The sequence below is a fragment of the Chiloscyllium plagiosum genome, unplaced genomic scaffold (assembly GCF_037043375.1).
Source record: "Chiloscyllium plagiosum isolate Xiang-an unplaced genomic scaffold, Cpla_swu_hap1 HiC_scaffold_34, whole genome shotgun sequence".
In the NCBI taxonomy this organism is placed as follows: Eukaryota; Metazoa; Chordata; class Chondrichthyes; order Orectolobiformes; family Hemiscylliidae; genus Chiloscyllium; species Chiloscyllium plagiosum.
The window spans coordinates 21,503,223-21,575,311 of NW_028270172.1; the positions used below are offsets into that span (position 1 = coordinate 21,503,223).

At 42.3% G+C, this 72,089-nt stretch overlaps 1 protein-coding gene and 1 long non-coding RNA gene across 6 annotated transcripts; both read right to left on the reverse strand.

The window, feature by feature from the left end:
• Window positions 1–17,438: 17,438 nt before the first annotated feature.
• On the reverse strand, window positions 17,439–29,470 carry LOC122564458 (uncharacterized). 2 transcript variants are annotated; one of them, XR_015752779.1, is made up of 4 exons: window positions 28,982–29,470; window positions 27,522–27,615; window positions 20,441–20,593; window positions 17,439–19,831 (listed from the first exon to the last, which is right to left on the reverse strand). It is a non-coding gene; the product is annotated as an uncharacterized LOC122564458 (long non-coding RNA). The 2 variants fall into 2 exon arrangements; XR_006315916.2 differs by having other exon boundaries at window positions 28,513–29,470.
• A 9,182-nt stretch (window positions 29,471–38,652) lies between these two features.
• On the reverse strand, window positions 38,653–48,371 carry vstm2a (V-set and transmembrane domain containing 2A). Of its 4 annotated transcripts, none has more exons than XM_043719358.2 (5): window positions 47,949–48,351; window positions 46,664–46,833; window positions 43,457–43,507; window positions 41,468–41,834; window positions 38,653–39,539 (listed from the first exon to the last, which is right to left on the reverse strand). In XM_043719358.2, exons 1-5 carry the CDS (start codon window positions 48,025–48,027, stop codon window positions 39,454–39,456), a joined length of 753 nt encoding a protein of 250 aa, XP_043575293.1. In that variant the 5' UTR covers window positions 48,028–48,351; the 3' UTR covers window positions 38,653–39,453. The 4 variants fall into 4 exon arrangements, with proteins under 4 accessions (XP_043575293.1, XP_043575294.1, XP_087834673.1 ...); XM_043719359.2 differs by having other exon boundaries at window positions 38,653–39,658; window positions 47,949–48,347; XM_087978545.1 differs by lacking the exon at window positions 38,653–39,539 and adding an exon at window positions 39,683–40,008 and having other exon boundaries at window positions 47,949–48,358.
• Between the last annotated feature and the right edge of the window lie 23,718 nt (window positions 48,372–72,089).

Genomic DNA, 72,089 nt, shown 5'->3' on the forward strand with positions numbered 1-72,089 from the left:
ATTATTGCACACCTCTAGAGCAGGTAGGAATTGAAGCTGGCTCAGAGGTAGGAGCACTACCACTGTGCCACAAGAGCCATATTTGCTTATCAGTTCTATTGCGCCTACCTTTATCAGGAGCAGCTGTTTAACATGGCCAGTTTTAGCCAAGACTTCTGCACAACTGCCAAACTGAAATTTAAAACCTTTCCCAGCTATGGGTGTTTTGCCAAGCTACAAAAAGACATAATATCCAGAACCTGCTACACTGTTTGTTTCGCTTCTCAATAGTTTTCCTAATATAAACAAAATCACATTAGCCTCCAAGCTCCATCTCCCTCAGACTGTGTTTCTTTTAAAAATAAATGACCATGACTACCAAAATACTTGTAAGTTAATCACTAAACCCCTTCAGGATATGGACCGAAACCTACGTACCACTACCTCAAATCCAAACTTTAAAATTAATGATATTAAGAAATAGATACATCACACATCTTACATTACACTATATTCATCCAAAGCAATGTTATCCGAAGGACACAATGATCTCAGTCTCCATTACTTTCTATAGCAAAGCATTCCATGTGCCAATTGTCCTCTATGAGAGGGGACAGTATTATCTGGATTCAATTTGGGATATGATTTTTGTCTTTCATAACAGAAACATGTATATGTTTTTCTTATGAGTCCTTTATAATTTTATCAATTTGGCAGCAAAGAAGTCTGAAATTTTGGTTGCATCATTGACCATTGTGAAACCATCAGTTTGGACTGGATCTGAAGCTCTATTGCAGGAGTGAAAGATCAATGGAATTAAATAAATATATCATCCACCCTCCTTCTACTTTAAACACTAATTGTTTCCATTTTTAAAAAAAATCCAACAGAGATTATGGAACTTGTACATTGGCTGTCTTTTGAAATGATGTTTGTATGTTCAGATATTAGACCTTCTGAATGTGAAGGACATGTGTATCTTTGCCCTAGCTTATTCAATTTACTGGAACCAACAACTTTAATTAAAAAGAGCAAATGGAACAAATAAATTAAACTGGTTCTGGTAATGTTATTTCATACTAACAGATTTCAATTAGTCACACTGTAATTAAATAGCATTGACTGTACTCTTGTGAATGTGCCATAAACAAAGATGTTTCATAGGTGTCAGAAAACACAGTGCTACTTTGAAATAAGGAGGTCAACCCACGATTCAATAAGCGTAGATTCCCCTGAGAAGTTAGTGGTGATCTCATTTCTTAAGTTGGTGCAGTTGCTGTAATGATGGCACTCCTTCATGTCTGTTGGACAAAGAGTTCCAGGATTTTGTCCCAGCAATTATGAAGGAATGTAGTTATACTTGTCCATTGAAGTTGCTGTGTGGCATGGTGGAGAAACTGGAGATGAGGATGTTTTTATCACATTGTTTCACTTGCCCTTCTATCAGGCAAAGGTCACAAGGCGTGGAGGGCTTGATAAAATAACTTTGAGTCACCAATCTGCATCCAGTGAATTATGCACGCTGCAACCACAGTACGCTGATGATGATCATTCTTCCTGTTGCTAGTTTCATTGAAAATCTTTGGTGTGACAAACGAGATATTCTATTTTTAAACAAGGTTAAAAATCTTGGTGTGACCAGGAGATATTTTATTTTTAAACAATGCCCAACTGTTTACTAGATCAGATCAAGTTCATCATTTTGTATTTGTACATCTTTTTCTTTAGACCCCCTTACATCAGCATACTGGAGAGTTCTGCCAATGCTGCTTTTGATCTAATTTCTAAGAATTGAATGACATCCAGTGAGCTGAAAAACTCACCTGCTGATCTTCTTAATGTTGTTCCATGTCAAGAGTTCATGATGTGGAGGTGTTGGCATTAAACTGGGGTTGGCAAAGTCAGAAGTCACTCACCAGCTTATAATCCAACAGGATTATTTAAAATCACAAGCTTTCGGAGCACTTTTGATTTTAAATAAACCTGTTCGACAATAACCTGGTGCATGTGACTTCTGACTAAGTCAGGAGATAGTTGGACATTGTCAGGTGCTTATTATTAATTTTATAATACAGATAGAGAACTCATTGTAATTGAATTTTGAAATTGTATGTTGTCACTGTGCAACCTGCCTTAAATTCCTGCAGTCAAGTGACATACTAAATTTAGGAATTAGTCTCCAGATATTCATAGGAGAAAGTGAGGACTGCAGATGCTGGAGATCAGAGCTTAAAAATGTGTTGCTGGAAAAGCGCAGCAGGTCAGGCAGCATCCAAGGAGAAAGAGAATCAACGTTTCGGGCATAAGCCCTTCTTCAGGAATGAGGAGGGTGTGCCAAGCAGGCTAAGATAAAAGGTAGGGAGGAGGGACTTGGGGGAGGGGCGTTGGGAATACGATAGGTGGAAGGAGGTTAAGGTGAGGATGATAGGCCAGAGAGGGGGTGGGGGCGGAGAGGTCGGGAAGAAGATTGCAGGTCAAGAAGGCGGTACTGAGTCTGAGGGTTGGGACTGAGAAAAGGTGGGGGGAGGGGAAATGAGAAAGCTGGAGAAATCTGCATTCATCCCTTGTGGTTGGAGGGTTCCTAGGCGGAAGATGAGGCGCTCTTCCTCCAGGCATCGTGTTGCTATGGTCTGGCAATGGAGGAGGCCAAGGACCTGCATGTCCTTGGCGGAGTGGGAGGGGGAGTTAAAGTGTTCAGCCAAGGCCAACCCAACCGCCCTGTGGCTGAACACTTTCATACCATTTTACATTTACGTGCGCAAACACTAATTCATTTTTTGAGTCCGTCTTTGAGTTAACAGTTTGGGTGGGTATGTCTCGGTGGTTTTGATGTTTTATCTTTAATGCAGCTTGTAGGACTTAGGTTCTGAAGAATTGTGGAAAATTGATTTATTGGAAACACGGGAAATGATTTCCTTAAAAGAGGTCATTGAAAGCTCACTGTGGACATTTGATTTTTTTAAAATGAGTATCTGGCTCAGTTGAAGAGAAACCTGCTAAGAACAGTTAAAGTGGAGGAAAGAAGAAGCTGAGTTGGAAGAAAGCTTGCTAAACTGGTGTCTCTCTAATATGAAAAGACTGCCTTCTTGTTGAGTTCAGGGTGAAGTCTATTCATTCCTTTTGAACAGTGATTGAAGAAACATCTCAACATTGCATTTCCAGAGCCAGTTGTGTCTGCAGAACTTCAGACACCACCATATGTGGTTAGTGGCTTGACCACACTGGTCAGAACATCAGACTTTGGAACTTCTTACACTTTTGTATTCAAGGATGACCTACTGACAAAAATTTCTTTTCAGAAAGACAATTTATGCAGATATATCTCTGTTTTTATTTTTTTTCTGAAGAATGTGTATGTTTCGAGAAGACAGAGGTATAAGCACTTATATATCTATATTATTGACAATGTATGTTAACCAATGGTTGCAATTTTATTGAATAAGTTTTGTTTTGGGCATTGAATAATAATTATGATTGTTAAGGAAACTGGAGATCCTGTTGTTTAAAGCATGATATAAGCAAGGTATTTAATGTGCCATTTCAGCAACTGGAAAAAGGATGTTATTTTGTGTTGTGACCTGTGGAGTAGTAGGAATAGAGTACACTCCTTTTCTCTAACAGGGAGAATATTAGTTATCACTTGGAAGAGCATGGGTTAATAAAAGGCAGCCAATGTTAATTTATTAAAAGCAAATCTTCTCTGATAAATTTGGTTGAGTTCTTTGATGAAGTAGCAGAGAGTGTGACAAAGGTAACACTTTTGATCTATATGTTACCTTCCAAATGGCAGTTGACAAAGGACTACTTGTTCAGGAATCCTAAGTGTTTAGGGAGTGGCAGTGAGGATGTGAAATTCACTAACAGACAGAAAGCAGAGTAGATTGAAGTCAGACATATTCAATAGTCTTTGCCAGAGAGTTGATATTAGACCATTATGCTTTTTGATGTGATTTAATAGCACGGACCTGGGCACCAGAGACAAAAAAAAATCGAAGTTTGCACATGACACATAAGTTGGAAATGGGGTAAACAGTGAGGACAATGGATTTCAAAAGGCCATAGGCTGGCAAAATGGGCAGACGTAAAGCACATTAAATTAAATGCAAAGAGGTGTGAAACTATTTGTTTTAAAGGGCATGCAAGATGTGGTATTATGATGTTAATTGTACAATTTTAATGTGAATACAATTTGTAGGAAAGTTTTATAATTATTGGTTTGGCCTCATCTTGAGTATTGTGTACAATTCTGGGTGCTACAAGTTAGGAAGAACATCATTGTCTGGGATAAGGTGCAGGGATTTGGCTTTTGATTTATCAAAGGGAGGTGGGCATTATGGGAAAAGCCTGTCTTTATTGCTCTTCCCTAATTGCTTTGGGAGCTATTAAAATTTAAACTATGTTTGCAAATTGTGGCCGGGAAAGTTGAGTTTATCAAATATTATTTATTTAATGCTGAAAATGGAACACAGAACACGAGGAACACAAAACGAGACAAGCGAATGAGGTTATCAATCAGATCTCGCTTAGTGTCGCGATGTTGAAGTGTGGTTCTTGGATTCACTGTTAATGGAAGAAAAATCTGACTTCCAAGCAAGATAATTAAATAAATAATTAATTCTAATATCCTTCCTCTTCAAACGAAGATAATCACTTCATGGAAGTAAACATCTCTACTTCCATCGATTCATTAAATTGAACCATAATTTTTAAGCATGATAAGATTGGAAAATAAAATCTTTTGTATGTAGGAACACGTAAAAGCTCATCCAATTTAGAATTGCACTGCAGCAATAGTTTTAATGTGAACAGCTGGTAGAAGGGTACTTGGCTAAATCTGACAGCATGAGAAAATCTTCTTTCAATGAAATTATATTTGATGTTTGCACAGATATGCAGCAGCTTTATAATAGGACAGGGGCAATGACAGGACAATGTGAGTTGTACATGACTAAATAATCCTTACCTCAGTTAATGCTCATTCAAAAAAGTAATTTCAAATTTAGATTTAATAAATGACTGGGTTTCAGAAAATAACATGAGATGTTCCTCATTAAAAAGCATGTTTCTGGACTCTCTGGGCTGTTACAAGTCGCTGCTTGAAACTGCAAATGCTGTAAGTTGAATGATAATGAATGGAGAGCAATTGTAGAAATTAAGGTTTGATGCAGTTAAAACTAGTGTAAAATCCATAACCTGCCAATCTTCCCCATCCTCTGTGATCCCAAACATCACGGATGTTAATTTTCAGTCAATTTGATTTGCTCCACGTGACATTATGAGCTGGTTGAGGGCCCCACATACAGAGATTACAAAGCACAGCAACATCCTATCTGAAGTGCCGAAGACCTGTGCTTCAGAATGAGCTGTACTCTACTTACTTCTTGTGTGGAAGAAAAGTTCTTTCTTATGGCCCAAAGATTTATTTTGTCAATCATCTTACAATTGTGCTGTCTGGCTATAAGCGACTGGAAACAAGTGGAAGTGGGTCAGCTGTATTTTTCTTAGAGGAAGCCTGCTTTCTGATTAGTAACTGTTCTGTTATTTAGACAGAGATTTCATTTCAGAGAAAAGACTGCCACTGTGTTCCAAACCGCTTACTTGGGCCTTACTTTGTAGAAAAAAGGGTAAGATACATAGCTTGGACCCTGTAGTGTTGCCATGGTCATTACTGATTGGGGTGCCTCTTCAGAGGTTGGCGTAGACTAGATGGGCAAGATGGCCTACTTCTATATTGTAGAGATTCCATAATTCTGTAATACCTGCTCATACTTCAAATGTGTTATCTTCAGTCAGGGAGTTACTTTCTTAAAAAAACTGTCAAGGGATAAACTCTTCAGTACATTGTCTGAATCATCCCCCTTTAATTAATAGAGAAATATCTAGGTTAACAGCTTTCATCATTGTCGCATACCCAGGGTTTCATGCTTTTCACTGCATAACTGATATGCTGATAGATATTAGAATTCTCATTCCTACATCTTTTCTCTCTTCCTTCAATATTTTCTCTGCTGCATCTTGTTGGCAGAGTCTTCTTTGAGTTGCCAAGGCAGAGGGGTAGATGCTGCAGCTCCACACATTCTTTATGGGATACACCCTTCAAAAGGGGTGAAAGTGAGGACTGCAGATGCTGGAGATTAGAGTCGAGAGTGTGGTGCTGGCAAAGCACAGCAGGTCAGGTAGCATCCAAGGAGCAGGAAAATCGACGGTTCGGGCAAAAGCCCTTCATCAGGAATCCTTTGGATTCAATTAGGACTGGAGGACATGCATTAGAATAGGAAACAGAAATATAAAACTTTGATTTTCCTGCTCTTCAGATGCTGCCTGACCTGCTGTGCTTTGCGAGCACCACACTCGATTTTTCAAAGGGGACCTGTCTTGGGGCAGAATGCTTCTGTCACAGCCATCCACTGCTCCCTCTGGTGGTGGAGCTGAGAACTAGTGCAGCCCACCGGCTGGGACTGAACCTCATCCTTTGAAAGTGGAATTGCAGTGTGCAGCTGGTGTTGCCATTGGAGATTCAAGGCTGAGGGGGGCTGGTGTCCCCTGACTCCAGAATTGAAATCCAAGTGGAACCCACCTGACCTTGGAACTAGCAAGAACATCTTGGGAAACTGAACTGCATCTTGTTATTTTTGATTTGATTTATTATTGTCACATGTACCTAAGTACAGTGAAAAGTTTTGTTTTGCATGCAGTACAGCAGATCATCCCACACAAGGACATACAGATCATAGGGTGATTGAACAGAGCGAGGAATACAAAGTTACAGCTGCAAAGAAGGTGACCGATTAGATTTGAAATTTGTGAGGTCTATTTACGCATCCAGTAAAGAGATTAAGCACAATAGGTCTCACAAATTTCCTTGATTTTGCCCTTTTTTTCTTAAAATAATGAATAGGAGTGAATTGTCAACCTGCGTCTGCCCCCAATGTTCCTGTATCCATGTGCCTGTCAAATCCTAGGGCAGAATTTTACAGGATGTCTTGGGGTGGGAGTGGGCAAGGTTGGGGTGGGTTTGTGGGTCCACTGTATATGTCAGAGGTGAACTCCCTGTATTCCACTGGTGTGGTTCACTCTATCACACACTCAAACATTTTCTGACTATCAATTGAATTAAGAGGAGACATCAACCCCCATCTGGGGAGGAGATGGGTGAGGACAGAGGGGTCTTAATTGACCAGGCATTTCCTGCCACCAAGAGTTGCTGATGCATCAAAAGGGGATTGGTCCTTTTTTTTTTAATGGCACAGCAGCCAGCCCTGAAGAAGCTGTGCTGCCTTGAGCCTACACGTTAAGGTAAGTACAAGCTCTTGTTGTTGCCAGACCAGTGGAAGCCTGGCAAAGAGGGTGCACATCTGGAATGGTCAGAATGAGAGGTTTGCAGGGAGGGGGAAATGCAGGAAGACCTTGTTTAGACTTCCGATGGGCACAGGGAGTCTTTCCAGGTGGCACCTTCCATCCCCACCCTCTAGAAAGTGAGAGTAGAGAATTGATATTGGAACAGAAAGAGATGGCAGATAAATTGAACAGATATTTTGCATAAGTCTTCACTACAAAGGGTACAATTGACCCAGAAATAGCTGTAAGTTAGGAAATGGAGAAGAGCCGGGAACTCAGGAAAATTACAATTACCAAGGAAGTGGTACAGAGGAAATTGTTGGAGCTACTGATTGATAATACGCCAAGTCCTGACTGACACCATTCTAGAGTCTAGAACAAATTGATGAATAAGGTTGATGCATTGATTTTAATTTCCCAAATTTCCCTAGATTTATGGAAGTTACTTTGGATTGAAAAATAGCATATTTAACTCCTCTATTAAAGACGGATAACAGAAAGCAGGAAGTTACTGGCAGTTCACTTGGCATTTGTAATAGAGAAGATGTTAGATGCTATGATTAAAGATACTATTCAAAGATAGTTAGAACGTGGTTTTGAGAAGGAAAATCATGTTTCACCAATTTGGTAGGGTTCTTTGAGGAAGTATCATATTCTGTTGATAAGGAGGAACTAATGGATACACTGTGCTTAGATTTCTAGACATCATTTGTTAAGATGTTACATCAAAGGTTCTTGAATAAAGTAGAAGCTTGGTATGTTGGGGACATGTATTCCCTTGTAAGACTATTAGTTGGTTACAGGAAACTGAAAATAGGCATAAATGAATGATTTTATGTTTGGCAATTTCTAACAAATGGTGGGCCGCAGGGATCAATGCTGGGGCTAAACATTTTTACAATTTATGCCATTGACTAAGTTGAAGGAATGGTTGGTAAATTTCTCACTATTTCAGCCTAGAATATCTCATATTTTAAATTTTCCCTTAGCCCATTGGACATTTAAAACTTTATTCACAGACCTTCCTGATGAAGGGCTTATGCCCGAAATGTCGATTTTTCTTACTCTTCAGATGCTGTCTGACCTGCTGTGCTTTTCCAGCACTGCACTCTTGACTTAGAGACCTTCTGTCAAATCACTTCTGAAATCCTACTCCAAAACATTCCCATTGACCATGATGCAGCAAGTATCTACTTTGGAGTTATTCATTGTCCTTTTCCAAGGATTTGCTAACCCTGTTGCAGTGCATTTCTTATCAGATCTGAAATGCTATCATTATGGGAGTAATCTTCATGTGAGATTACCACAAGGGTTACTTCTGCAGAGTTTTTAAATCTTCTGACAAGACATGGACAACATCCAAACTTGAAGGGCAAGCTACATTTATGCTGACAATGCTGCATGAGCAGATGACTTCAAGTGGAGTCTGAAAACCTCCGTGTTCAATGCCATTATTTTTAAAAATTCATTGATATGGGGTCACTGGCTAGGCACGCTATTTATTGCCCATCAGTAATTACCCTGAAGTAGGTGATGATGAGCTGCTTTCTTGAACTGTAGCAATCCTTAGCATGTAGGGGCACATACACTGCTATTAGGGATGGAGTGACCAGATTTTGACTAAACAACAGTTGGTTGTGATACAGTTCCAAATCAGGATGGTATGTGGCCTTGGATGGGAACTTGGAAGTGGTGGTGTTCCCAAGTCCTTCCAGGTGGAAGAAGTTGAGAGTTTGGAGGTTGCAGATGGAGAAAGCTTGGTAAGTCAGAGCAGTGCATCTTGTAAATGGTACACTCTGTTGCCAATGTGCATTGGTGATAAAAGAAATGAATGAGCAAGGTGGTGGAAATGAATGAACGAGATGGTGCATTGCCCTGGATGACAGTGAGCTTCTTAAATGTTTTGGATTTGCACCCAACAAGGCAAGTAGGGAATATTCATTACACTCCTGACTTGTATTTTGTGGACAGGTACTAGGAAGTCAGGAGGTGAGTTGTTCACCACAGATTTCCCGGTATCTTGTATCTGCAGTGTTTATGTGCCTGGTCAGTTCAGTCTTTGGTCAATAATAACCTTCCCAGAATGTTGATCATGGGGGATTTAGTGATGGTAATGCTGTTGAATATCAGTGGATGATGGTCAGATTCTCTTTTGTTGGATATGGTTATTGCCAGGCACTTGTGTGCCATAAATATTACTTGGCATTCAAGCCTGAATGTCATCCATATGTTTCTCCAAATAGAAACCAGCTGTTTCAATCTCACAGGAGTCACAAATTATGCTGAACATTGTGGAATTATCAGTGAACATCCCCACTTCTGATGGAGGGAAGAAAATTGAAGATTGAGCTGAAGATGATTGGGTGTGGGTCGCTACCTGGAGGAGCTCCTGTAAAGATGTTCTTAAGGTGAGATGACTGACCTCCAACAACTACAACCATCTTCCTTTGGACCAGATATGACACCAACCAGCAGACTCCTATTGACTCCAGTTTAGCAAAGGCTCCTTGATGTCAAAAGCAGTCACTCACACTTCACCTCTGGAATTTTAATCCACGTTTGAACCAAGGCTGTTATAAGGTCAGGAGCTGAGTGGCCCTGGCAGAGCACAAGTTGAGCATCAGGTTATTGCTGAGCAAGTGCCACCAGGTAGCACTGTTGATGATAATGATGATGATGATGTATGAGCAGTTAGATAAAATCCGCACCACCACCTACCATAGTGTGATGGGTTTGCCAGCTCATTACACTGTCTGAGCTGCTGACAATGATGTCTGTTGCCATCTTCCTCTGTAAAGTAAGGAAACTGTAGGATCCACTTGGTCTGGTATCGTAGTGGGAAAATCATTCCTCGTCTAACCAGGAACTGTTCTTGTAGTTATGTACTAAGGCATGTTAGTAACTAGTTACAGGTCATGTTGATACGATAAACATCATTAGAGAGACTTTGAGGAAGATCATATACTAGGTCTCACTCGTATGAGATCCTAAGCTAGTTTTGCTCACACGTTGATTTATAAAATCACGAAGGGCATGGATAGGGTGAATAGCCATGGTCACTTTCCCTGGGGTGGGGGAGTCCAAAAGTAGGAGGCATAGGTTTAAGATGAGAGGAGAAAGATGTATAAAGGACCTGAGGTGTAACTTTTTCACCCAGAACATGGTGTGTGTATAGAATGAGCTGCCAGATCAAGTGACGAAGACGGGTACAAATTGAAATGTTTGAAAAGCACCTGTATGGGTGTAAGAAGAGGAAGGGTTTAGAGGGATATGGGCCAAATGCTGGCAAATAGGACTAGGTCAGATTGGGATGACTGGTCGGCATGGAGGAGATAGACCAAAGGGCCTGTTTCTGTGCTGTACGACTTAATGACTCTAAGTCCATATAACATTATCATCATCGTAGTGAGTGATTCTTATGACGTTCCTCAGTATGAAAACTTTCAGGTTATTTCAAAAACAGGCATAATAATTGTTACAGGGCCATATGTTTTATTGGGGAAGATTATGTGTGTGCAAGAGTCTGAAAGTGTATTTTGATGGCAAGTAGGGGATATTTCTGGGGGCCAGCTGACAATAAAATAAGGTTATGCAGAAAAATACCATTGTTTTATACAATAAACTTCCAAAAGAGGAATCGATCCCCAGAGACTAATTAAGTGCTACAATTCAGTCTTTGGCTTGAAGTGACATTCACAAATCAATCAAGCACAGACCACAGCTCCTGAATTATGCAAATACCTCAAGACTGAATGGATATTGTGATAAATATGGCACTTCAGTTTACTGCTGGCACAAACTGAATGCTGTGTTAGAGAGCACATATTTGCAAAGAGCTGTTCAATATTGTTGCATCAGTAGGACTAACAAGGTGATGTTTGCACAGAGCCACTTAGAGGCATAGAGTTGTACAGTGTGGAAACAGATCTGTTGTCCAACTCATCCATGCCGACCAGATATTCGAAATCAATGTAGTCCCATTTACCAGCATTTAGCCCAAATCCCTCTAAACCCTTCCTATTCATATAGGATGTCTTTTAAATTTGTAATTGTACCAGCCTCCATCACTTCCTCTGGCAACTGATTCTCATCTTAAACCTATGCCCTTTAGTTTTGGAACTCCCTTACTCCAGAGAGAAGACCTTATCTATTTACGCTATCTATGCCCTTCATGATTTTATAAACCTCTTTCAGATCACTCCTTAGCCCCTGCGTTTCAGGGAAAATAGCTCCAGTCTATTCAGCTTCTCCCTGTAGCTCAACTCCTCCAGCCATGGCAACCTCCTTGCAAATCTTTTCTGAACCCTTTCAAGTTACACAACATCCTTCCAATAGCTGGGAGACCTGCATTCCCTTGCACAATTGAAGAAATCAGTTTCATTTTTATCACTGTTATTAAAAATTGGTGTCTCAAAATGCAAGGGATTGTATAACATTTACCATTCTTGCTGTTTTAGCAATGCAATATAATCTTGCTGGAGTGCTGTATTTCATAGGTAGACAGAGGATGTTTTTTGGTCATCTTGTTCACTGGAGGGAGCCTTGCTGCTGGGACTTAAAAGTTGGTCACAGTGTTGTGCATGATTTCATCATTATTGGTTGTTGCTCATGTGCAAAGTTAGAAACTTATCTCTCCTGTAGAAATAGCTAAAGAGGAAGCAGAAAGGTATCTGGGAGGGTGACAAAATCTGCACTTACCGTGAGCCAATTAATGCATAATTCATATTATCAGATCACTTGAGTTTTTTACAGAAGATGTAATATTTCTCGTTATAATTGTTGACTGAGTTTCTCAGCAGTTCCAGTATTTGCAGGTCTCTTTTGCTACATAATTTACAGATATGGATGTGTTAATTCAGACGAAATGGCTACAATAACCTCCTGGAGTTTATGTGAGGTGCTGCATTTTGGGAAAGCAAATCTTAGCAGGACTTATATACTTAATGGTAAGGTCCTAGGGAGTGTTGTTAAACGAAGAGACCTTGGAGTGCAGGTTCATAGCTCCTTGAAAGTGGAGTCACAGGTAGATAGGATAGTGAAGAAGGTGTTTGGTATGCTTTCCTTTATTGGTCAGAGTATTGAGTACAGGAATTGGGAGGTCATGTTGCGGCTGTATTGGACATTGGTTAGGCCACTGTTGGAATATTGCATGCAATTCTGGTCTCCTTTCTATCAGAAAGATGTTGTGAAACTTGAAAGGGTTCAAAAAAGATTTACGAGGATGTTGGCAGAATTGGAGGATTTGAGCTATAGGGAGAGGCTGAACAGGCTGGGGCTGTTTTCGCTGGAGCTTCGGAGGCTGAGGGGTGACCTTATAGAGGTTTACAAAATTATGAGAGGTATGGATAGGGCAAATAGGCAAAGTCTTTTCCCTGGGGTCAGGGAGTCCAGAACTAGAGGGCATAGGTTTAGGGTGAGAATGGGAAAGATATAAAAGAGACCTACGGGGCAACTTTTTCACACAGAGGGTGGTACGGGCATGGAATGAGCTGCCAAAGGAAGTGGTGAAGGCTGGTACAATTGCAACATTTAAGAGGCATTTGGATGGGTATATAAATAGGAAGGGTTTAGAGGGATATGGGCCGGGTGCTGGCAGGTGGGACTAGATTGGGTTGGGATATCTGGTCGACATGGACGGGTTGGACCGAAGGGTCTGTTTCCATGCTGTACATCTCTATGACTCTATGACTCTATCTTGTAATCGTTTAAAGTATAATGTAATTTGTTTCTTCAAAACTTTATCCTCTTTTAGTTGTTCTAGCGCTTAATCTGATATATTTCAGTTTCCTATTCTAATGCATGTCCTCCAGTCCTAGTCGAATCCAAAGTAAATCCAATTTACTTTGGAATGCATTAGTGTTGTCAATATTTTAAACCAGGTAAAACAGTCCATAATTCTTGTGTCTGAAGTCCCAAGATTTACCCAAAATATGAAGTTCTGGCCAGGAGTGTTTCAGGGAATATTTGTACAAGAATGTAAATTTCTGAAAAAAGCTGCGACATTGTCACAGAATTCGAACTGACCTGTTAATGTTCTGCAGCAGAAAGAATTACTATTGCTTATATATTGCCTTCAGTGTAATGAAACATCCCACAGTGTTTGTGCAGGGAAGCAAAATTAAATAATAAGCCACTTAAAATATATTAGGGAAAATGGGCAAAATGATGGTCACAATGGTAGACTTAATGTTAGACTTCCTTCTTAAAGGAAGAGGTGCAGAATTGTGAAAATTTGAGAGAATTCCAGACCTCAGGGCAGAGGCACCAGATGACCCAACCAAAGATGGAACAATTACAATCAGAAATTCTCAAGAGGACAGATTTAGACAATTGCAGATATTCTTGCTGTGAAACTAGAGGAGATTGCAGAGAAAGGGGCAAAGCCATAGAGGAGGATGTGAAATTGAAAATCAAGTACTGTTTGATCAGGAGCCGAAGGATTTAGGACAAGGAATTTGGGGCAGTTTGATTAATGCAGCTGAAGAAATGTTATCAAAAAAACTCTGAACTGCCCTCTGAAATGGCCCAACAAAGCCACTACACACCTTAGATTGGTAATAAATGTTGGTAATTGAATAAACACAAATTATTCACTCATGGGATATGGGCATTGCTGCTTATGCCATAATTTACTGCCCATCCCTAATTTCCCTTGGAAAAGAGGTAATTAGTTGCCTCCTGAACTGCTGCAGTCCCTGGTGATTTCTGTATACCCACAATTCTTTTGGGAAGGGAGTTCCAAGATTTTGATCCAGTGCAAATGTAGGAGCAGTGTTATAGTTCCAAGTCAGGATGACGCGTGGTTTGGCTGGAAATTTGCAAATGGTAACAATTCCATGCATCTACTCTCCTTGACCTTCTAGGGGTGGAGGTCACGGATTTGAAGGTACTGCCTAAGGAACCTTGGTGAGTTGATGAAGTACATCTTGTAGATGGCACACAATGCTGCTACTGAGCACCTGTGGTGAAGATAGGGAATGTTGTGTTACCCATTTCTGTGAGACAATAATACATATACAGATAAAGGTACACTTAGAGCTCAATAAAAGTCAATTAGTTTATTGAGTACTTAAATAATACACACTTTTTTTTAATCTATCAGAGATATCTCAAGCACCATCTTTCACTACCCTGGGTTCTGTACCAAAGCCCAGTTGTTCTTACCCGGAAGAGTCAGCAGCTGGCCAGGCTGGAATTCTTCTTGATGTCTTCACCACACCTCCTCAAGTAGGAAAAATCTTGCAGTATTGATTCTCCAGAGTTCTGCTGATAAATCAGGGGTTTGCCAGTCTGCTTTATATATAGGTCCCTGTGCCAAGTGTGTGTCTTATTTGAAATTATGTGACCAATCCCAAATGTTTTGTCTTTATTTGGTAGAGACAGCAGTTGCTGATTTCCTGCAGTCCTAGCTCTCAGCAGACCTGAATGACTCAGCATAACTCTACTCACATAACAACCCGTTGTAAAGCTTCTTAGCAATTCCTATATCTTCAGCCTTATCCAGCAGCTGAAAGTGTGGATAGGGCCAGTCAAGTAAGCTGTTTTGTCCTGGATGATGTTGAGCTTAGTGTCATAGAGTCATGCAGCCTGGCCGTTCAGTTCAACCAATCCAGGCCCATCGTATTCCCAAACTAAACTACACTCACTTGCCTGTGTTTGGCTCGTTTCCTTCCAAACCTTTTTTATTCATGTGCCTATCCATATGTTTTTTAAACATACCTGCATCCATCACTTTTTCTGGCCATTCATTCTGCACAAGATCCACTCTATGTGTAAAACAACGTTGCCCCATGTCCTTTTTAAATCTATCTCTTCTCATCTTAAAAATATGCCCCCTAGTTTTGTACTCCCCACCCTAATGAAAAAAGACCTTTGTCAGTCACCTTATCCAAGCCCCTCATGATTTTATGAACCTCAATAAGATCACCCTTCAGCCTACCATTCTCCAGCCTTTCCAGTCTATTTTTACATCTCAAACCCTCCATTCCCAGCAACATCCTGGTAAATCATTTCTGAACCCTCTGTAGTTTAACATCCGTTCTATAACAGGATGACCGGAGCTGCACACAGTGCTCCCAGAAGTGGTTCCACCAACGTCCTGTACAACCTCAATAATGACATCGCAACTTCTATACTGTAAGGTCTGAACGATGAAGGCAAGGGTGCTAAAAACTTTCTTAACCATCCAGTCTACTTATGAAGCAAATTTCAAAGGATTATGTCCCGGAACCCCTAGGTCTCTTGAGCGCCTTTCGGTGAGTTGTGTCTTTTACATGATAACTGAGCTTATTTTTCGTAAATGTTGGCTATTTTACTCACACCCTAATGAGATGTTACACAGCTGCAGAGAGAGTTATAAATCCAAATATACATTTCAACCAGTTTATCTGTAGGATTCTGCAATGATACCAATATGATTTTGGGAAAATGTATTTAATTATTCCCATGTCCCTCGGAGTGATAGATTCTAGGGCACACCTCAATAGTAGCTCACAGATGACAATAGAACTGACCTGTCTGACTTGGAAATGAAAGAAAGCTCAAATCCAACCCTGGTGCTGACATTACAGAATCTGTTCTTCAATGATTTAATTCCTTACAAGTTGCCGGTTATTATTTTGACATCTGCTCTCAGCAAAACATTGAAGCCAATAGCTTCAACAGAAGTAAAAACCAGGAACTATGGAAAACAGGTTGCCAACTTACAGTCACATACTTTACTTTATTGCTCGACTTAAATTGTCCTGAGCAAGTGGCAACTGGGAGGAGAAACCCTGAGTGATGTTTCCCTTGTCCTCATTTGGAATTGGCAGTGATTATAGAACCCTACCTTCTGCTATCCCAGTTGAAATTAATTCACACTGATCCCTTCAGTTGAACCAATTCCACATAGACTTACTAAGCACTGTATCTTAACTCACACCAAGCCCCATTCATCCATGCACTCAAAGACCTCCATTGGCTTTCAGTTCAGCATCCTAAGGAATGTGTGTTTCTCAGTCTTGTATTTAAACTCTGTTGCGACCATTACTCTGTCTAGCTCTGCAACCTCTACCCTATTCCTGTAACCATTAGAGTTCCCTGTGCTTTTCCAATTTTGATCTTTTCTATGTCCTCAGTTTCTTGGGCTCTACTGTTGTTGGTACCTTTACGCTGCTTTGGTCCTAAACTCTGCCCTTTCCTTCCTAAATCCCTACCCCTTTCTATCACTTTAACCTTTAAAATACACCTAAAACTCCTCCTCCTTTTTGCTGAACCTTTATAATATCACGACCTGTGGGTTGGTGCCAGACTTTGATTCTCCTGCTCCTTGGATGCTGCCTGACATGCTGTGCTTTTCCAGCACCACACTCTCTCGACTCTGATCTCCAGCATCTGCAATTCTCACTTTCTCCTAGTTCTCGAGCAACATGCCTAAGAGTGGTCTTGGGACCTTCCATGACTTTAATTTCACTACATGAATGCAAGTTATTGTTAGTTTAAGCCATTGTGGAGGCAACCACTGCAGCCTTGGGTTCTGACTAGCTGCCTTGAACTTTTAATGGTGGAGGTCAGTTTGGGTCCTATATGAGACCCGGCTGCATCAGCAGTGGTTGCATGGGAAAGTCGAGTCCAAAGCAGACTCATGGCAGCTGTGGGGTTGAGTTTGGGCTGGTGCAGTACCTGATGATATTGCTGGGGTCCAGCAAGGACTGACATTGGCGAGGGCATCGGTGGAGGCAACATGGCTCCAAAGAGCGATGACCCTTGTTCCAGCGGTGGTGACGGAGACTCGTGCCTTACCACCAGGCCCAAGGTCCATGACACAGCGCTTAATAAGGATTGTAAAGTTAGACACTTCCTTGTTTCTTCATTTTTCTGCCTTTTGTGGGTTTTTTTTTCCCTGTGTTTTAAGATGGCAACAGAGAGTGGCAATACTATATAACACTAATCACACTATTTTGTAATGAGATTCATGTGACAATAAATAAATCAAATATAAACTGCCCATCACATCTTGCACAACATCTTGAATGAATTACTAATTAGCAAACAAAGTACAACAAAAAGGAGAAATTTTGTCATAAAACATTTCATCCTTGAAAATCAAAGCCTCAGATGAGGAATGGGGTGACCAACCATGCGTTGTAATAGTATATTTATTTTTTAAATTGACTCTTAATTCTTCAGTATTTTACTCAAACTTACAGATAAATAAACTTTAGCAATGTCTGAACATAATGATCGAACGAGTGTGAGAACTTTTAATCTGTTTAATGCATTCAGCTCCAGCTAATTTTTAATCAACTCTCCATCTCTGTAATCCAGAATAAAACATATCAGAACAATTATTATAACTATTAATAGCATGTATCATACAATGTTATAATTATAATTCCATAATTGGAATCTAATGAAATATTATGAATTGTTTATTATAGTGGTGTTGCAGGATTAATAATTACCGTGTGACAAGAATATTATTAAAGATTCATTCATTTTAATGATGATGGGTTGATGCAAGTAAATTCTTATTTACAACAAATAATGACTTACATCTCTGTAACGCCTTTAATGGAACAAAATATCCTAAGTCACTGCACATGGTATTATAAAAAAAAAATTACACGGAGTTACAGAATGTGATATAGGGCATTCTGGTACAACGTGACAGTTATGTTCCTCTGCAAACTTGTGCTATAGAAAATTGCTATGGAAAACAGTTATAGAAAATCACGCTATAAAAGATTGCTATAGGAAATTGTAGCAGAAAGTTTGTATTATCCAAACAGCACCTACAATACATCAATCGAATTATAGCTGGTTTGTGTTGACAAAACACGCATTATACCAGAAAGACCTGTATTAGGAAATAATTAATAGGAATTAGGTTTTAAGGAGCATCTTAGATTTAAGGTGGAGAGAATTGTGGACAGATTCTCAAGTTTGGTGTGTACAGAGATCTCAATGGCTTGTGCATTTATAAAAGGCTTTAAATGAAGCCTTAACTCTTGACTGAGATGCACTTTCGTGTGTGGCATCTATGTCCAAAACTATTGGCAATGTGTTGATACAAAGTTTTGAAATTAGAAAAACAGTTACAGTAGCGCCTCAACATATGAACGACCCCGGTTATGAACAGGATTGTACGTAACATTTTGCTTCAACGTACGTACGAAATTCAAAGTATGAACGAAGGTACGAACGCAAAAAGCCCGCGGTTTCATTGTCATTGTTCTGCTTTGCTACACGCACTTTGAATATCCAAACAATGGGAAAATTGATTCAGTTCACAAACTTTTCGGTTCGCAAACCGGGTCCCGGAACAGATTAAATTCGTACATCGAGACGCTACTGTACTCTTCATCTTATCAACAGTCAAAAAGCTTTAATATCTTCCAGGAGAAAGCAATCTGTTTCATTGCCACACAATTCACAACCATCAGCATTCACTATCTTTATCACCAACACACCGTGGCAATACTAAATACTGTTTGAAAGATGCACTGCAGTAACTCACCATCACCTTCCAAAATTGTAACCTCTATCACCTAAAAGGACAAGGAAGCAGGCCTTTGGGAACACCACCAACAATGAGTTCTCCTCAAAGTCACACATCTTCTGAGCTTGGAACTATATGTTACCATTGCTTCACTGTCAAAATCCTGGAGCTTGCTTCCTGACAGCACTGTGGGTGTCTCTACAGCACAAGAACGGCAATGATTCAAGTAACTACTCAGCACCTTTTGCATGGCAATTAGTGATGGGCAATAAATACTGGCTAGTGACACTCATCTGCCATGAACAGATAATATAACTTTTTTTAAAGCTGCAAAGTTGAAAACTAGTAATGTGACCTGAACAAGTAGCCTTGTTCGAAGATGTATGCATGTGGATATTGAACATACCATTGTTCGAACTAGAGTGCAGTCAGTGAGTAAATGCTCTGTAAATGACAGGTGTATGTCTGAAAACGTCAATGACCATGATTTGCTTACGGGACTTGTGGAGAGCTGATGGTTTCCTCTGTACCTCTCTGCACTTGAACTTGTTTTCTGGTGATTGAATACAGCAGGGTTAGGGCAAGCACTCTGTAAACTGGGTGTTCCCACTCCTTGGCCTTGATGGGAGCACTGGCATTTCACTGGCATGCGTTGAATATTTTCCATCTCACAGCAATACCAGTATGACACACTTCAGGTTAGATGTGTGTAGGAAATTTGTTTACAAGTGTTTTAAAATGTTTCTCCAGTCACAAAATGTCTGTGTTCATGCTGCTGCTTTAACTTCTGGTACCTTATACAGTCTGTTGATTTTTTTTCTGAGTCTATAGCTGAGTCTATAACAATTAATCACAGCAAATAGACAACAGTCACACACAACCAAACACTGAAACAACTGAACAATTCAACTCAAGGGTTTCTTGTACAATCCATATCCTCATCCCCAGTGAAGAAAATGGAATAGAGAGGAAGGGAACAGAGGGTATATTTCACTTTTGTTTGTAGCCAGATGGTGTGTGAGTTTCAGGGACCTGAGAAGAGAAATAGAATGGGAGTTAGGGATGGTCTCTAAATGCCTTGCCAGGCACTCCCACATCTCCTCAGTGGCTTAAAAAAATTGGTCTCACTCGTACCAGTTCCATTATTTCTATTCCCCATTTCCTCTTTTATCCTAAAGTCTCTTGCCTCACCTCACATATGCCAACCACCAAGCTGAAAGTGTAGTTCGTTTTTCAATGTTGACCATTTTCCTTTTATAAAAATATTGCAGTAGAATGCCAAAAGGATCACTTTGACCCTGACTGCACCTGAAGATATAGTTGCAATGCGGAGAGACAGCAGAGCAAGTGGACTTGAAGGATACATCCAACACACCATCAAGGACATGGTCAGTTTTGTGGGTGCCTGAGATTTGTGGGTGTTGTCAGGTTTCTGGGCTTGATCTGATATGGATGGAAATTCTTTGAGATGGAGGAGTCAATGGGTGGATGTTTAAGAGAGAGGAAACTTAGATTATTGTAATCATATCCGTAACTCACTTAACCAGTGTTCCAAAATTACATAATTGGTTAGTGCTTAGATAATACAGGCCACTGTATGAGATAGTGGAGGGAACTGCATGTCAAACTGCAGCTACTTACAAACCATGGAGTCCCAAGTCAGACAGTCATAGAGTTCCACTCCACAGATACAAGGCCCTTCAGCCCATCAAGTCTGTGCTTCCAGTCACAAAAATTGCTTTCGGATTTATCCACTGATGAAACTCTATCTGGACTCAATGTTCAAACAACAATCTGTTAAATTAGAAATAGAAGAACAAATAAGACTGAATTGTTTCAGGGGCTGAATTAGCAAAGTCTAAGAGTACAGTCAATCCACAGATCTACCTTTTGTGTTTAGTAATAGAAATGTATATTTAAAGTAGCCATTATGGGAATTAAGAAACACTGAACAGTTCCATCAAAGTTCCTTTGCTCTGTTCATATTTAAAACATATCCTGACTTGATGATAGACTAGCAAGAGAAGCAAGTAAGTACAGTACCCATAAAATGGCCTCTAAAAATCTTGCTTGATCCATCACTTTGCAGACTGCGCCATTGTTACTTACTGTGATCACAAGATGGCAGCATTGAAAAGTTCATCATATTTTGTGATTGTTATTATCCAAACTGTGCTTTTACTGTTTAGCAACAGCAGAGGGAGAACCTTAGCAATGAAATTACGTTCCCATGGTAGAGTCATGCAATGCAAAGAGGCAATTAATCATACTCTGTTAAATAACATCAAATAAAAGCCACTTAATAGATACATTCTGATGGTGAGCAAAACATTCCCTTTACCCAATTACCCCAGTAGACCAAACTGATTGTATGGGATTGTACTAATGCCAAAGATGCAATTTTCTCTGAGGAACAGTCCTCATACACTGTACGCTGCCTATTCAGTGGACTGCATACATCAGTATCACCAAAGATCTACAGATGTAAGAGCATTTTATACAGGGAAGTATATAGTAATCAGTGATTTTCCTTTTCTCTCTGCACATTTATTCTAAATCACTGTGGCAATGTCACTTGAAAGTTTTGTAGGGAGCTGCCACACAATATACCAATCCATCCTCTGCTTGGAAAATGTTCTGACATGGAGTCGAGGTCAAAGCTTTCTGACCATTCTGTACCAGTGAAAGAATGTTCTTGCCCTCCTATACTTGTTCATTTTCTGTATTCACATTCTGTATTCATTGGTGGCATGGTGGCTCAGTGGTTCACACTGCTATCTCACAGGACCAGGGTTTAATTCCAGCCACTTCATTAGGGGAAATGTAGAGTGATAGGTCTGGGTGGGATACTCTTCGGAGGCTCGGCGTGGACTTGTTGGGCCAAATGGCCTGTTTCCACTCTGTTTCCATTTCTAATTCTAATATTATGAAATGGTTTGCCTTTCCTGATCCCATCTGTTGCTAGTAAAGCACTACCTAATTGAATGTAACTTTTACTCTGCCCTACTGCTATCTATTAACATGAGGCATATTTCTTTAATGGAAGAGAAAACGACAGATTAGCACTTAAACAGACCCAACACATCTCTGATAAAAACGGCATCAGATTGAAGATAAAAGCCTACAGTCTGACTGGCCACTTCTTCACATTCTGTTCTTTAAGAGAGAAATGAATAAAACCTATAAAACGTTTCTCCAGGCTCTTTGCCACTTTCCAATCATGAACTGACACTGCACTTTTAACTTCTTGCATAAATACTCTTTGACTTGAATCCTATTAGCAATCAAGAAAACATTGTTAGATCTAGAATCACACAAGGAAAAGGTGGGTTACGGTTAGTTGTAAACATAAACTCATCAAATGCTCCTTTGACTCAAGGAGAAAACTCCCCCAAGGTAGAAATACCTAATTCAACTGAAACTGCTGTTAATAAAGTTCCAAATTAAATCTAGCCATTTGGATGCAGAACTGACTTGAAGGTAAAAGAAGGCGCTGGTGGAGTGTAGTTTTGCAGACTGGAGGCCTGTGACCAGTGGAGTGCCACAAGGTGCTGGGTCCACTACTTTTCGTCATTTATATAAATGATTTGGATATGAACACAGGAGGTATAGTTAGTAAATTTGCGGATGACACCAAAATTGGAGGTGTAGTGGACAGTGAAGAAGGTTACCTCAGATCACATGGGCCAATGGGCTGAGGAGTGGCAGATGGAGTTTAATTCAGATAAATGCGAGGTGCTGCATTTGGGAAAGCAAATCTCAGCAGGACTTATACACTTAATGGTAAGGTCCTAGGGAGTGTTGCTGAACAAAGAGACCTTGGAGTGCAGGTTCATAGCTCCTTGAAAGTGGAGTCACAGGTAGATAGAATAGTTAAGAATGTGTTTGGTATGCTTTCCTTTATTGGTCAGAGTATTGAGTACAGGAGTTGAGAGGTCATGTTGTGGCTGTACAGGCCACTTTTGGAATGTTGTGTGCAATTCTGGTCTCCCTCTTATCGGAATGATGTGAAATTTGAAAGATTTCAGAAAAGATTTACAAGGATGTTGCCAGGATTTGAGCTGTAGGGAGAGGCTGAACAGGCTGGGGCTATTTTCCATGGAGCCTTGGAGGCTAAAGGGTAACCTTATAGAGGTTTATAAAATCATGAGGGGCATGGATAGGATAAATAGACAAAGTATTTTCCCTGGGCTGTGGGAGTCTAGAACTAGAGGGCATAGGTTTAGGATGAGAGGGGAAAGATATAAAGGGGACCTAAGGGGTAACATTTTCACGCAGAGAGTGGTGCATGGAAGGAATGAGTGCCAGAAGAAGTGGTGGAGGCTGGTACAATTGCAACATTTAAAAGGCATTTAGATGGGTATATGAATAAGAAGAGTTTAGAGGGCTTTGGGTCAAGTGCTGGCAAATGGGACTAGATTAGGTTGGGATATCTGATCGGCATGGATGAGTTAGAATGAAGGGTCTGCTTCTCTGCTGTATATCTCTATGACTGTATGAAGAAATTTATACAGGAAGAAGCATACAGATGCAAAAAAAGATCCATGTGTCTGAGAACATCCTTGGAGACGCAGTTAATATTCAGTTCATTGCATTCCAGAGAAAGTAAGAATAATAATGCAACAATATAATTATAGGTTTAATATGACACTGATGCACTTCGCTCATTCAGTGTCATGATGCAGTGAAGCGTGTAAAATATGATATAAGAATAATGCTGCTATAATCACACAGCATTCTTTGATAATTAAAAAAAATGCTACCAGTGGTTTGCCCAGTGAAAGGGGGCATGTTTATCTTTTGTTACAGTTTTCTGAACTCTGTACATCCCAATCAGTAATTCTCTATTTTATCTGCATGACACCACTTTGCTTTCTTGGTACAGATGCATTTATCAGGGATTTGGTATTTATATTCTTTCTTTATGTTTAGCAATAGGAATCATTGACATATCAAGCGTTAGTTGACAAATGTGCTGCTCAGATTCAGGCTTTGAAAACATTATATTGCAGCCCTGGGAGTACACTGTTGATACCACAGCTGGGGCAATTACACCAAAAAGCACTATTTTCTTGTTAATGAGGATATGTATGAGGATCCCTCAGGATCTTGCATGCCTCCAAATTAGCAAAACAGTCAGACCTGCTGCTAAAATCTCTTTGCGCTAATGTTTCATGTATTTTATCTGCCTGCCTACAGTAGATATTGGAAAATCATTGGCATTTAACCTTCAGAATTAAACATACAAGTTCCTTTCTCCTCTAATCCTCATTGTTTGTGACCAGCATTTGTGGTGCAGCAGAAACGTGGAACTGTTCCAATCTTCAGTTTGGCATCAGTGATCAAATTGCAGAACTAAGCACAGAATGTAAAATTATTCAATTAAAAATCACCAATAAGTAAAGGTTATTAACCCCAACCTATTCAAAGATCACACTTAACATCTCTGCTCATTGATTCCAACAATCTATTTAATCTTCTGAGTAGTTCCAGAGGAGAAATACAAGTTTTGGTTTACGGCTCTTCGAGTAAGATGTCAAATCAAAGACTGTGAGTGTATCTTGATGGCACAGGCATTATTAAAGATGCTCTCAGATAACAATGAAGATGATTAAGGTGTTCCTTTGATACTTAGACAATATTTCTCCCAAAGAAAAATCACAAAGAAAACAGATGAACTTATTCTGTTGCTTGTAGAATCATGACTTTGGCTGACTGGTTGATTGCATTATAAAGTTCAAAGTCATTTATTGCATGGCACACTGGGGCACTCTTAAGAGTTTTGGTATGGCATTTTGGAATTTCTATTTTTCTTTGGGAGAATTTTTTGCAAATATATCTCTGATGTCCAAATTTAGTCAAAGAAATTATCTTGTATTTATGTTACACTTTATGCATCCCTATTCAATCCACATACTGGCTATGGTGATTCAGTGTTACCCTCCATCTGCATGTAACCATATGTCTCTCTCTAAAGGAGAAAGGTGCCTGAGGTCTTTTGTGGACTGTGACTGCTCATAATATGTCCTCATAATATCACAAAATACCTCACAGCTAAAGAGTTACTGTTGAATAGCATGCATAAAATGTAACTGCCAATTTACATACAAGAGCCACAAACAATACATGTATAAAGGAACAATCATGCAACCTTTGAGAATCTATTTTTGCATTAGAAAGATATGAATATCAAGTTCTAAAATTCTACCTGGTTTAACAAGGAAGCAAGACTTTCACATCTACACTGGATTCCCACATTAAGCAGCCAATACTTTGTGACCTAGAATTGTCTGCTGCAAAATGTATCATTTTCCTCTCAACTGGGGATGGGTCATTATTAGGTTGTCGCCAATGACATTAACATTCTCAGAATAGATTGAACAAAGAGTATTCTGCTCAATAATTGGTGTATAATAGTTTTGCCTTTTCTGAGCAGCACTAATACAAATTAAAACTGTATGTCAAAATAAAAGCAAAATACTATGGCTGTTGGAAATCTGACGTGTAAACAGTAATTGCTGGAAATGTTCAGCAAGCTAGGTTCCCAAGAAAAGTCAATGTTGGACTTGACATATTAACTCTATTCTTTCTCTATGATGCTGCCAGTCCTACTGAGATTCTCCAGCATTTGCTGTTTCTATTATAACTTTACATCGGTCTATTAACTTCTCTAAATGCAACTTCACATTCAGAAGAACTAAAATATCATTGTTTCTGCACTTGTTCAGTTCTTATTAACGTTAAAGAAAATTATTTTTGTAAGAATACATTTATAACTTTGTAATTTTAAATTTGATGCGGAGGGAAAACACCTTTTAACACTATATTAATTTTATTGATTTGCATTGTTGAAGCCCACAATTAGTTGAATCATTATTTCATTTTAATCTTCATTAGTATGGAGCTCTGCTAAATCATCTAAAGCGTGGAAAAATTGCAGGATGGTGTTGCTTCAATTGTGTCCCACAATGATTGTTCTGTCTAATATAGCAAATTTAATTTCAAGGAGTGTTGCACTATGACAGTTTGAGGCTGAATGTGGACACCTATATCCAGTATAGAAAATAACTGGAGATTGTTATAGCTCATGCACTGGAAATTGGATATGGCAAATCTACAAATCTGAACAAAATCATAGAGAAACATTAACCTTTTAATTATCATAGTTGGCAGATTGGAACTTACCTATTACAAAGAATAATTAAAATTACAATTGATGACCTTTTATAATGGTAAGTCCAACTGAATAAATCTCAAAGCCTGGCAATGGCAACTGAGAACTAACATTTACAAACATCTGAGGAGCATAAAATGCTTTTCTTAATCTACATATCAGGAGAATTAGCTGTACCAGGAAGGAAGAGAGCTTTTAACTTTCTCTTAAGATGATGACTAACAAGGGTGACACTCCTGTTCTCCCCCGATGAGGATTTGTTCACATTGATCTCTGAGTCACATTTGGCAATAGTAACACTGAGCTGTTATTCTGTTTAAATTGCCAAAGGGGATTGTCAATAAAATGTTTGATTTTTTTAAAAAAACAAGTGATCATCATCTAGACTCTTGATCATTTAAGTTCAACATCTCAGATCTTTGCTGTTCCTGGCAAAGGAGACTTTCATTCTATTAAAAAAACATACAGAATGCTGGAGAAACTCAGTAGATTTTGGCAGCATCTGTGGAGAGAAACAGAGTTAATGATTTGAATGGTATGACTCTTCTGCAAAAATGCCCTATGCTTGTGTGATGGGGTTCAGGTGCAATTGTAGGCCATCCTGAGGAAGGGTCCGCACTCTACAAAGATGGCTTGAAAGCTGTGACCATAGTTGACTTCTAAAAATTCTAAAGCCTTCAGAACATGTCTCGCAATGCCTTTATAGCCCAGCTATAATGGCAGTGCCCACTTTCCCCAATGGAGACCCACTGACTGACTGCTCGGCTTGTCTTCCTTGCTTGGAAGCTTACTCTGAAATTAGACAGGGTTGAATATCAAGTAGTTGTTTGACTACTCTTGTGATTTAGTGGAATTGACCCTATCCCTGGGCAAGGTGAACCAGGTTTAAGTCCCCCTTGTTTTAGAGGTGTGTCATATCATATTTGAACAGGATGATATTTGTCAGGCAAAAGGACAGATCTCATTTTAAAATGTTGCCAGAGAATTTTTCCCAGCAAGTCCAGTGCATTAACAAAATACCCATCCAGTTTCATAATCCAATTCACTGAAAAGAGTTCGGTAAATGAGGCTTGACTTCTTCACTTTTACCTTCATCCACAGCATCGCTTAATGGAGCCAACCAGATTGTGAAGTAAAAACAAGATTCTGATCTTTTCCTTTATTGGTAGGTTTATTTAAAAGACGCAGCAATACAGATCTCAGTCTCCTAACTAGTAACACAGTGTCCCAGCAGACTCGCCTTATAGGTGCACACAGTCCTTAATCAAACAATGCTTCTTTTTTCTGTTTACATTGATGAACCCAACCATTTTTTAAAAAGAGTTATGCAACTGCCTGTTGAGTGTTATATCCCAGCTAAGCAAAACAAACTGTTTCTCTCCTTAATATTTATGCTGCCCACCACATCTTGGTTTCAATACTTTGTGCTTGGCATACTTTGACAAGGTCATGTTTGAATTACTGTGTGCAGTTCTATTCACCCTACTTTTAAAAAAAGGGGATATTATTAAACTAGAAAGAGTGCAGAAAAGATTTACTAAAATGTACCTGGACTGGAAGGTTTGAGTCATATGGAACAATTGGATAGGCTGAGACTTTATTCCCTGGAGCGTAGGTGACTGAAGGTTGATCTTGTAGACGTCTGTAAAATCACAAGAGGCATAGATGAGATAGATAAGAAAGCCAACAACTTTTCCTCATGGTAGTGGAGTCTAAAACTAGAACGTATAAGTTTAAGGTGAAAAGGGAGAGATACAAATAGTCCAGAGGGATAGCTTTTTCACACATAAGGTGGTGAGAATCTGGAATGAGCTGCAAAAGATCGTGGTGGAAGTGAGTACAATTTTGTCACTTAAGAAATATTTAGACAGGTACATAGATAGGGTAGGTATGAAGGGATGTGGACCAAACACAGGTAAATGGGACTAGTTTATTTGTGAAAACTGGGTGGCATAGGCAATTTGGACCAAAGGGCCTGTTTTCCTGCTGTAGACCTCTAATACTCTATGATTCAATGACTCTATATGTAATATCTCTCACTCAACATCGTTTGTTGAAACCAGCCCTGCCCTGGCATCACATAGTACAAGAATAATGTAATTTCTTCCAAAACGTAGGAACACTGACACTGATACCCCAGAAAGGACTTTAGAAGTATGCTGCTATAAAATGATATGACTGCTTTGCAATAGACTTATTAAACAAAAGTAACAAAATAACTGTGGATGCTAGAAGTCAGAAACAAACCAGAAATTGCTGGAAAAACTCAGCAGGTTTGGCAGTATCTGTGGAGAGAAAGCAGAATTAATGTCCAGGGCAAAAAGAGCTTATTAAACTAGCAATAATAAAAACCAGTAATTGTAATGTGATGTGACGTGTGAGATTTCTGTTATATTTTCCAAACATTTCCAGTGAAGTACAAAATGACTGGAAAGGAATAATGGTGCTGGAAAATTACAACAGTGATTCAGTAAGACGCTTGGCCTGTGAATTATTTTAATAACTTTTTTTCTCTCCCGTACTTTTATTTTAAACTTACATTTGTGTGTTTGACAGCAAGGCTCAGTTAGGATGAAGTTCTACCCCACAAAAAGGAACAGAAATGCCACTGTCTGGCACTTTCTGAAGGATTCAACGGATGGGAATGCCTTCCATCTATCTCGAGGTCACAGACATTGTGCTCTCATATAATTGTGCCATTAAATCAATAATTCACTTTATAAAACTAAGAGGTGCTAATCACTCATTCGCTTGCATCCAGAGAAGGGGCCGCGTTTGAAAGGTGATGTTACTCTTGAGTATCTGGATGCTGTTCACGCAGCTATTTTCAAGCTGATCGAATCATCTGTTGAAAGTGCAATATGCGTGTTTGATTACCATGGGAATAATGGAGCTGCTAAGGCATCAACCGGCAATTCTTATCCGGTTAGCACATGGGACTTCAGTAAAACAGTTGGAGTGAAAGCGTATCTGGGAGGGAGGGACAAGGGGCAATACTTATCCAGGACCCTCGAAGGAGACTTGAGGTAATCGGATGAGAAACTGCAATTCTGGGTGTGTATTGATCTGAAACTGACGGCGGTGCTGCGCAGTTTCTCAATCTGTTGCATTCTCGAACTGATGCTTTTCGAATCAGTCTTTATATAAACCTCTCACAAGTGCCCATTATTTAATTCCGAATGTCGAATTTCACTGTTTCTTAAGAAGCAATTCGACGCAGTTCCCCGGGCTGTGTTGAAATGATCCGATCACTGTCTGTTCCACAGACAATGTCTCGCTCTCCTTCGGGTCAGACTTGTACAAAACAATCGCATTCCAGTTTGAAGATGTCATCAGTCTCGACACAGATATCGACAAGCATTTGGTGGCAAATGCGAAATGACATTTTATTTTATCTTTTTGACGTAGCAAGTCAATCTTCTACAGAAATGGTTCAAGTGATGCGAATATCTAACAGATAAAGGGGAGTGCACTCACTCACTGGCATTTGCGTCAGTCCTTCCACTGCCTCACAGCTGGGAGTAAAGAAACATGAGTAAATATATAAACATATATAAATAAAATATTTTAAATTACTTACACGTTCTAAGTGAAGCATTCGATTCAAGAGACATCGTCCACCCCGCCCCCCACCTCCCCCCATCATCCACCCCCCGCCCCCCACCTCCCCCCATCATCCACCCCCCGCCCCCCACCTCCCCCCATCATCCACCCCCGCCCCCACCTCCCCGTCATCCAGACCCCGACCCCACCTCCCCATCATCCACCCCCCGCCCCCCACCTCCCCCCATCATCCACCCCCCGCCCCCCACCTCCCCCCATCATCCACCCCCGCCCCCACCTCCCCGTCATCCAACCCCCGCCCCCCACCTCCCCCCATCATCCACCCCCGCCCCCACCTCCTCCATCATCCAGACCCCGACCCCACCTCCCCATCATCCACCCCCCGCCCCCACCTCCCCCCATCATCCACCCCCGCCCACACCTCCCCCATCATCCACCCCCGCCCCCACCTCCTCCATCATCCATACCCCGACCCCACCTCCCCCATCATCCACCCCCCGACCCCACCTCCCCATCATCCATCTCCAGCCCCCACCACCCCCATCCCCCACCCCCCGCCCCCAACTCCCCCATCATCCACCCCACCCCCCACCTCCCCCATCATCCACCCCCCGCCCCCATTTCCCCATCATCCACCCCCGCCCCCACCTCCCCATCATCCATACTCCGACCCCACCTCCCCCATCATCCACCCCCCGCCCCCCACCTCCCCATCATCCACACCCCGACCCCCACCTCACCCATCATCCAGCCCCCGCCCCCACCTCCCCATTATCCACACCCCGCCCCCCATTACCCATCCCCCGCCCCCACCTCCCCATCATCCATACCCCGACCCCACCTTCCCCATCATCCATCCCCCGCCCCCCACCTCCCCATCACCCATCCCCCGCCCCCCACCTCCCCATCATCCACACCCCGCCCCCCACCTCCCCCATCATCCATCCCCCGCCCCCCATCACCCATCCCCCGCCCCACACCTCCCCATCATCCACACCCCGCCCCCCACCTCCCCATCATCCACACCCCGCCCCCCACCTCCCATCATCCATCCCCCGCCTCCACCTCCCCATCATCCACCCCGCGCCCCCCACCTCCCCATCATCCACACCCCGCCCCCCACCTCCCCCATCATCCATCCCCCGCCCCCACCTCCCCATCACCCATCCCCCGCCCCCCACCTCCCCATCATCCACACCCCGCCCCCCACCTCCCCATTACCCATCCCCCGCCCCCATCTCCCCATCACCCATCCCCCGCCCCCCACCTCCCCATCATCCACACCCCGCCCCCCACCTCCCCATCATCCACACCCCGCCCCCCACCTCCCCATCAACCATCCCCCGCCCCCCACCTCCCCATCATCCATCCCCCACCCCACACCTCCCCATCATCCACACCCCGCCCCCCACCTCCCCATCATTACCCATCCCCCGCCCCCACCTCCCTCATCATCCATCCCCCGCCTCCACCTCCCCAACATCCACCCCCCGCCCCCCACCTCCCCATCACCCATCCCTCGCCCCCCACCTCCCTCATCATCCATCCCCCGACCCCATCTCCCTCCATCATCCATCCCCCGCCCCACACCTCCCCATCATTCACACCCCGCCCCTCACCTCACCCATCATCCATCCCCCGCCCCCACCTCCCCATCATCCATCCCCCGCCCCCCACCTCCCCCATCACCCATCCCCCGCCCCCCACCTCCCTCATCATCCATCCCCCGCCTCCACCTCCCCATCATCCACTCCCCGCCCCCCACCTTCCCCATCATCCATCCCCCGCCCCCCACCTCCCCATCACCCATCCCCCGCCCCCCACCTCCCCAGCATCCACACCCCGCCCCCACCTCCCCCATCATCCATCCCCCGCCCCCCACCTCCCTCATCATCCATCCCCCGACCCCATCTCCCTCCATCATCCATCCCCCGCCCCCCAACTCCCCCCATCATCCACACCACGCCCCCCACCTCCCCATCATCCATCCCCCGCCCCCCACCTCCCCCCATCATCCACCCCCCGCACCCACACCTCCCCATCATCCCCCGCCCCCACCTCCCCATCACCCATCCCCCGCACCCCACCTCCCCATCATCCACACCCCGCCCCCCACCTCCCCATCATCCATCCCCCGCCCCCCATCTCCCCATCACCCATCCCCCGCCCCTCATCTCCCCATCACCCATCCCCCGCCCCACACCTCCCCATCATCCATCCCCCGCCTCCACCATCATCCACACCCCGCCCCCCACCTCCCTCATCATCCATCCCCCGCCTCCACCTCCCCATCACCCATCCCCCGCCCCCCACCTCCCCATCAACCACCCCCCGCCCCCCACCTCCCCATCATCCACACCCCGCCCCCCACCTCCCCCATCATCCATCCCCCGCCCCCCATCTCCCCATCCCCCATCCCCCGCCCCACACCTCCCCATCATCCACCCCCCGCCCCCCACCTCCCCATCATCCACACCCCGCCCCCCACCTCCCCATCATCCATCCCCCGCCTCCACCTCCCCATCATCCACCCCCCGCCCCCCACCTCCCCATCATCCACACCCCGCCCCCCACCTCCCTCATCATCCATCCCCCGCCTCCACCTCCCCATCCCCCGCCTCCACCTCCCCATCACCCATCACCCGCCCCACACCTCCCCATCATCCACACCCCGCCCCCCACCTCCCCCATCATCCATCCCCCGCCCCCCATCTCCCCATCACCCATCCCCCGCCCCACACCTCCCCATCATCCACACCCCGCCCCCCACCTCCCCATCATCCATCCCCCGCTCCACACCCCCCCATCATCCACACCCCGCCCCCCACCTCCCCATCATCCATCCCCCGCCCCCCACCTCCCTCATCATCCATCCCCCGCCTCCACCTCCCCATCATCCACTCCCCGCCCCCCACCTTCCCCATCATCCATCCCCCGCCCCCCACCTCCCCATCACCCATCCCCCGCCCCCCACCTCCCCAGCATCCACACCCCGCCCCCACCTCCCCCATCATCCATCCCCCGCCCCCCACCTCCCCATCATCCACACCCCGCCCCCCACCTCCCCATCATCCACACCCCGCCCCCCACCTCCCCATCATCCACACCCCGCCCCCCACCTCCCCATCATCCACACCCCGCCCCCCACCTCCCCATCATCCATCCCCCGCTCCACACCTCCCCATCATCCACACCCCGCCCCCCACCTCCCCATCATCCATCCCCCGCCCCCCACCTCCCTCATCATCCATCCCCCGCCTCCACCTCCCCATCATCCACTCCCCGCCCCCCACCTTCCCCATCATCCATCCCCCGCCCCCCACCTCCCCATCACCCATCCCCCGCCCCCCACCTCCCCAGCATCCACACCCCGCCCCCACCTCCCCCATCATCCATCCCCCGCCCCCCACCTCCCTCATCATCCATCCCCCGACCCCATCTCCCTCCATCATCCATCCCCCGCCCCCCAACTCCCCCCATCATCCACACCACGCCCCCCACCTCCCCATCATCCATCCCCCGCCCCCCACCTCCCCCCATCATCCACCCCCCGCACCCACACCTCCCCATCATCCCCCGTTCCCCACCTCCCCATCATCTTCCGCCCCTCACTTTCCCCATCATCCACCCAATCCTCAGCTCCCAAATGTTATCCCACAGAACAGGAATGTCTCGACTAATGCTACATCAAATAGCGTCACTGGTCAAATGTCCTGCCCGTTTCTGCGACTAACTGAATTCTTCCCTCAAACCCCACAAGTACCAGTAATGATAGGGTTACCGTCTCAAATGCTTAAGCGTTATGCTTATTCAACAGTTCAAGCGTCGCTATTCTGCAGAGGCTGAATTCTTTTTGAAAAGCGGATTGCTGAATCCTTATGGCAGCTGGTCTTTCGAATTCACCCACCAAAGGACATTCCATTCAATCCTTATAACCCTGCAGTTGCTATGGATAGCCCACCGAACCTGCATATCTTTATACTGTGGAAAGAAACCAGAGGGTACCCCGCTCAGACATGGGGGGAATGCACCAACTCCACTCATGTTCCTAACCTTCTGGGAAATAGCAGAGCTAACGACTAAGCTACCTTTCCCATTTAACTCAAATACCATCTCTCATTGCACATACTCTCTCTGCTTAATGTTTTAAAACTATTATAATGATTAATGACGTTGCTATACATTCCTTCCCAAATATCAATTTGCTGGTGACCACTTTACTGGTTTAACTGATTTTTAATTCGTAATAAACTTGTTGAATTGTGTAGAACATTTTAAGCTACCAGAGAAAGTGGCAGAGGCTGGTATAATTACAACATTTAAAAAGCATCTGGATGGGTATATGAATAGGAAGGGTTTAGAGGGATATTGGCCAAGTGCTGGTAAATGGGACTAGTTTAGGTTACGATATCTGGCCGGCATGGAAGAGTTGGACTGAAGAGTCTGTTTCCATGCTGTACATCTCTCTGACTCTATGGAGTGGGAGCATTCTCTTTCCACCGGTGCTGCCAGACTTGCTGAATTTCTCTAGCAATTTCTAGGGTTTTTTTTTGTTGGTTCAAATCTCCAGCATCTTCAGTTGTTCATTTTACTTCTTTAAGATGTACTTGGCCTGTGGGATTGGTGAAACTCAGTTAGCCAGTTTACAAAACAGAGTGATACCAACAGTTTATGTTCAATTCTCCTTTGTAAAGTTAAGGTTAGATGAACTGAAAATGTAAACTCTGAGGTGGATGTATAGGGTCAAGGTACTACAAGATCTGAGACCAAACTGTGCTTATGGACAAGTTAGAGGTCAACAATTGAATGGGGGAAACAGTTTGGGGAACTATGTGATTCATTCCTATTCCTACAATCTTTGCACCAAATATGTCAATCCTAAATGCAGTATTTGACTCCTGTTGGCACAAGGAGAAGAATTAAAACAGTAGATCCTAAATTGGTCAGTTCTGTGCTGCCTTCTTTCTTTATTTTGTGAGAGATAGTGAGAACCATAATTCTTTTTGTTTTGCCCTAAAAAGTAGGCTCATTAAATAAGGCTGGGGAGAAGGTGGGGCAGGGTTACATTCAACAGAAGAAATAAATGGTTACTTTGGTTCACCTATGAGTTCTTCAGTTGTAGTATGAAGATATTTTGAAAACCAAAATGAACTAAATCAGAGATTGCTATGAATAGATAAAATTTCCAAAGATTTTAAATTCAAAACAATTTGAAAATTACTAGTTGTGGTACATCAGCAACTCTTGAAATTGTTTAGCTTATATTTTTTTAAAAGAAAAGTTCTAGAAATTACTGAAATTTCATCACAACAATGTTTATGTGGTGAATCTTTAATTGCACTTACAGTTTAGCCTCAGACAGCAGTTTGGGATTGAGCGTTCTCTCCCTACAGACACATAAAGTTATTGATGTTCAGACACTATGCATGAAAGTGATCGAAACACATTCAGTATTGAATTTCAGAGAAAGAACCATATCTCTGCTCAAAAAGGAAGAGCAAAACTGCAAAAAAGCTGCAACACAAAGTGGTCTGGGGATATTTGTACATGAAAAAGAGAAAGCTAGCAAACAGTGCAGCAGATAATCTGGAAAGCTAATAAAATGTGGGCCACTTTTTTGAGGGGATTGGAGTATAAGAGTAAGGTTGTCTTACTGCAACTCTTAGTGAGACCATGTTAATGGTTTTGTTCCCCTTATTTGAGAAAGGATATGATTTCATTGTAGACACTTCAGAGGAGATTCACTCAGATGATTTGTAGTATGCAGGGAGTATCTTATGAGCAAACGTGAAACAGGTTGGGACTCCACTCATTGGAATTTAGGAGAATGAGAGATGATCTGGTTGAAACATATTGGATTTTTAAGGGACTTGATAGAGTAAATGACAGAGGATGTTTCCTCTCCTGGGACAGTCTAGGACCAGAGGGCATAGTCTCAGAATTAAGAAGCTTTTATTTAAAACTGTGATAAGGATAAGTCTTTGGAACTCCTTGACATAGAGAGCTCTAGGGGCAGAGTCCTGGTGGATACTTCAGGCTGAGGTAGATAGATTCTTGATGAATATGGCAATCAAAGGTTCTGTGGAAACAGCAGGAAAGTGGACATGAGGAATGTCCAATCAGCCATGATCCCATTGATGGTAGAGCATTTGAGGGGCCAAATGGGATACTCGTGTTCCTATTTCTTTTGGTCTTACACTGCAGGGCTAGAAGGTAAGAGGAGGAGAATGGAACCATTTGGTTAGTGATTTCAGGCAGTTACAGGTATGGTAGGCCAAATCCTTCAATGTTGTTTGATTTGATAATACTGCACTGGAGGAACATGCTGCTGTCTACACACTTATGCAATCTGCTGGGTCAATGGCCCATAACTTCTTGTAAGTCATATTGGGTTTATTTCAGTGCATGACAGTAACACCTCAAGGATCTGGGAAAATTTAACTGCATTTGGCTTAGACCTGAGCAATGCGAAGTAAGTTTATTTTCTATGCACAACAGAAATTGCTTTCCATTGACCTTTTATTTAACTGTATCCTGAAACACATACCTACTTCTTAAAGAGAGGGGGGTGAGTGGGTGGGTGTGAGGGTGGGCAGGGAAGGAAGGAACTGATCAATATGCCCAATTTCTAATCAATATCTTAAAATAAGTACATCACTAACCATCGATTCGTTGCAACCACAGTATCTATATCTGATTAGAAATTTCACTTCAGGAAAACAGCTCAAAGGAGAGATATTCTCATTGGATCTGATGGACATTAGTACACAGAGGATTCTCAGATGAGGGATGTTCATCCTCTGTGAAGCTTGGCCTAAGGCCTTTCTATAAGCATTCGAAAAACCAGCGGAGAGTCGGGCGTTACCTCGTTTCATTTAGCAACCGGCTAGAGTGTAAATATCAATGTTCCTGCCAGGAGTGAGGATTCAGATACAAAAGTATTGAAGACGGCGGATGTCTGAAATTTAAACTGAAAGCGTTGGAGATACTCATCAATTCGAGAAACATCATGTATAAGGGGGTGGCAGCGAGGAAATGGAGTGAGTTCTGGTGAGAAGTCACTTTCAGGGGTCACCAGTTGATTTGAAGTGTGGATAAAGTAAGGACTGCAGATGCTGGAGAGTCAGAGTCCAAAAGTGTGGCGCTTGAAAAGCACAGCAGGTCAGGTAGCATCCGAGGGCCAGGAGAGTCGACGTTTCGGATAAAAGCCTTTCATCAGGATTGTTTATCAGACTAAAATACAAGAGTCATAATTACAAGGCTAGCGGGTATGGGAGAAACGGTGGGTTTGCCCCTACGGTTTATTTGCAGGGATTAACTCACAAATAGAAGGAAATGGTTGTGTAAAGGAGGCTCTCAATTTGTTTTTTTAAAAAATATGTATATACAAGCCAGCCCATTCCTGATGAAGGGCTTTTGTCCGAAACGTCGACTCTCCTGCTCCTCGGATATTGCCTGACCTGCTGTGCTTTTCCAGCACCATACTGTTCGACAGTTGATTAAATATGGGAGAGTTTCTTCGCTTTTGATGGCGCTCTGAGTCCAGCGGGCGATTTGACCTTACCTGGCAAACTTGGCACGTTTACACCTGCATTGATGACCTGAAATGTCCTGAGACACTGAGGTCCAGCCAAACCCTGTCAGTACCTGAAGGCAAGCTCACTTCGCTGCTTTACTCGGTGAGTCATATCGAACAGGCAGAATGTCAACCGGCTGATGAAAGAGGCGTCACCTTCAGAAAGCCAGTTATTGTTTATCAGACTAAAATATGAGAGTTATAATTACAAGGCCAGCGGGTATGGGAGAAACGGTGGACTTGCCCCTACAGTTTATTTGCAGGGATTAACTCACAAATAGAAGAAAAGGGTTTGACAGTTCTTGTAAAGGAGGCTATCAATTTGTATTTTTTTTTAATTTACAGTATATATAGGCCAACCCCACCACAAAGTATTCGCAAAGTGGTCGGACATGCGGCCTCGCTCCGCACCGGATTATTGGGATAGACCGGGCTTGCATTTACATAGCGCCTTTCGGCAAATGCCCAATGCCCCCCAAAGACCTGTACAACCTAGTCACCGCTGTGACGCAGTTTGTGCACAGCAAGCTCCCACAAGCGGCAATGAGATCATGAGCAAGGAGGGAGTTTTTGTTTCCCCCACCCCGGTCATGTTGATTTGGGGTTTAGCGGGTGGAATCTTTTCCAGCCCCTCTCTGGGATGGTGCCAGTGGGTTGGAGCGGAGGCAGAGGCAGCCCCATTAAGAAAACGGCAACCTCCCCCCCGCCCCCTATCCCTCCCAGCAGTGAGGCAACCCATGGGGGGGGGGGGGGGGTCGGGGGGGGGGGGGGTGCTGCTGGAGTGCTTCAGCTCAATCTTACACCCCCCCCCAAAAAAAAAGACGGCGAGGCTCAGTGAACCTTTCCCAAAGAGATGTCCTGTCTTCTGCTCCAGTGTTTACCAGCTTCCTGACAATTTTCCTCAAGAACTAATGGCAGTCAAACCCTTACTTCAGCGTACAACGCCTTCCACTCCTCCCAGCATCCCTCCCTCAAATTGGGAATGAGTGGGCAGTGAGTTGGGTTCAGAGTGTTGAATATTCCCCAGATCCTGTCATGGTTTACTAACAGAGAAATTTAATTTGAGAAGCTGATATTGCATTAAGCTCATTGCACGCTTCTACATCATTACAATTCCTTGAATATAATGGGTCGGTGTCACCTCACACATGAATATTTAATGCAACAGTTGAACCGACTCAACAGCTGTTCGAAACGTTCACAAAAAACAGAAGTTGCTGGAAAAGCTCAGCACCTGCAATTTCTGTTTTTTGTTTGTGATTTACAGCATCCTCAGCTCTTTCGGGCTTTCTTTACTTGCAGTTGGAAATAAAGAGTGCAACAGAACATAACTTGTTAACCATATTTTCGTTCTTTGACTTTGTTTAAGTCGATCTGCTTTAGCCTCTGCATAGGATTTCCAATCGGTACCTTGCGGTGTCGTCATATTGCGTTCGGATGATAAGTAGATGACATTGGATTGGGACGAAATTAAATCAACACGCGATTCCTTACATTCTCTTGCTCTCTCTAACAAAAAAAAACACTCACAGGATACTGTCAATTTCTATTTTTTTTTGTATTGTTGACTCACAGACCGTACGAAAATTGGTTTAAATACACAACTTGCATCTCGATAAGCGATTGTCCAGAATCTTGAGTGAATACGTTAATAGGGGTGAAAAATAAAGGGGGTGGTCACACAGTGTGGTATTATTAAAATTAGGATTCAGCCAGTTATTTAAAAAAGGAAAAATAAAACCGTACTGGAGTCACACCGAGCGTTGTAATGGTGGAAGGGACATTTAGGTCCAGGGAGGGAGGGGGAAGAGAAGGGGTTAACGACAGCACATTGAGAAGCAATAAAACATCCGGCTTTAGATCGGCTCTGCACATACGGGAGGTTTCCAACGGGTTGATATATCAAACTAGTACAGGTAAAGTGAATCATCCAGGCGCTGAGAGCGAAACGTCGCACATGTCCTGAAGGTGTCTCTATTGCAACGAGAATCCTGCACACACTTACACAGAGGGTTATGGTGGAAATCAAGACCTTCAGAGAATGATCAGAGTGCCTTTAATGTGGAGACGGGGACAGTTAAAATCTTGCACCCACGCTGAGCTGACAGGCTCCGATGCACTTCAGGCAGGTCTATGGACACCGGTGGCCTCCTGGTGCCCGGTTTTTTTTTGTGTAAGAGAACGCCCCGAGAGCGGCAATCTCGCACACGAATTGCCCCCAGAGTGGTTCATTATCAATGTCAAAATCCATTTGCAGTGAATATCCTCGGTCACTGCCGCCAGTGGCGCTTTAGCTCGCTTGCTTTGCCGGCCTCGCTAAGGGCTCCCGTTTCTAGAGAATTACAGTGCATTGGGTGCAGAAAGGTGGGAGTTTAAAGTCGATTTTGCTGTCCAGTCCATGGATTTTACCATCCAATCGCTCTTTGCTTTAAGAGAAAGTGATAGTGGAAAAGTCAGCACTAAGACTATAGCAAAGCACCCTTCAAAAAGCCACAAAAAACCAGCAGCACACCTAGTCCGTCGCTTGCAGTTACGACCGTCGTACCTGCGGAAGAAGTTAAAACATTCGCTCATCTGGAAGATTATGTTTCCCAAAAATACCGTTGTTCATACACATGTTATTTCACAGTAACGCTGGCATTTGCTGTGACCGCCCGTCGCATGCATTTGCACAATATGACAACACAGGCTGACCCTGGTCCAAACCCAAGAGGGGGGGCCCAGGCAGCGAGTGGCCTTTTGTGAAGGAAGCAGCATTCTCAGAGGAAACATCGAGTTAGTGGAAGAACAAAACAGCGTGAGAACGGTGGGTCTGTTGCATCATAACCACAAACAGCCGGAGACTCCGTGGAGCAGCCGAGCACTTTGCAGTGTTTTTCTTCGAGAGGTTGTTGGCTGCAGGAGCTCAATTCGATGGATCAAAGATGATTTTGAAACGACAGAACACTCTCAGAAAAGCGTAGGTCATAATGTACATGCAATAAACGGGTCTGATTACATATCAGAGTAATAATTACAGTACACAACAAGCTTATAAACGCCAAGTGTCGCCTTTTCACAATTAGACAAATTTATTCCATTCATAGATTCTAGGGAGACACGGTCCATCTCAATAGGGAGATAATATAATTGGGGACATAAAGGGCAACTGTATTTAATCCCATGCTTCAGATAGTAGATTAGTAGTGTTTTATAATGTGGATGCAACAATTGTAAAGTTGATTTGCTAGTGTTGGCCAATCCTTCCAATTACCCAGATTACCCTTGCGACTCGCATCACACCGTGACCTTTTGTTATTGGTTGAACCATGCCCTGCTCTAACACCATCCCAGATGATGATGTTGACTTACAAATACATCGTGCTCACAGGCCTTTGCCTCCTTGCCATCTGCTCACACTTGATTCTTATAGGCCTGTGATGCTATTGGATTCAATTCCGTTCCCCCTCAGTAGTTACTTAAGACATTGTACACAGGTGTATATGCTTTCTGAACACAGATTACATAGAGAGATTAATGAGTAGATAGCTCTTTCTGTTAGCCTACATCTGAAAAAAATACATTACAGGTCCTGGTTTCCTGGTGAATACTCGCCCCTCAGGCAACGTCGCTAACAATTATATGGCTGCTCTTTCATCTCCCCTAACCTTAGCCAGATGCTGCCTTTTAAAATCAGAAATGTGGCTGCTGCTTTTGCCTAAGCAACTTAAAACACACTATTGTATTTGATTGGGCAACACTTTCAAATTACCCGAGGTCTTGGTCAAAGTTGCAACTTAAAGGGAATGCTTTCTGTACCTCATTCGATCAAAAATGCCCAGTACAATCTTCCCTATTGTCTAAACTAAACAAATTCTTACTACAGTACAATGGTTTATACATTATCAATGAATTATACAGAAACTTCATATCTGTGTGGGGTGAATGACCTCCTACTGCACTGTAATCCTATAAGTATAGGAGCGAATTACTGCAGATACTGGAATCTGAACTGGAAACAAAACAATGCTGGAGATTACAGTGGGCCAGGTAGCAACCATCTTTTCTGGATGACCGGCTCTGATGAAGAGTCATCTAGACTCGGAACATGAGCTTGCTCTCTCTCCAGGGATGCTGCCTGACTCGCTGTGATCTCCAACATTTTAGTTTTCACGCCTGTAAGTACAAGTTCGCAGAAGGGAGTGTAGGTTTCGCTTTCAGCTTATTCCTTACTTCCTGCCATTGATCCATGGCTGTGTGGGTAAGTAAAGTTGGCATACTGCATGCCTAGGCTGTGCAGGGGATGAGGGTGAGAAGTGAGTGTATGTGCCCAGGCTGACACTAACAGTGCTGCTGTAGTCTCCGCCTGCCTTACCTGATGTGGATGTGGCACTCTGCCTGAGGATTGTGGCCGCGGGTCTGGTCGTGGCTCCGGTCTGTCCCGTGTGCGCCACTCGGTTGCTGGGGGAGTGCCGGCCCGGTCGCTCGCTGGAAGGAGCCGCAGCCGGTCCGGCTGGTGCCCGCAGCCCCTTGCCATCGTGCAGGGGCAGAGGCGGCGCCTCCAGTGCCTGCAGGGCCCGGGCGTGGCTGGCGTTCACATACAGGTGCCCCTGAGCCTTGTACTCATGCAGCTCGCCGTTGTTGGCGTCGGTCACTCGGCACTCATACAGACCCTCGTCATCCTTCCGCACTTTGGAGATCTGCAGCTTGTGCGAGATGTCGCTGCCCATCACTTTGACGGTCTGCAAAAGGGAGGGGGGTGGGTGGGGGGTGGGAGAGGAGGGCGGGGGAACAGGGGCAAGAGGCTCACAAACCAGAATCCAGCAATCTCCCCACATATACCACCCTCGTTCCCACCGACAGGAAGGAAAAGACCTTCACCTCAATCTGTCAGAAATTCAAAAACAAAACCCAATCCTGAGCTGGTAGCAATCTTGTTCAAGGGCTCCAATGTCAAGTCTACGCCGCCCTAGTGCCAGGGTCTTGCCAAGATATAAGTGTCAGGTCACAGGTAGATCGCAACATTGTAAACAGTGGGCCATTCGGTCTTCACAGTCAAAAGGACTATGGCTGTTCCTGCTTTCTTCCAGCATCCTTTGATCCCTTTTAGTCCTAAGAACCATATTTACACCTTTCTGCAAGACCTTCAGTGCTCTGCTCTCAACAGTTTCCCGGTGCTAGAGCATCCCACACTCTGAGTGACGAAATGTCTGCTGATGGTCAAGTTACACCTTCCTGTATTGTGTGTGAATTGGACCTACCCTTTGTGCAGGAGAGGCCAATGTGCTGCAGAGAATTTGAATAAGCCCTTCACTCAGGTAATGATCACACAACACAAGGCTATTGTCCAACAGGTTTAATTGGAAGCACTAGCTTTCGGAGCGCTGCTCCTTCATCAGGTGGTTGTGACTTGTTGGACTATAACCTGGTGTTGTGTGATTTTAACTTTGTACGCCGCAGTCCAACACCGACATCTCCAAATCATGATTCAGGTAGAAAGGGATGCACTGTCTGTCCCAAGTGCAAGGCCAGGTCCAATAGTGAGTGGAAAGTGTCCCCCACCCCTCCCCTCCGCCTTTCACCAGTGGCGAGATTTAGTGAAATGGGTAGGTCCTGGGGATGAAAATTAGAACGCTACTTTTGGGGGGAACTGGATATCCTCGTATGGCGATTTACTCCGAAGGGCACAGAGACGGCGATCAAATTTGCGGCTGCAAAACAGTTTATTGCACTTCTGATGGGAAATCCCTAGCCTGTCTTCCGTTCGACAATGTGACAGTGACAGTGACCAATTAAAAGAGCGAGACTGTTAATTAACATTATCATCATCGCATCCACTCCATTAGGAATTAATCGAATTTAAATGAACTTCAATTGCGAGACTTGATTACACTCATATTTTTCTCCAAAAAACCACTTGCACTTTTTCCTTTAACAGTGTCGCCTCTCACAGCCAGCAGGGGCAGCCACCAACCAGATGAATGTCTTAATCACCGTCCGATGTTGCTGGGGTCAAGATTTGCATAATTCCTACAGAGCATCCTTGTGTTCCTGCATCCGTGTTTTCGCTGACAGGCAGCAGCTGGGCTGTACAATCGGCCCTTAAACCGATTCCGAGACCCCATTAAACCACTGCCCGCCCCTCCCCCGCCCCTCAAATCTCTCCCCCCTCAAAAATATCCAGCCTTCACACCCCGGGTCCAACTATTTAGGGACCGCGGGACTGACGCGTCGCGGAGATGCGATTGAGACCAGGAGACAGGTTCCATTCCCCTCCCTCTGGGGCTGCACTGCACTGCATGCGGGAGATACATTGCTGTAAAGTCCCTTTCACCCAGCCTCTGGTCAGACCCTTCTTACTCACACTGATCTTCGTCTCGTCGTTGATCATTTCGCTTTGTGGCAAAGTGTCCAACTGCATGAAGACAAAACAATTGAGCACAGCGTGAGGCCGAGACATCAACCAGCGAAACAAAACCTCTAACAAGGCTGGAGAAGAATCCCCCAACACATACACACACTGATCTGACACGACCTCTCTCTCTCTGTCAATGGCTACGCACCAAAATGTTAAAATCTTGGATTTCCCCTTCTGCGTCTCGCTGTGAATTAAATAGCTTCCCTTCAAACCTTCCCGGTGTCTCTGGTGACAAATCGGGCGTGTTAATGTGTTCCCAGATGGGGTTCCATCTCTGGTTACGCCTTGACGGTTAAACGCTTGGCTAACCTCCCTTGGGCGTCGATATCATTCTATAATCCAGCAACTGATAAATCACCAACTTTTCCCAATACGGATTGGAGCCTGTTATATATCGCCCCCCATCCCTGTCCCTTCACCCTCACACTCCCAAAGTGGACGGGGGTGAAGTTACAAAGCTGACCGGTTGGAGCGGCTTTGGAATGAGGAATGAGACAAGATGTATTATTCCCATCTCCTCTGCTTCACAGTACAGCAGTGCGGTAACTTCTCAGGACGAGGCATGACCCAACTCGATGCTTTCATGTGGTCACGGTCTGCATTCGCCTTGACCTTTAAACAAGTGACTCAGAGCTCCGTCCTGCCTTCTATTTCTTTTATATTTAGACCGCAGTCCCCTCACTGTGTGCCCCCCCCCCCGCCCCAATGACACTCGCGGATAATTCTCTTGTCTAACATACAGGGTTTTTCCAAATGTATTTGCAGCCGAGTTTTTGCTCATGCATTTCACAAAGACCCCTCGATGGGAGAGAAGTGTCAGATGTTAACCCGAGCTGTGTGTTCTGTAAACAGTAAATGAGGTCACCTCCTCAAGTGGAGCTACACGCGTTCCCCATCAAACTGCTCAACGCATGGCGCGCCTTGTTTCCTGGACAATACTGCTCAATACCGCAGCGTTCCTCACTCTTTCACAGGCTCACAGCTACAAAATTGCGAAACACGTCGCAAAAAAAGGGGCAGTGCAGTTCTAAGCATCTTCCTACAGTACTCGGGTTTTCCTTGATGTGCCTGAGTTTCTGTGGGGGGAGGGGGATGGGGTTAGCCTTAAGGGGATAGGACAGGATACACCACCGAGTAGATACATGCACCAACAAAAACCCAGCCAACCGCAAGGCTGCAATGGAATCACCGCGCAGGAATGAGCCAAAGAAATTGTCCAGATGGACGCAAAACTGGGATCGTCAAATAGTATAAAAGAAGGCGTGTGTGGGGGGAGGGGGTGAGTGTATGCACTCATTGGTGAGGCTATATGTGTCTGTTAAAGCATTTGTGAGGGTGAGTATGGTAAAATGTGTGTGTGGGAGGGGAGTGTGAGTGTGTGCAAGTATAGGTGAGGCAGTCTGTGAATGTGTGTGTAAGTATAGATGACGCAGTCTGTGAGTCTGTGTGTAAGTATAGGTGAGGCAGTCTGTGAATGTGTGTAAGTATAGGTGAGGCAGTCTGTGAGTGTGTGAAAGAATGTAAGGTGGTGTGCGATAAGGTATGGCCTGTGTGAGGATGTGTGAAGTAATTTGTGTGGAGGGATGTCTGACAATTTGCCTGAGTGAGTCTGGCATGGATGTATGCATGGATGTATGTGCGAGGGAGTCAGTCAGAAGCTGAGCAAGTTTGAGATTATGTGAAAATATATGGCTGTCAGGTGAGGATGTGTGAGATAATTTGTGTGTGGAAGAGGATGTGTGTATATATAGTGTGTGTATGTACATGTGCACATGCATGTTTTTGAAGGAGGGTGAGAGATGTTTGTGTAAGGAATTGTGTAGTCTCTAGAACTAAGGAAGTGTGGAAGTGTCAGAGACAGGGTATGTGTGCGCATAGGTTTGCTTGAGGCTGTGTGTCCGGGGTGACATATTATGGCTGTATGAAGCATGGTGTGAATATGTAAGAGATTGGGAATGTGTTTATGAATATGTTTGTTTCAGTACATGCATGCACCTGCTTATGTGTAAGGGTGATTGCATGTGTTGGTGAGTATGGATCTGTAATTATTATTAGGTCATATTCATATTTAGGGGAGTGTCTATATGTTTGTATGAGAGACTGTGGGTGAGGGATTGTATGTGTATGAGAGACTGTGTGTTGAGTATGTAAAACATTGCATGAAGGAATGTATCAAGGGTTTGAGTGTGTGCCCTTGAGGGAGTGTGGTTCAGGATACATGTGTGAAGTTATATCAATGTGATAGAATGTATGTGTTGGATGGTACATATGTGCAAATATGTGTATGTATGTTTGTGGGAACTTTTGACTATAAGTATTTGTGTGTTACTGTGGTTCTGTGTGTGTTTGTTTGAGGGCAAATATTTTGGAATATGTGTTTGCATGTGTATACTTGGATAAGAGTGACTGTGGGTGCTTAAAGATATGTATGTTGGAATATGTACGTGAAGGTGTGCATGCATATGCGTGGCAGGGAGTGTTTGGCATGTGTTTGAAAAGGGTGTCGACATGAGATAATTTGTATGTGTTTGTGTATGAAGCGTGGAATGTGTGTCTTTGAAGTGTGCCTGTGTTTTTCCACGTGTAGGTGTATGTCTGAGGTAATGTATGAAGACATATGTGGAATGTATGTGTGTGTGCATGAGAGTGTGTATGAGTTAGGATATATGTGTGAGTGCATTAATAGTAAAAGGATGTATATATGTGAGAATGCATATGGAAGAGAGAGTATATGCACAAATATGTGAAAGATTTTGTTTGCAAGGGAGAAGGGGGATTCATTTGAAGGTGTGAAGTAATTGTGTGATGGTGAATATGTATGAATACGTGTGTTAGAGAGAGTGCGTGAAATGTCTGCATGTGAGGGTGTGTGTGCAAGGGTTGTGTATGAAGAGTCTGTGTGTGTCAGTGTATATATATGAGGGTGTGTGATTAGGGGGAGCTTGTACATAAGGGTGTGCGTATGTGAGGTGTGTGTGGAGGGAGTATACGAACAGTGTGCATGAGAGGGTTTGTTTTCAGGACGGAGTATGTGATGAGTTTGTGTATAAGGATGTCTGTGTGTGAGATGTGGCGCCTATATATTTGAAGGATACGTCGCCAAGTGTGAGAGAAAAGCCAGGCTGAACAAGTCTCCCCGGAACTGCCGAGTACCTGAATCTTGCTGGTCTCTGGACTGTATTCCTGCTCCGATGGAGCTCGGATGAACCACCACTGGATCTCTAAGTAGTAGGACGGGGAGCCGCTGCCCCTGAAAGCACAGGCCATTTCCACATTGTCCCCTTCTCTCGCTGTCACACTCTCGGGGAGCTCAGTGAATCGGGCTGTGAAAGAACAAGCGTTCGGAGTCGATCAACACGCGGAATAACTTCTGTCGCCAAAACAGGAGTGAAAACAAGAGGAAACCGAAAGGAAAGCTCTCACACCCCAATCCCTTCTCTACCTCCCCCCCCCCCCCCCAACACACACACACACACACACACCCTTTCAGGCACGTACCGCCCTGGCGCGCAACAGCTGGACTCACTCTGTGTGTGTGTGTGTGTATAGGAGCTGGTGTTAATCTATTCATTCATCCAGCCCGCATTCTCTAGTCTCTTCCACCGCGCACGCATTAATGATTACTTATAATAATACATTTTAAATGGCAAGTTGGATAGTGAATACAAATGACTCTAGAATCCGCAGATAATGCAACCGTCTCACGTGGGGGACATAAGTAATCCCTCACATTAAGTCACTGACAGTAAATTTATCCCCCACTCTTCATTTCCTCGATCTCTCTCTCCTCCCTCCCACTTTCTACTTATTCTTTCCTTTCCCTAGGACTTTTCTTCCCAGTTATCCTTCATTTCACTGGATTTCTGTCTCTTGTTGTTCTTTACCCCATTTCTTCCCGCTCTTTCCCGTTTCACATTGAATTCTTTATTCTTCCTGACTCGCCTGCGCTGTGCTACACCGTTGATTCGCAATCTTCTTGGGAGGTGCTCCATCCAGACAGAGCCCCCACCATCCCCCCACCCCTGCCCGGAAAGCGCCCTCTCACACGAACGCATCGTTTCTGTTCTGTTGTGTTTATTTTGCTTTGCAGGAGAGAGCGACGCATGTTTACCGGCTCGAATGCCGTCAATCTTTTCACCTGAAAATAACTGACCCACTCCATCCCCTCGCCAGCAGCCCGGATCCCTGACCACCCCGCTATTTTTCTGCCTTCTCCTGATTCTGTACTTCGTTTTCCAGCAAAGATTTCGCACGGCAACAAAAAAATAAAAGGAGTAAACATATTTCAATAATCTCAATTATCAGCAAGGGTGCTTTTTTTTAAAAAAAGTAAACAACATGTAACCCCACCCCCCCTCTCTTTCTGTTTAATCTCAATCCCTGGCAAGATTAGACATAAAAAAAGGGGCTTTATTTATTAAAAAAGGCTCAAGCTTACCTTGGGATGAGGAACCCAAATGAGCGCAAAACACAAAAAGACAACCGAATCCCAGAGAAAGAGGGAAGGTCCCCATCATTCCAAATAGACATCAACTGCGAAGTCCTGGCGAATTAACGAAACCGAACTGGAAATCTTCTTGGGAGCTGTTGTGTTAAATGCTGCATTCTGCTCCCGCTTTGGTAGAGATGTGTGTGTGTATGTGCGCTGGAGATCAGTAGGGTTTTTTTCTTGCGCTGAAGGTGAGCTATATTGCAGCTGGTGAGCCGAAAGCAGCCCCCCCACCACAACACACCACCCCTCTAGCTCCGGAGTGCTGCTGTCGAGCTGAGCGAGCAGTTGCTGCTGCTGCTGCTGCTGGTCTCGGTACCTGACTCCAGTACGTCAGTTACTTCTCCCCATTGCGTCTTCACCCTCATCACATTCTGTTGAGCAGCCCCGGGAAATATCCGCCCATCATCAGACCAATCATTTTCACACGCTGCAACTTGCAGTTCTCTCCCACAACCTCCCTCCCTCTGCGCTCTGCAAAAATACAGGGGGGAAAAAAACCCACATCTTCGCCCACTTTTTCAGCAAGAGGCGGATCAAACCAGGGCAATTCTTTGCACCGTGTCCCCGACCAATGGTCGCCACCCAACCGATGCCCCCCATGCATCCACTCCCCGCACGCTCAAAGTTAATTCCCACTCACTGGGACTAATGCAGTTTCGCCTTATTCTGGATCCCGCCCCAGACAGTGCTGTATTAATGCGGACCGTCTCTTATTTGGAAACCGCAACTTTTCTACACCCACTCGTTCAATTCGACTGCGCCGAGCGAGGTGAAGGTGAACAGGTCGTTAGAAAATCTGGCCCCATTTGTTTTTTTTTGTTTTACTTTGAGGTTATGTTGTGGCGCAGTGTGTAATGCCCCTAAGCTAGATCCTCTCTGGGTTCAGTGTTCCACGCTAGCATCTTCACACTAGCGAGGAGGGTAACTGGTTAAGTCCTTGTGACACCGTGCACTAGGCAATGAGAGTGGTCAAGCAAAGTGGTGGAAGGCAATTTGCCAACACTGCCCATAGCTGAAAATTACATGGTGCATCTTCTGTCGCTACAAGTGTTAACTGGGTAAGTTGGCTAAACTCCCACTGGACCCATAGGCTGCTCTCTCTCATTAGGGAGAAACCACTGGTTTAAGACTAGATTAGAGTGGTGCTGGAAAAGCACAGCAGGTCAGGCAGCATCTGAGGAAAATTGACGTTTCGGATGCTGCCTGACCTGCGCTTTTCCAGCACCAGTCTAATCTGAACTCGGATTTCCATCACCTGCAGTCCTCACTTTTGCCTGACCTGCTGTGCTTTTCCAGCAACAGTCTAATCTTGACTCGAATCTCCAGCATCTGCAGTACCCACTTTCACCTGGTGGTGGTTTAACCCGAAGGTCACTCGGCCTCAGGCAAGATTGAGAAAGAGAGTCCTTCCCAGTGACAGTGCAGGAATTGAACTCAGAGTGTTGGCATCATGCAGCTCCACATACCCTGCCAGCCAACAGGCTCCTTATCATTGGGATCAGAATGGAAATGTGAAATTAAAAGGGGCCAGGGCTAGCTCCTTAGGAGGGCACCTTGAGAGGACCCATTACCAGTGATATCCTTGCTCTGATTGGATAGCAATCAATGGAATGAGGTGAGAGCAGTTCCAATCCCAGCTGGACTGTGGTGGAAAGGCATTGGGAGTGAACCCTGAAAAGGCCGCAGATGATCAGGAAGGTGGAGGTGGGATAGCTCTCATTCGTTACCATCACACAGGGTGTTATTTATTACTTAAGATCAATTTTGGCATTGTGGCAGGAGTGGCCACTTTTATTCTTATGATCATGTGGTTGTGTTTGGCAAGGCCAGCATTCACGGCCCATTTCTAATTGCATTTGAACTAAGTGGTTCGCACTGCTTCCTCACAGTGCCAGGGACCCAGGTTCGATTCCAGCCTTGGGTGACTGTGTGGAGTTTGCACATTCTCACTGTGTCTGCATGAGTTTCCTCTGGGTGCTCCAGTTTCCTCCTGCAGTCCAAAGATTTGCAGGTTATTTGGATTGGCCATGCTAAATTGCCTGTAGCTTTCAGGAAAGCCATGATGTGGAGGTGCTGGTGTCAGACTGGGATGGATAAAATTAGAAGTCACGTGACAGTAGGTTATCGTCCTCCAGGTTTATTTAAAATCATAAGTTTGCAGATAGCTGCTGCTCCCTTCCTCAGGTGACATGTGACTTCTGACTTTGTTCAGGGAAGTTCATGCTAGGTGGATTAGCCATGGTAAATGCAGGATGGTGGGTTGGTTCTGGGTGGGATGCTCTTCAGAGGGTTGGTGTGGACTTGATGGGCCAAATGGCCTGATTCCACATTGTGGGTATTCTATGATTCTGCGTTGTGAGACCATTTCAGAGAGCAGGTAAGAGTCAATCACATTGCCATGCATCTGGAGTCACACGTAGACCAGCCAGGTAAGGGTGGTAGATTTGCTTCCCGAAGGATCATTAGTGAATCATGACAATTGATGATGGTTTCATTGAGACTATCCTTCTACTCAGAAATTCCAGATTTTATTCATTGAAATTAAATTCCATCAGCAGCCAGCCATTATCTCTAGTTCAGTAACATCACCATCAACATCTGAATTTAAGTATGAAGCTCTGGGAAAGCTAGGTAAGCATTTGTGATACATCTGAAAATTGAAGCTCTTTGGGCAGGAAATTTGCATCACAGAATAGGTTAACAATTGGTCATCAAGTCATACAGCATGGTACAGACCCTTTAGTCCAACCAGTCCACGCCGAACAAAATTGAAAACTAAACTAGTCCCAATTGCTTCCTTCTGGCCCATATACTTCCAAATCTTTCCTATTCATGTATATAACGAAGTGTCTTTTAAATGTTGTAACTATGCTCACATCCACCACGTCCTCAGGAAATTAATTCCAGATGTGAACCACCCTCTGTGCAAAAAATCTGTCCCTCATGTCTTTTTAAAATCTATCTCCTCTCACTTTTAAGTATGCCCCTAGTCTTGAAATCCCCCATCCGAGGGAAAAGACACTTACCATTAACCTTCCAAATCAACAACATCCTGATAAACCTCTTCTGAATCCTCTCTAGTTTCATAATATACTTCCTATAAAAGGCAATCGGAATTGGACACAGTACTCCAGAAGAGGCTTTACCAATTTCCTATACAACCTCAACATGACTTCCCAACTCCAATACTCAAAGGATTGATCAATGAAAGCAGGCATGCTTAATGCCTTTTTTTGTATTTTTAAGGAGCAATATTAGTGGAAGATTTGGAACAGAAAGTGACATCATCTGAGAAGAAAGATTCTTTAGAGAATTAGCTTACACCGGTGCCAGGAAGGAAATTTGAAATATATTTTTCCACAGTAAAGAGGGTTTCCTTTAGTATATTAAGAAGATCCTTGTAGCATTTTGGCCTAATCTTAATCTAACTAAAACAAACTGCTTTTACAAGGAAGGTCACGTGATCTCTACACCTCAGGTACCCTTGTTGTCTATTCTCTGAATTCTGCTCATTGTGGCTATGATTCAAATAATACACAATAAGCATTTGCAGATAACCCTTTGCATTATAGAAAGGCCAGAGGTGGTGAATTAGTATCATTTGTGCAACAGCTTGTGAGTTCCAGGCTGTGTTTCACTCCCCCAAATGCCATATGCCACATGGCCTGTGTCACATCCTGTACATGCTCCATTGCACTGCTTGTTAGTGACTGTGTACATTACTCAGAAATGACAATACATTCCCTATATGACAGAATGTATGTACAATACCTTCAAAGATCACTATTCAGGACTAACGCAATGAGCAATCATAAAGAACATTTTGGGATTCATTCAGTTTATCATCCTTTGCTTTAGGAAGAACACAGCATGTTTCATTTTGATTCAGGCATGTTTTATTACCTTTAAATGGCGTTGTTTAGTTACATTCTGCTATCAATCATGTTTCTAAGTGTCACTATTGCCAACGGTAACACAAAAACTATTAAATCCAAATAAGATGCTCAGAATAAAACATTTCATGTCTATTCAGCATTCACCATTGGCAAAAATAAATGGGTAAGCAATAATATATATCAGTTTTACATTATAGAGTAAGCCCCTCATTACATAACCGTCTGGTAACTCACAAACCAATGTAATTTGCAGGCTGTGCATACCCCTTTCCCATCTGTCACAATGGTGTCTTTCTTTGCCATCTCTTAATTTAACCTCTTTTTATGCAATGTCTCCTCTTTTCCTCTGAAGTTTTTAATAATTTTTTGCTGCTGTTTCTGTTCTTCATTCTGTGTTTTTCCTTTTTCTTGTGAGTATTGCTTTCCCTATCCTCTCCAAGTATCCAAACCTTCCCAGGAATTCCTTCTCACCGACCCTTATCGATAATTCCCTCTCAACCTTTCTTTTTCTCTCTTTTGTTTTGTAGAAAACTTCCATATTTGCATGTCCATCTAATTAATGGTAGATACCATGACCATGACATAGCAGGTATTTTCGTATCAAAGGATTTAAAAGAATGGATCTGTAACATGATTGCTTACAGCATTTCTGCTTTAAGAGTTGGGTGTGTTCATGAGTCAAAGACTAGGATGAAACCCCATGACCAACTGTCATGTGCAGTCCAGCAGAGTTATGCATGCAGGAGATTGCAAATATAGTTATCTGTAACTGCAAGTGGTCATTTGAGCTGTTCAATAAACCTGCATGAGATTTTTAAGTAAACTGAATGCGTACCAATTAATCTGTTTTGCTTACCAGTAGCAGAAGAAATTCAACAGGTTCTACATCCAATTTTGTGCTCCAAGCATTAATTGCTAGTTGGCCTTACAATGATTATGTTAGGACCTACCAAATAACATGCTAGTGCATGTGAATTGACTTACAGTAGCCAGACAGCCAATCTACCTATCATTGTTTCTCCAATGATGTGTCCGATTCTCATGTATCATAAGAAAATCAGTTTCTCAATTTCCCTTGTTTACTGACATTTTACAAAACACAGCTCCTGTGTCATCAGAATGTTTGACTCACTAGGTTATGATGTATTCCCTCACACATGGGATTCAGCAGAGCTCCCAGGCGCCAGCTGTCCTTTTCTTGCACATTTGGTATGGTATCTCATCATGTAAGTGGAAAAGAAGACAGTGACCTTTATATGTTCACAGCCTTGCCTTGCAGAATTGGCACCCCAAAGCTGTCCTTTGCAACATGTCCAACTCTTCAAGTCTGCCAAAAATCTATTTCACCAATAAAACTGAGCTATTTTACCTCAATCATGCCTTAACTGTTCCATTTATATTGGTCGTACTTTACGTGATATCTAGGAATATTTTCATAATATTGTTAGTGCTACATGGATACAAATCATCGTTGTTTCTTCTTTTGATATCATTTACATTTTGCAATGGCAGTGAAGCCAAATGTAAGAGATGGCTTTGTATTTCAGATGCCATATGCTAGGTAGGTACTTTCAGGTAGTGGTATGTTTCCAACTTCAAATCCCAAGGGGAAAACACAACAACAATGTGCTTGAAGACAATAACACTTTGACATCACTTTGTTGCCAATTGTGTAACCAATATGAATTTGGCTAAATAGGCCTACCTGTTAAAAATTTGTTTGTCTATTTATGACAATTCTTTGGATATTATAATTAATTTTCCATTAAAAAAATCCAAATGTAGAAAACATACACCTCTCTTGATTCTAGGACATTTCACATCCAATGAATTACTTCTGATTTCCGCTGGCAGGTAAATAGCCCGTTAACAAAATCCTAGAAACTAAAGAAAAATCACAGGATGTGCATGTCACAGCAACATTTATTGCTCATCCCTAGTTGCCCTTGAAAAGACAATGTTGAGCTGCCTTCTAGAACTGCTGCAGCCCATGCACTGTAGGTAGATCCACAATGCTATTAAGTAGGGAATTCTAGGATTTTGACTCAGTGATACTGAGAATCATGGTTTATTTCCAAGTCAGGATGGTGAATGGCTTGGAGGGAAAATTACAAGTGCTGCTTTTTCCATTTACTCCTTGTCCTTCGAGATGAAAATTATCCTGGGTTTGGCAAGTGCTGTCCAAGGAGCCTTGGTGAATTTCTGTAGTGTATCTTTTGGAAAAGTATGCACTGCTGCTAACTGAACGTCATTGGTAGAAGGAATAGATGTTTGTGGATGTGGTGCTAAACAAGTGTTCGAGGTGATGTCAAGCTAATTGAGTGTTGTTGGAGCTGCACTCATCCAGGCAACTGGGCTGTATTCCATCACTCTTCTGACTTGTGCCTTGTCGATGGTGGACAAGCTTTACAGACTTGGAAGGTGAGTTACTTGCTGTAGAATTCCTACCTCTGACCTGCTGTCATGGCAACTGTGTTTATATGTAATGAGGTGGCTTGACAAAATCGTCTGTTTTACTGGCAAGGAATGTTAACTGTGCACCAGGTGATAATAGAAAAACATAGCAAAATATCTGCAATGGAAAACTAAGAAAGAAAGCAACAATGGACTATCATTGTGGCTGGAATGTATAGAAACATAGGAACTTCCAAAATAGGAGCAGGATTAACATCCTCCACCTTTCAATTGTACAATGGCTGGTCCTCTATTTCAATGCCATCTTCTAGCTTTCCTTCCATATTCCTTGATTACCAAATTCTAGAAATGTACCTACCCCTTGAATATATTCACTGACTTGGCCTCCACAGTTTCCTGTGGTAGAGAATTCTGCAGGTTAAATACCCTCTGAGGAAAGAAATGTTTTCCCATCATAGTCTTAAATGGTCTACCTCATATCCTGAGACTGTGCCTCTGCATCTGGACTGTCTATCTTGTTGCCATTTTAGATATTTCCATCAGATTCATTTTCATCCTTTTAAACTCTAGTGAATATCAGTCCAGTCAAACTCATTTCCCTGCATAAGACAGTTCTGCTATCCCCTATATCAACCTTGTGAAACTCTGCTGCAATCCCTTTATGGGAAGTATATCCTTTCTTAAGTAGGGAGACCAAACTGCGCATGATACCCTGGATGGCATACAATACTCCAGCTGTAGTCACACTTTGTGAAACTTCAGTAAAACATTCTGGATTCAAATCTTGCAATATTTGCATTCCTCGTTGCTTGCTACACCTGCCTGCCAACTTTCATTGACTGGTATATAAGGACACACAGATCCTTTTGTACATCCATGCTTCCTAATATATCAGCATTGAAATAATACTTTTTATTTCAGTTTATCATACCAAAAAGACCCTTTAGTTCAGCCACATTGCACTGCATCTGTCATAATTTGATGAAATCATCTTGAAGGCTGCTTGCCCCCCTCCTCACAATTCGCAATTCCACCCAGTTTTATGTCATCCACAAACTTAGAAATGTTGTATTTGGTTCCCTCATCCAGGTCATTTATATAACATGAACAGCTGAGGCCCAAGAACTTACGTTCCCTTACTAGTCGCTGCCTGCCACCATTACCACTTGTTTTTTCCTGTCTGTCAACCAATTCTCAGTTCATGCTAATACATTACTCCCATCTCAACTGCTTTAACTTTGCTCACTAACATCTTCTGAAGGACCTTATCAAAAGCTATCTGAAATCCAAATACATCATAGTCACTGGTTCTCCTTAATCTATTCTATTAGTTACATCCTCAAAAAACTCCAGTAGATTTGTTAAGCATGATTTGCCTTTTATAAATGCATGTAGGCTTTGTCCAATACTGTTAATGCTTTTCACATGTCCTGTTATCATGTCTTTCAAAATAGACTCTGACATTTTCTCCGCTATTGATATTTAGTTTATAGTTTATATGGGCTCATGCTAGTACCTGATTGACAAAGTGTGTCACATGGTTACAAAGACACTGGTGTCTTAACTAAGCTAAAGTCCTCATTGTCCAAGTGGACCATAGGGCTGTTCTCTCATTAGAGAGACAACTGATGGTGGTTTAACCTGAAGGTCACCACTCCACAGGTGAGGGAAAAAGTTGAGAAGGAGAGTCCTTCATGGTAACCTCAGCTGATACAGGAATTGAACCAATGCTTTTGGTTTTATTATGCATTCCAAATCAGCCAACTGATCTAATCAAACCCCAAAGAATCTTATGACTGTGTTATTCTGATATTGTAGATTTCTAAGAAAAAAAGTTTAAAACATTTCTGTTTAAAATCTGTACACTAAAAATTAAGTCAAAAAGTTATATTGGATGAGTTTGAAGTTATTGAAACTGTATTTTCACTGCTTCAAATGGCATAGGAAGACATTTAGAATTCATCAAATCTTGGGGAACACAATGTGTCCATTGAAGATGCAACAGCTCTCCCTGCCTTAGGAGATATCAAAGTAGCAGCAATTCAAGTTGAATTGCTAAAGCATTTGAAAAGTTGATTGTCTCAGCTAAGAAGACAATGAATGAAACTGGCTTTGGAACCTGGGTTAATTAGCTATCAAAGTTGAAAAGGTGACTCAATAGCCTGCGACAGACTTCTGCAAATTGTATGAAAATGTATATTAAAAAAACTGCACATCTTTCATCTGTGCAGTACTCCATGAGGAAGGGCTGTGAGAAGATATCCTCACAGTAGTCAGGGTACTGTGGAAACTGGTGATGGTGGAAGTGTTTGACCAGGGAGAGAAGGTTTACAGAAACTGAATGTTGCTATGTTAAATGAAAGTCAGGCAGTTTGAAGTCACAAAATCACAGAACTAATGAAGAAGAAGGAATCTTGAATTCTTCCCAAAAGCTGCTGTTCTGCTCAGTCTGCCTGTATAAGAAGCCTTTGCAGCTATTGGATCTGTGTTTCTGCAAAACGTAATGTGCTGCAATGGTACATAATAGAGCTTTCTTGGAACTGACTCCTTAGAAGTATTCTTTGTCCTATCTGGATTTGTTTTAACCCTGGCATCTATAATTCATTTAGTTAATCACTTTACCTCTTTACTCGTAATGAACCATTAACAATAGGTAAAAGTATAATCCACCATAGTCCCAGAGGATGTGAACATAGGAAGTATTGTTAGTAAGTTTGCGGGTGACATCAAAATTGAAGGTGCAGTGGACAATGAAGAAGGTTACTTCAGAGTACAATGGAATCTTGATCAAATGGGCAAATGAGCTGAGGAGTGGCAGATGGAGTTTAATTTAGAAAGGTGGGATAATCATAGTAACCACAGTTGGTGTAGATATTAAGCCTGTGCTGTTGGTATTACTATGCATTGCAAATCAGCTGTCTAGCTAACTGAGCTAACCAAATCCCACTCCAGCTTTCACTCTCACTCCCTTTCAGCAACATCTTGGAATAAACTGGCCATTAATCTGTTTGAACAAAAAAATCTTGACACTGGTTTACTTCAAATTATATTATACAATTTATAATAAAGAGGCTAAAATAATTAATCCACAGTTTGTTGAGCATCTTAGGTTCAAACTTAGTGGTTATGACAATTGATAGGAAACTGTGCACAATATTGATTGTTCATACATTTGTGAAGAATCTGGAATGACTAATCTTGTTGATCTTTGAAAGCAAAGATGAGAATTTTCATCATTTGCAGAGTTTGGTGGGATATAAAGATGAGAATTTTCATCATTTGCAGTGTTTAGTGGGATATAAAGGTGACTACTGAAGCTAATCTATACCCAAAAGATTAGTTTGCAAACAGGACAGGATATTGCCAATGACTAAGTTTTGAATGAGTTACTGGCTCAGTATTTCCTCCTCTTGCATTATCTTCTTGCCTGTAATATGTGCTTGCAGATAAAAGAGGTTTTACAAGGTACAGAGATTCTAGGCAAGCCACTCGCAAGACTCCAAACTACTCATAACTCCTAAATGAAGCCATCAATTTCCTTGTATCACCTTCTTTGAACACTTTGAGAGTGAACCCAAAGCTCACATTTTCAGTAGGTAAGGGAGGGTCAGGCATTGTGTCGACATCACCTGTCTAACTCAGTCAGCTGTGATACTCTCAGTATGGTGTAAATGATTGGCATGCATTCTAGCGCAGGTGAGCACCTCCATGCCTGGTATTTTCTCTTGCCATCCTATCTTCCAAAGTTTCGGAAGACAATGCACATGAAAGTAATTCAGCTTCTGACTCTCGTATTCAGTCTGCATCTCACAAGCACAGCGCAGAGTGGACAGCACGGTTACTCTATTGGCATTCAGTTGGTAGGCAGATTTACTCCTCTTCTTTCCCAAACTGCTGTTCAAATTCTGTTAATGATTATACTTACTTTACCAGTTCTTGCAAGTGTCTTGTCAGCACGGACAGCTTGAGAGAGTGTATTGCTGAGATAAGTGAACTTATGCACTACTGGCAGATTCTGGCCTTGGTCTCATCATGGAATGACTAATGAGCTATTGTGAGTTACATGATACCTTCAAGGTAAAATCAGAGATATGAAATGTCCTTTATTTATTTGTAATCAGTGAGACCATTCGGAAGCATTCAGTGATAATATCAATCACTCCTATTTCAATGCAGTTATCAGACACCAACAAGTTGTCTGCACATTGCCCAGCTAATGTGCTCATCCCCAAGTTTCACTGACCATTGTGATATTCAATGTTTCCTCACTGGTCCCCTATCTTTCGTAAATGACATTGTGCTAAATAGAAAAAAAGATACTGATCAATTGTATTGTGACTAGTTAAAATTGATCTCATGCTTTCTAGAGAGCTTTGATTTGCATAGAATGAACTGTTAACTCCATCAGGACCCTTACTCTTGGAGCACATCATAGATTCAGACTGCATGGCGATTATGACGAGGCCCCTATGACACATAACAGGAGTAGTGAAAAAAATGCACAAAACAGACTATTTGGACTTCTTTTTTTCCATATTCTGGCTATGATTGATTACCTTACTAGTTGACTATCTTGCGTTGAATAGAATAGTATCAACATCAGTTCCATTTTCCAAAAATCCTCAGCATAACTGAGAATGCTGATATGTGAATATAGAATTCAAATATAAAGTTTTAGTGTTTTTCAACCTTTTCTCCAAGCTGGCAATATTAAATAATAGTATTTCCTAGCCTTGTTGGCGTTGATACAAGTGAAATGTGTGACCCATGTACTCTAAAACAGATCCAAAATAGATCCATACTTTCAGCTGTAATTTATAGGGTGAAATTTTACGAAGAAATCTTTTTAAAAAATTATGGAGCTATGAATGAGTGGAGTCTGACAGCCTCTCGAGGTTAGATGTATTGCATTTTACAAAATATTTATTGTTGATTAAGGGATTTTTGATTTATAAAATCGATTTGTTTTACAGCTAAAATCATGGAATGAACGCCCCCATTGAAGTCTGTCAAAGCAACAATAGTTTGGGATCACTGGGAGATTTAAGCTTTGTTTATTAGGATGCTAATATGGAAGGGAAAACATTTTGGTGAAATCAGGCTTCTGATGTACTATTACAAAGCCGTCTTGTTTCAGGATTTTGTATTGAGGAATTGGGAGCAGAGAGGAAAGGGACATTTTCCAGTTTTGCTTTGACACTTGGGAATTCTGTAAGGTTTCAATTTTAGTCAGGGCAAATATGTTTAGTCAGGATTTTTTTAACAGTAAATAAAACCAGAGATTATGGCTGGTATTCAAATTTCAAGAAGGCACATCTTTTCCTTGGCATTTTCTTTGTTAAATATCTGGTGAGGGCTTGTCTCATATATATCTTCCTTCCTGGAATCAAATAAGAAAGTAGAAATTGAAAGGTACCTCTTTCAAATTTGTTAGAAGGGAGTCTTCACCCAAAATGCAAAAGAAAATCTATACTTATACAACGGTTTTCATACACCACTGGATATCTCAAAGCACTTTACAGTCAATGAAGTACTTTTGAATTGTAGTCACTGTGAACAATTCATTTCAGTAGTACTAATCTGCTAAATGCCTTTCAGGTGCTTCTCTTAAGCACCATTCGTGACATGAGGCAGAGCTCAGAAGTTACCAGGTGGCTTTTCACAATGAAAATGTGTAGTTATTGATTTGTGTCAATGAAGCAAATGCTACCAACAATGTGGAACATTTCAGATCATCATGACCACTGGCTGATTATATGATCTCTCGGACAAGAATTACCATTCAGCATTAGGAAATAGATGCTTAGTACCATTTTAGTTTTGTTTAGCATTTGATGCTTCTCACTCTCTTGTTCTTACTTTTTCTCACTTGCTTTGTTTTCTTTTCATTGCCTCATGCCTGCATATCTATACCAATGGCCCAGCATAACCAGCCACTGGGGGGCTCCTGGGAGCCACTGTGTTTCACACCAACTAGTTGCAAATATGGGAAAAGAAAGAGATTGCAGTTACAGAGATTAGCTTCCTAAAAAGGCACATTTCTCCATTGGCAGTAGAAGGGAAGATGCTTTTTTCAGACTTGTATTCTGGCGTTGAAGATGCAGGACTCTGGTGTTATAGTCCACCAGTGGTTTGTTGGAAGGGAGCACTGTTGCAGCCATGATGCAACATGTCTTCGCTATTAAATGAACTCTGGGCTTGTGACTGGATATGTTTGGGTCTTAGACACAGGTGGGGTTCCATTCCTACACACAAGTACGAGTGGAGTAGACCCCAGTGGAATTCTGAGGACCAGGAATTTAGATCTCCATGAAGTTAAAACCATACATTAAATCTGCACAAATAAAATGTTGTAAGCTTTGCTACTAAGGGCTGAAGACAGGAACACAATGCTGCAATTGACAGTTTCAGCCTCCTTGTAAACTAGAGAATTCCAGCAAATATTTTCTGGCATATAAATAAAAGAGCCTATCTGCTGAAAATCAAAGAATCTGTTTTCAGGTAGACCATTGAAGTTTGGAAACTACATCACAATGGCAACCATTTTACTGTAATAGGTTTGGTCCCTTTCATTTACATGTTTACTTTTCCATTTCCAGCATTGGTATGTTTCCTTTCAAATTCCTGCTTGATGTTCTGCATAATAATGCTGGAGCATTGTGTGTCACTGGACTTTACTGATCTGTTAAGATTTGCATCAGGCTAGAATGGTTTAGAATTGATTTCCTGAATGACTGAAATCAGCTTCAATGGCCATTGAGGTTTTGCCCAATCCTTTAGTGGATTCACTCATTCCTTTCCAGACCCATTGGCTCCCAAGCACACACCCACCAGAACCGCTCTATGTTCAAAATATGAACAGAATACCTGTTGGATTTTCTTTATGAAGAGGACTGTAGCAGCTGACTGGTACACAGAGTTGGAATATCCAGCATTTTGCTGTAACTATAAACACTATTTCAGTTCTGAAGAAGAGTCATATCAGGCTCCAAATATTGACGTTATTTCCCTCTTCACAGTTGCTGTCAGACCCTCTGAGTTTGTCTGGCACTTTCTGTTTCTATTTCAATGTTCCAGCAGTGTTTCACTTTTATCTTAGTAACCTGCATGTAGGTTTAGATCTCTAACACTTCTTCTTCAAATATGCAATAAGTAAAATGCCTGTCACTGCAGCCAAAGTAATCCCTACATCCAGTTTGTCCTTACAGAGCCATGAAGGGCCACACAGCAGCCTATTGCATTGTAAATCTTCTTTAATAAGTAAAGTCACCATAGTCCTGGAGGACCATAGGGCTGCTCTCTCAGCAATGAGAAACAACCAATGGTGGACCAACCTAAGGGTCACCATGCCTCAGGTGAGAGGAGACTTTTAGAAGGAGGGGCCTTCATAGTAACCTCAGCCAGTATGAAGTCTTTGTACAAGCAACATAGTAAACCATTAAAATTACAACATAGTGTACTTCTGTCACTTATTTCTGTTTGTTGTCAATATCTCAAGGTGAACTTTAGGAAACTCTGCGGTTGCATTTCCTTTCTATATTGTATTCGTGGCACTGCTTTCCAGTCTAACCAACAGTCTACAGTAGGCAAAGTAAATATGACACCAAAGTGTCACCTCCCTGTACAAGTGTAACATATTGTGGCCACCTGACAGAATAGTGTAATGCAATTGCCTTTTAACAAAATCAGGCAAGTTTTATGTCTTTTTCTAGCTAATGATCAACAGACACCAGCAGACACGATCACATTACAAGTTCTCCAGTGTACACAAAATGCAAATAAAAACAAGAAAATAAAGAAAATGCAATTAATGCAAAGATAATGCACTAGTGATTACTTGGCTCTGTTTACTCACAGCTAGATGTTGTCACCATTGGTGGAGAGAGAAAGTCACATCATTCCAAGAATGAAATTAATGGGAGAGACTTGAAATCAGTTGAAAACCTGAAGACATCGATTTCAGGCGATTGGCAAGAGAACAATAGTGATATATGGAAATATTTTCTCAGTGTGGGTACAGGCTGTATCAGTGGGTACTGCTATATCAGTGCAAATTGCTATAACGTGATTGATGAATTGTGGATATTGTTTGGATATCACAAACTTTCTACTGAAAGGGAAAACGGGGATTTTCTACAGCGTGAGGTCGCAGGGGAACACAACTGTTGCGGTATAGCAGAATGACATGTAATTACAATCTGGAATACACTGCCTGGAAGTGGGGTGGTCGAGGCAGATGCAATCATAGCTTTTAAAAGGGAATCAGACAGGCATCTGAATGAATACATTTAAAGGGCAGGCGAATGGGACTCAATAAATTACTCTTACAGGGAGCCAGCTTGTCTGAACCTCCTTTGATGCTCATGTAGGTGACCATTTTATGATTTATGAGTCTATGATTTCATTCAGGCACAGGGATCTAATAAGCCCATACGTGGCTAATCTAAACTTCTTCCAGTTCAGGGAATCATTGAATGCCTACAGTGTGTAAGCAAGCCATTTGGCTCATTGAGTCCACACTGACCAGCTGAAGAGCATCCCAACAAGATCCAATTCCTATAACCCTGCATGTCCCCTGGCTAATCCAACTAGCCTGCAAATCCCCTGGACACTGTGGGCAATTTATCTTGGCCACTTCACATAACTTGCACACCTTTGGACTGTGGTAGGAAACGAGAGCACCTGGAGGAAATCCTCGCAAAGATAATTGCCCACTGGTGGCATTGAACTTGTGTCCCTGGTTCTGTGAGGCAGCAGTGTTAACTATTGAGCCACTGGGCCATCCCAAGATTAATGTTCGTCCTCTCCTCATCATATCTTTTTTAATTAATGCAGTGCAATTTGTTTAGGTACACATCAATAATTTATTTAATTTGATCCCTGGAGGAAGTGTGTTTTTCTTTCAGATTGCTAGTTTACCACCGCATTTCAACCAATATCAGCTTGGGTTCTGGCTGTGCTAAAGTTTTCCCTACCAGAAGTGGTGTCACAGTACATGAATGGGCATCAGTACTGGCCTGGTATGATACCAGAAATTAAGAAAAGTTAGTTTGAAATGTGGATAATCTAAAAAGAGATTCATTTCTAATTTCAGGAGAGCTGAGCCTGCCTATATGCAGTATGAAGGTTAGAAATAAAACAGCTGTTTGGGGAACAGAGCAGTGTCTGTGAGCAGGCAGACACACACACTCCATTATGTGAATTTCCAACTTTACCCTGTACAGGAAAGATACTAGTCTGAGAAGAGTATCTGCAAGTAACAATAGACTAAATAACAGTGTTAATAACAAATAGGCCATGGCAATGTTGTGGTTAAATTATTGAGTCAGCAATCAAGATTTCTGAACAAATGATCCAGAGTTCAAATCCCACTGTTGCTAATTGAGAACTTTAGATTAGTTCAAATAAAATTGGAAGATAAAATGCATATGTTAGTAAGTGTGTTGAAATGTTCTAAAAACCCTACTAATTTGCTAATACTCCTTCTGGGAGAAACCCACTATCCTTACCTGGTGACTCCTTCTCTATGATGCAGCCTAACCAAAAGGAGATTAGAACAAACGCTGGTCTTCACCATAGACTACAGTCTTATCTAATAGCCATTTTCTTGAGCCATCTGCAGTTGATGTCTGAATGAAAATTAGATTAGAAATTTCCTTACCGGCAGTGCTCACAAACCAGCAATGAATTAAAAAATGCGACAGCATTATATTCAAAGGAGCATCAGATCGCCTGTTAACGGTCTGTTCTTTTTAAGAAATTTTATAATAGAGAACACAATGTAACAGAAACAAACAAGGAAATGTATCAAAGGAAAGTGAATTCAATGAAAATAAAATTAAAACCCCTCTCTAAATCTCTGCTGCTTTCCTGTTATTCAGCTGAAAGATTCAAAGCTATATGTATCAAAAACTTTAAAGGCTGTGCTTAAGGCTTTGAAACATTTCTGACCACAATGGTACCTGCATATTATCAGAGCTTCTCAGAGCCTGCTTATTCTAATATAATCCTGAATCATTTCTGATTTATGTCAATCCAATATAATTCCTTCTGTTTTAAGATATAACATCGTCTGCTCAATGTAATGCATTAGAGCAACATCAATAGCTTGCAGCCATTGAATGTTAGTAAGGAAAAACCAATCTGAAACCTTTTCATACCTGGTGAATCTAGGAATGGCTTTCTGATTAGTTTCATAAATACATTAACATATTAGCAACTTAATTTTGGAACTAATTCCTTCATCCTTTTTGGGACCACTTAGCAACATTTCAAAATTAGTCCTTCTGGACCTTTTCATATCTTTTTACCTTCATCTTGGATTCTTTTCCTGCTGTAAGTTTATGTCTTTATTATGCATCTTGTCCTGATTTTCTCCTCTGAAATCCATGACTCTTGCTTTGATAAGTCTTGTTTACATGTTTTGAGTTTGTCCAAGTGCTCAGTGATACCTTACCCAATATCTCTGAGATTTGCAGTCCAAATATTTTGAAATATATTATCCATACACAGATTGAGACCCATGTCCAAGCACTATGTGTTTCTTGTCCAAATATTCTGAGCTGTCTTACCAAGTGCTTTGCATGACTTTGTCCACATGTTCTGAGATATCGCATCCAAGCCCTGTGGGATACCTTTCCCTGGTGCTCTGAAATGCCTTATTTATGGATTAGGGTATCCATTTTCTACATGTAAAGCTCATAAATTGAGTTCGAACAGGTAATGCCACCAATGAGAGTCAACACTGCTGATCTTAATTTCACTCGACCTTCCTACTTGAGTAAAGATTATTGGAAAATGAGTAAAAATTGGAATGTTGACGTATCTTCCCCATCCAAAGCCCATTTTAACCCCACTATTATATTCTCCAGCTGATGCTGTCTCTGCAATTGCACAGTGGCACAAATTAAAAATCAAATGCACAGATCATCACTATCTATTGTTATAACAGACGGTGTCTTCACTGTCCTCACAGTAAAACCTTGGTCATTTGCAGTGCCATCAATCTCATACCGTTCACAGAACAGGCTAGAGGCATGAAATGACACAAGATGGAGGATAACATCAATTTCTTTTTAGGAAAAGAAGGCAAAATAATCTTTGTCAGAGCTAGGATTTTGTCAACTTTGATGGAGGCCAACAAAACACACAAACAGCAATAATACATATAACCTGTTCTGGTGTAGGTTGGGGACTAAATGTTGACCAGGACATTGAAAATTCTTCCTTTTGATAGACTAATGGCACTGATTGGGGAAGGGAAGATGAAGTATCTTTTACATCTACCTGAGTACACAGATAGGGTCTTAGCTTAAGACATCAGAATCTCCTAATAATGTTGGGTTTCCTTTGTACTGCACTGAGTGCCAGCCTTGTTTATGTGTTCTGTACAGTCTAGCATGTCATCACCATATGATATCTCTTATTCCCGAGAATGCCTTTAGGTTAGCATTAGGGTTGAATGAGTGATGGAAATGCTCAGCAGGTCAGTACAGCATCCATGGAGAAAACAGAACTCAAATCTGCCTCTCTGGATGACTTGACATTAGCAGGAGACAAATTAAAAGAACGACAGATATACATGGAGCCCAGAGAGGACTGTGTTGTCATGATTATCTTTAACTAATTTTGCATGATGGTTGTGGCCACCAGAGAGAGGGATTCACCAATGTAACTAGCCCGTGTTCAGCGATGCAATGATAGGCGATATGAGGAGGATATCATATAGTAGCTTTAAGAATAGAGTAACACTCTCAATTAGTTAACATGCAGTTCAACAGTAACTTTGCACTATCAGACAGTTCTGTAAACTAGGCAGTAGTTTCTGTCTGAAACAAATGATCCTACAGAAATTCCAGCAAGTGAGATATGGCCCTAATTCAGGTATTTCAAAGTTGGTTACATGTAGTAATTTGAAAATTTCGAGCTTTGGTCATGTTATAGTTGACCATGAAACTGTCACCATGATCTAATTGAATTGCGGAACTGGTTCAAGGTGTCCTTTTGATTATGTTACAGTGACGATGTGGGGAAGTTCCACAGAAGTTGCTAATCAAAAGCAGATCTATTCAAATCATCTGGTCTGTATCAGCTCTCTAAAAGAGCCATACGTAATATTATTTCTCTGCACATTCCCCATACAGTTCTAAAAGTTTTCTTTGAGTATATCCATTCATGTCCCTTTTAAGATAAGCAACATACAGTTGGATTAATCAACAGAAAACTGAAAGATTGCTGCAGATGAAAGGGAAAATGTACTAACTACATAGAACATAGAACAATACAGCACAAGAACAGGCCCTTTGGTTCATAATGTTGTGTTGAACATGGCGCCTAAGTGAGCTAAACCCTTCTGCCTGCCCATGGTCCATAGCTCTCCATTCCTTGCTTATTCATGTGCTTATCTAAAATTCCCTTTAACACCTCTATTGTATCTGCTTCCTCCAGTACCCCTGGCAATATATTCCAGTCACTAACCACTCTCTGTGTACACTTCGAACATAAACCACAAGCACTGAAATACCTAATAGAATTAACCAGCTCTTAATGTAGACTGCAGTCTGTTATTCTTTTATTATATCAGTCAGAAGGTAGTGCTTGTATAAAACAATGAATGCAAAGATATGCTTAAAAAATAAATCGTGCACTCCTGTCATCCACACAACAAGTGGCAGGGCGAGAGAAACAGTGGAATTCAGTTTCTGAATGTCAATGATATTTGAAGGCAACAGGAATTAAAGCTAATGCTGGCATCCCTGGTAGGTTAAGTTGAGTGTGTCAAGCACTTGAATGAGGTACATAAGGACTAATTGTGCCCATCCACACCATTAAGATGGATACGGTTTAAGGGCTACTGTATTCCGGATAGATGGCACAGCCAGAGGCAATTCACCCCAACCTGTCCATATCAGTGTTCGTGCTATATTCAAGCCTTCTCTCAACTTCTCTCATTTAAATCTACAATTACAACTGTGTCTATCCCTTTCCCTCTGATTTCCTCAGCTAGTTTCCTATTAAATGCATCTATATGATTTATTTCAACCATCCCTTGTCATGGTGAATTCCACATTACACTGGATTTTTAAGTGACTATCTTATACTGATAGTTTGTCCTTATTCTCTTCCTCACAAGCTGAAACATTTTCATAATCTGTGCTGACTTGTAACATACACTTGAGCTCAATTTTCTGGAATGTGGGTGGGGGAGGCAATTTATGTTGGATTCCTACTGCTGTACAGAAGCTGCCAATAGAAAGGATACATACACGGACAGAATAGTCATTGTTATTATGTGATAATGAATGATTGAACATATTTATTATCAAACTCAAACGTAACTCTTTGGGCAACACACTGCAATTCTGCCGATTGTGATGAAACCAGAGTCAGTATTGATCTATATATTTTGAAGAAGATAGTAAAGAATGACAATTTTGAATGTCAAACAAAACACAAATACAATACAATGCATGCATGCATGAATGAGGTGGGAACAGAGGGACATGGTAACTGAGTGGGAGTAGGTAAATAGAATGGGATGAGGTCTCTGTGAAGATTAAAAACTGGTGTGAGCCAGTTGAATATTGATTTCACTCCAGATTCTCAATAATGTTGGCTGTCTGTCTTATTTATGCCAATTGCAGAATTCCTTGTGAAATTATACAGAAAACCTGAAGTGTAAGGATCTCTATTAAATTACTCAAGATTGACTTCCTTCACCGGCCTACATCATTTCTGGTTATGATTCTGGTGCAATATGAGATTAAAATCATGCCCACATACATGGTGAGATCCTACATCACTAAAGATCAGATGTGGTGGGGATGGAGGGAGATTGAAGAGTCAAAGAAGATGATCAAATGATTGGTTTTCTTAATGCTTTGCCATTTTTCTTAGTTTATAATCTTCTGAGACTTCAGTTTAAAATAGCACTTCTGTTATTCTCTGTGGTGGTTTTCTGTATCACCACTGTCACTGATAATGGGTTTCCCAATGACAATCCCCTCTTCTGGTCTGCTGGAGGAAGAAGAGGAGTATTGCTGAAGGGATGCCAACCTGAATAGGCTACAACAGTGTTTGGCTACGTCCACAAGCACTGCTGAATGCATCTACTTCATTCATGCAGAGTGTCTATCAATGTGAATATTCAATTTCCCGAAGTTGGTGGTCAGGGCGTACTCAGTGATAGAGATACATGAAGGTTGATAAACCATAGGGTTATTCTTTAGAAACACCTCAATATTCTCAGTGAAGCAAATTGAAGTAGAGTATGGCAGTCTGAAGCCAGGATAATTTCAGCGGTGACTCAAGGATCAGCAAATCCTATTGGTCTACATAAATCAACACACCTCAGACTGTGATTGTACATGAAGAGTGTTCACTTGGGTTAGATGCCAGAAGACTAGTTATTTCTGTTGAACTGTCCTCAGGTTTTATAAGAATGTTTCCATTGGTCTAGTATAAGGCAATGGTATGGAATTGGAGGATTCTGACCCCATTGATACCCAGCCTCCCATACCCAGGGATCTTGTCCTAAATCCTAAGGACTGGATTATCAGACAGGGAGGGAAATTGGCCCCTGTATATTTGGTCGCCTTGGTCATCTCACTTCTGAAAACAATAATCATTGGATTTGAGTGCTTCAGCTGAGTGTAAATGATTACTGAATCGCTGAAGAATGTGGCCTCCCTCATATTCCACCTCACATTTTCTTTGTTACTCATTTTCTGCTTTGTATTTTCTCTCCCCTCCAACCATCAGTTGTGGCTGCTTCTCTCATGCTGAGAGTTCAGCTGTCTAATCAGATGCATGATAAGGAGAGTCAACATAGTGGAGTTAGTATTTCAGTGCTGGATGAATTAGAAGATGAAGGAATTGGCAGAAATTTTTCTAGTTCTTTTGTAATGTGCAGAGGGGAACATGAGATGAGGAAGGGTAGAGATTACAATCGGCTACAGAGGCATATCTACTTGTCAGTTATATTAAATAGAGTTACATAAATTTGCAGAAGCTTCCATCTGGATGATCTGAGTGGCCCTGTAGCACACAACAGGAAATCAATTGTTCTCCATAATGATGATATAGCTGACCTTTACTCTCTGATATCCGTGCCATCACCCTCAATGTTGGCCTTTCTGAGAGATACAAGACATCCCCTTCCCAGTACGCCAAAAAGCTAAGGTATCACTTTTTAAGAAAAAAAAGCTGATTAGGCATAAGATTGATACTAATGCATTAAAAGTGGAAATAGTACAATAAAGTGAAAGGAGTGGGAATTCTTCAAGTACAATGAAGGTAATCCAAGATGGAGGACGGGAAAAATTTCTGCCTGTAACAGCTGCTCCTTTTTTTGAGGCATTTTAGGTGCTGAAGGTGTTTTCCTCGAATTCCAGGAGCAGCAATTACTGTTTCATATGCTGTTGCATTGTTTTGGAACTTTGAAAAAAAAAGTCAAAACAACAGCAGTTTTGAAAGAACAAAGGAAGCACATGGTGAGGTCATTGCAGGACAGAGAGAGAGAGAGAGAGAAAACCTGCACAGTTACTGCCTTTGCTGTTTTATGGAATGAGCTGCCAGAGGAAGTGGTGGAGGCTGGTACAATTGCAACATTTAAGAGGCATTTGGATGGGTATATGAATAGGAAGGGTTTGGAGGGATATGGGCCGGGTGCTGGCAGGTGGGAGTAGATTGGGTTGGGATATCTGGTCGGTATGGACAGATTGGACCGAAGGATCTGTTTCCATGCTGTACATCTCTATGACTCTATGACTCTATGAGGATATTGGAGTGATGTTAATTAATTAATCATCAAATAAACTGCAACAGAGATGGCAGATTGGATGATGCATTGTAGTTTCAGCATGTGAGGATTTCTGGACACCAAGGAGATCCATAGTGAACACATCTCTAGCAAGTGTTTGTAGCTTGAGCAACTTCAGTTTTGAGTTCAGGATCTGGAATCTGAGCTGTAGAAATATTGCTGCATGAGATAGGAACAAAGTTACCTGCATACTTTGCTCCAGAAGGCAGTCACACTCCTTAGATTAAATCATTTAAACTTGGTCTGTGATCAAACTCAGATGGGTGTGACTATAGCTGAGGAGGATAATGGAAACCCATCAGGCAGCTAAGGCCCTACAATTGTCCCACAGTAAAGAGGTTCTTGTAACTTAAATGAATGAGATTACTGCAGGGAGGATGAAAGACTTGACACCGTGGTACAGAAAGCTATTCAAGAGAAGGGGGAAGAAATAAGAACATAATACTGATAGAGAACAGTATAATTAGGGGGCACTATAACATTCTTTGCAGCTGTGGGCATGAGTCCTGAAGGTTGTGTTGCGTTTCAATGCCAGGATTATGGATATCTCCTTGGGCTGGAGGGAAACCTGGAGCCATAGGGAAGAGATCCAGTTGCTGTTGTCCCATGTTTATATTAACGATACTGATAAGAATGTAAAGGAGGTTCTGCTAAAAGATTTTGCACATTATGAGCTAAACTAAAAAGCAGAATCTCCAAGGTGATAATTTCAGACATCCTACCTGAGTCCCAAGCAAATTGGCATAATGTACATAAAATTAAGGAGTTCAAGTAATGGCTTAAAGATTGGAATGGGAGGATTTGGTTTTGGTTTATGGGTCACTGGCACTAGTACTAAGGTAGAATGGGGCTGTTCTGGGAGGTTGGGCTTCATTTGAAATTTGCTGGAACATATGTCCTGGTGAATCAGATAATGAGGGCTATAGAAGGGGCTCTTAACTAGAGAGGGAGAGCATTTGGAAGGGGTAAACTTAGACTTTTGATAAAAATGGTTATGATGGCATAGCAAGTTAACTGTTTTGACAATGTATCTAGATTGAGACAGGAAGGGACAGAGTATATAAGCATTGAAAGAGTAGAAAATAGATTCAAAGGGAAATTAAAAGGTTAAAAGGAAAAAAAATGTCACCTTTCTTAAATGCATATAGTATTCAGAACAAAGTAAATGAAAAAATGGGACAAATAGAGTGATCTTATAGCTGCAATGGAAGCATGTTTGCAAGGTGATTGAAGCTGGGAACTAGATGTTCAGGACTGATGACCTTTTGAAAGGCTAAGCAGGAAGGGAAGTGCAGGTATCTTTGTTAGTACGAGATGAAACAAGTTTATTGGCAATAAATTATTTTGGATCGGATGAATCCGATTGGTAGAGGTAAGAAAGCCCAAGAGGAAGAAGACACTAATGGAAGTAATCTATAGGTCTCGTAACAATAGCTATTCTGCAGGACAGAGAATAGATCAGAAGATAATGATCTATCTTTATCATGGCAGTTCATTAATCATTGGTGACTTTTATCATCTCAGTTCAAGAAATCAAATTGACAGATGTAGTCAGAAATGAGATTCATAGAATGCATTCAGAATATTTTCCCAGAACAATATGGTGTGAATCCCATCAGAGATCAAGCTATTTTGGATCTTGTAGTGTGTAATGAGGCAGGTTTAGTAAATTATCCTAGAGTAAAAGATCTTCTAGAAAATAATGACCATAAATTTAGCATTCAGTTTGAGACTGAGAAATTGGAAACAAATATGCTGAATTAATTATGGATAATTAAATGGGACTGAAGGCAGAGTTCAGTGGAATTGACTGGGAAAGGATTTTAGCATAGGAAGACACTTAAGAAAATAGTTCATGACACACAGCAAAGATATATCCCAGTGAGGAGAAAGATTCGAGGAAAGAGATAAACTTACTATGGTTAACCAGGGCAATTAAGGGTAGTATCAAATTGA

Bases quoted from the DNA above. Each gene is read 5' to 3' on its own strand.
- vstm2a (XM_087978545.1), bottom strand. From the start codon at position 48,027: ATGATGGGGACCTTCCCTCTTTCTCTGGGATTCGGTTGTCTTTTTGTG. The intron at 43,508-46,663 runs GTACTCGGCAGT...GTCTTCATGCAG, and splicing joins CAGAGACCAGCAAGATTCAG to TTGGACACTTTGCCACAAAG. The intron at 40,009-41,467 runs GTAAGGCAGGCG...GAGCTCCTGCAG, and splicing joins GAGTGCCACATCCACATCAG to CCAACAACCTCTCGAAGAAA.